The sequence below is a fragment of the Castor canadensis genome, chromosome 2, assembly GCF_047511655.1.
Source record: "Castor canadensis chromosome 2, mCasCan1.hap1v2, whole genome shotgun sequence".
NCBI classification, from domain to species: Eukaryota; Metazoa; Chordata; class Mammalia; order Rodentia; family Castoridae; genus Castor; species Castor canadensis.
Window position 1 is genome coordinate 177,450,757 of NC_133387.1, and position 72,089 is coordinate 177,522,845.

Below are 72,089 nucleotides of genomic sequence, written 5' to 3' on the forward strand. Positions count from 1 at the left end.
CAGTGTCTTGGGAAAATGAGAGCAAACCAAACCCAAAACTAGCAGAAGGACAGATACATTTAAAAAAAGCTGAAATTAATAAAGTACAAACCAAAAAAATAGTTTAAGGGATAAATGAAACCATTGACTCTTTGAAAGGTTTAGAAAGAATGATAAATCCTTAGTCAATCTTACTGAACAAAACAGAGAGGAGAGGAGACACAAATTCATAGATCTAGAGACAAAAATGGGATATCAAAACAGATACTACTGAAATCCATAGGATGGTCTAGAGTATTTGGAAAATGTATGCTCCAATAAATTGGAAAAGTTAGAAGAAATTGATAAATTTATACACATATGACCAATCAAAAGTTAATCAAACAGATCAATGACAAATAAGGAGATTTATGCAGTAATTAAAATTCTCTTATCAAACAATATAGACCTAATACAAATACAGCAATATTATGAAAAACTCTTCACACTAAGGAGTGGTAACATGAGAGGACAGGGTAAAAGAAGGAAAGTAAGAAGATGAATATGATTGATGTACCTTCTGTACAAGAATGAATATAGAATTCTTAAACCACTGAAACCACCATAAGAAAGGGACTATGGTAGAATGAAGAAAAATAGAGGAGATGAACCAATTGGGGCTATAATACATATATACATGAAAGTATCATGAGGAAACTCACTTTGTAGCTACCTTTACCTCAAACAAGCAAAATATCATTTGTTTTCTTTTTTCTCCTACAGAAGCAGAGAACAGGAGAGTGAAACAGGTCCTGCATGGTGGGGGAGGGTACCAGTGGGAGTGGGGAGGTTGCAGGAAAGGGTGTGGGAGAGTGAATACAGTTCAAAAACTGTGCACACATGTATGTAAATGCAAAAATGATACCTTTTGAAACTATTATAGGAATGGGGGTGAGGAGGATAAAGGAGAGTGGTAGAAGGGGTGAATTCAAGCATGATATATTTAATGCATCTTAAAGAACTTTTGTAAATGCCACAATGTAACTCTACCACGCACAACAAAAAAATTCAAAAATTAAGTAAATAAAAAGTTCCCCTCCAAAAAAAGAATAATAACAAAAAAGAAAACCCATGGAGTGAATGAAACCAATGCTGAATTTTATCAAACTATTGAAACAACTGATATCATTGTTGCTCAAAATATTAAAGAAATAGAAAGTGAAGAAATAGTTCAATCCTTCTATGAAGTCAGGACAATCTTAATACCAAATTGCAATAATAAAATAGCCAAAAATAAAAACCATATGCTAAAACCTTGATGAACATAGGCAGAAAATTGTAACAATATACTTTCATGCTGAATTAAACACATTACAAAGGTCCAATACATTAATCAAGTTACTTTGACTCCAGGGACGCAAGAATAGCTCAACATACACAAATCAATAAATGTTAATACAGCACAAAAATAATCTCATAGACAAAAATCACATGGTCATCTCAACAGATGCAGAAAATGCCTTTGATTAAATCGCCCACCCAGCAAATCCAAGCAAATCTAATCTTGCAGAAACCAAGATTAGAACATTCACACCACAATATAATATAGGCTGTCTATAAGAAATTCATATCCAACATCACACTGAATGAGGAAAACTGGAAACATTTTCTCTAAAATCAGGAAATGTGAATGTTAATCAGAGCAGTAAGGCAGTAAGAAGTAAAAAGGACATGGACAGGGAAGGAAGAAGTCAAATTCCATATTTGCATATGGTATGATCATACAGTTAGAAGACCCCAAAGACTCAAATGAAAGAGTTTTCGTGCTGATTAAAAAATTCAGCATAGTAACATGAGATGGAATTCACATACATACGTCAGTGGCTTTTGTATATACCAAAAGTTAACACACTGTGAAAAAGATAAGGAAAATAATCACATTCATAATGGGTTCAGAAGAACTACATACTGAATAGTAGCCCTAATAAAGGAAGCAGAAGTCCTCTACAATAAAAATACTAAAACACTGAAGAAATAAAGAAGACACTAGAATACCTCCTGAATTCATGGATTTGTTGAATTGATATGTTGAAAATGATTATATTACTGAAGAATGACCTTCATAATCAATAGAACAACCACCAACAAGTCAATGATATTCTTCACAGAAATAATAAAAACTGCTAAAATTCACATTGAAATAGAAAAGACACTGAGCAAAAAGCAATGCTGAAGATATCACAGTGTCTAATTTCAAATTATACTACAGAGCTGGAGTAACTAAATAAAGCATAGGACTGGGGATCCTAGCTCAAGTGTTGGTGTGCTTGTCTAATAAGTTTGATGTAAGACCTGAAACTTTGAAATTATTAGAAGGAAAACACTTCAAGATACCTGCATAGGCAATGACTTTCTGAAGAGAATACCAATGGCATAGGGGAAAAGAGCAGGAATTGACCAATAGCATTGCATCAAATTAAAATGCTTCAGCCTGTGTGGTAGATCAAGGCTGCAATTCTAGCAACTGGGGAGACAGAGATCTACAGGATCACAGTTCAAGGCCAGGTCAGGCAAAAATTTAGTGAGACCTCATCTCAATAGGTAAGCTGTGTGTGGGTGATGCACTTCCATAGGCCCAGTCATGCCAAAGGTCTTAGGTAGAAGGATCATGGTGTACAACCACCATTGGAAAAAAAGCATGAGAATGTATTCGAAAAAAACTAAAATAGAAAGGAGCTGATACAAAAGCTCAAGAAGTAGAGTGCTTGCCGAGCATGCATGAAACCCTGAGCTCAAACCCTTGTATTAACAAAGAAAAAATTAAAAAATTCTAGCGAAGAGAAAGTTTACCAAATGTGAGAAAATCACTGCAGCTAATCATCTGACAGGAAATTAATGTCCAGAATATGTAAGTAACTAAAAAATACACATCAAAGGGACAAATAATGTAATATATAAATGGGCCAAATGACTGAAAAAACACTTTTCAAAAGAAAAATACAAATGCCCACTAAGTAAGTGAAAATATGTTCAACATCTTTAGCAACCAGGGAAAAGCAAGGAAAAAATAAACTAAGATTCTGCCTCACCCCAATCAGAATGACTGTCACCAAGAAAACAAAATATAAAAACTCTGATGAGAATGCAGAGACAGGAAATTCATACTCACTGTTGCTTGTAATATAAGCCACCATGGAAATCAGTATGAAGTTTTCTCAAAAAGCAAAAAATAGAACAACCATACAATCCACCTATACTACTAAGATGTGTGTAGCCAAAGGAATAAGGTCAGCATACAATAGGTACATCTAGACACCCATGTGTAATGCAGTATTAGCAAGAATAACTAACTTATGGACCCTAGCCTCTATCAACAGATAAAAGGATAAAGAAAATGTGCTATAAATAAACCATGCAATATTATTCAGCCATAAGAAAAATGAAATTATGTTGTTTTCAGGAAAATGGATGGAAATGGAGATCATTTTGATCAGCAAAATAAACCAAGTTCAGAAAGACAAACATCACATATTTCCTTTTTGTAAGTGAATCTAGAAAGGAAAAAGACCTGAATGAAAAAAGGGGACTACTAAGGAAACATAAGGGAATCCAAAGTTGGGAGAAAGGAGGGTAAGAGAGGGTAAGGAGTGAATTTGATCAATGTACATAATATACACACATGAAAATGAAACATTATTTTATACACAAATAAAAATATTAAAAAGTAGTAAACCTAGAGGTAAAGAATACCATGATTAAAGACAAATGTTGAAAGCTTCAATAGCAGGATCAATCAAGCTGAATAAAGAACTGGAAAACTTGAAGAGACAGGATTTGAAACCACCAGCGGAGCAAAACAACTGAATGATAAAACATTGTGAGTATGGAACATAAGCAAATGACTAATTTCACATAACTAGAGTTCCAAGACAGAAAACAGGACAGAAAGCAAGCACATTAAAAGAAAAACACACAGAAGAAAAATGGCTGAAAATTTCCTGTGATGGAGAGAGTAAAACACCAGATATAGGAAGAGAAAAGATCTCCAATGAAATGCAATAATTCAATCCAAAGAAAGATTCACCATGACTCATAATAATCAAACTATCACAAATCAAACACAAAGAAAAAATTCTAAGAGGGCCAAACTCAACTTGTCATAAGCAAAGAAGCGGTGATGGAACTAATAGCAGATTGCTCTGCAGAAACCCAGCAGACTAGGAAAGAAGGAAAGACGTATTTAAAGTACTGAAAGAAAAAACACACACACATGGAAACTTAACCCAGTAAAGCAGTCTTTCAGAAGTGAAGGATAAATAAAAACTTTCCCAGACAAAATCTATAGGAGTAAATCAGTACTAGTAAGGCAGTACTTGTGTTACAGGAATAACTAAAGGATTTCTTTTAGCTGACACAAAAGGCCACCAGAAAAATAGCATAAAATTGACGATGAAAGTACAAAACTCAATCACATAAGGAATAATGAGTATATTCTGGGACAATAATGCTGGTGTATAATTTTATTGTTAATACTAGAATTAAAATGAAAATATTAATAACAACAATGATTAAGTTATAGAAGGGAATATATTACAAAATGATGTACATTATTATACCAGAACATGAAATGTACAAAGGGGACTGAAAGTGAAATAGAGTTGTCTGAAAATAAAGTTTATTTATTATCATACTGAAGTAGACTCATAAGGCATTTTATTTGAGTCTCATGATAACCAGAAAAAACACCTGTAGCAGCTACAGAAAATAAATGTGGAAAAAATTAAAGAATTCGGCTAAAGCAAGACATTAAAGCACAAAGGAGGACAGCAAGAGAGAAATAAAGAAGGTAACTAAAAAATAAACAGAAGACAATAAAATTTCAATTGTAAGTCCTTATCTTTCAAAGATTACCTAGAATGTAAAAACATTCACTTCTCCAATAAAAAGACCAAGAAAGAATAAATGGGAAAAAAAAGAAAATGCAGCTATATTCTACCTATAAGAGACTCACCTCACTTATAAGGCTACATATCAACCGAAAGTGAAGGTATAAGAAAAAAAATTTATGAAAAATTAAATAAAAGAAAGTAAGGGTCACTATAGTTATAATCAACAAAAGAGACTTTAGGTCAAAAAATATAAAATGAAAAGGACAAACTACTTATCCAGGAAATCAAAAATATATTTCAATCATATTTTCTGGGTATTTTATATGAAACTATAATACTTCGTATATTCAAAAAATATTTGGATTTAAAAGAAGCTTTGGGAAAAGTTATAAAATGTGACAAGCAACATTATAAAATGATATAGGCCTCAATTCATCAAGAAGTTATAAAAATTATAAAAATATATTGACCCAACAGAGGAACACCTTAGTACATGTAAAGTGAACAATAGAATGAGAGAGAAATACTTTCATAAAATAATAGTAGAGCACTTCAGTATCTTGCTTTCAACAATGCTAAAATCAGCTGAATAGTAAATAATATGGATATATTAGAAGTGAAAAACACCTTAGAACAAAATAACCTTATAAAAATCATTAAATCCAACAACCACAGGTTGCATATTTTTCAAGAACATATGGAACGTTATCTAGAATAGAACATAAGTGAAGTCACAAGGTAAGTCTTAACAAATTTAAGAAGTTTGACATCATATCAAGTGACTTATGTGACCACACTGATAGGAAACTTGAAATAAGAACATGAAGAATTGAGGAAATTTCACAGTATGTGGAATTAAATGAAGCGCTTCTGATTATCTTACAGGTCAATGAAGAAACTGAAAGGGAATTTTTAAAATATCTTGAGAGAGATCATCAAGAGAACATCATTCTGAGTGAGGTTAGCCTGGCCCAAAAGACCAAAAGTCTTATGTTCTCCCTCATATGTGGACATTAGATCAAGGGCAAACACAACAAGGGGATTGGACTATGAGCACATGATAAAAGCGAAAGCATACAAGGGAGGGGTGAGGATAGGTAAGACACCTAAAAAACTAGCTAGCATTTGTTGCCCTTAACGCAGAGAAACTAAAGCAGATACCTTAAAGCAACTGAGGCCAATAGGAAAAGGGGAACAGGTACTCGAGAAAAGGTTAGATCAAAAAGAATTAACCTCTAGTGGGTGCTAGAGGGTAGCACCCACTCACAGGAAATCAATGTGAGTCAATGCCCTGTATAGCTATTCTTATCTCAACCAGCAAAAACCCTTGTTCCTTCTTATTATTGCTTATACTCTCTCTACAACAAAATTAGAAATAAGGGCAAAATAGTTTCTGCTGGGTATTGAGGTGGGGGAGAGGGAGGGGGCAGAGTGGGTGGTAAGGGAGGGGGTGGGGGCAGGGGGGAGAAATGAACCAAGCCTTGTATGCACATATGAATAATAAAAGAAAAATGAAAAAAAAAATAAAATATCTTGAAACAGTTATAGCAAGAAAGATTGAATCAATCAAGTCTTACATCAAAAAGAAAAAATATGCCACTTAACATTATTCCTGAAGGAAGCATAAAGAGAAGAACAGAATAAGGCTAAAAGTAGCATAGGAAATAAAAAACAAAGAAATGGACAAAAGTAAATGAAATACAGACTAGAAGAACAATACAAACCTTCAATGAGATTATGTTGATGTTTGAAAAGAAAGTAAAAAATTACCTATATTAATAGAAAAAGATTCAAGTATACAGAATCAGAAATGAAGGAGTAAATTTTGCAACTAATACCACAGTAATGCAAAATATTACAAGAGACTATTATAAAGAATTGTAAATCAACAAGTTGAATAAACTAGAGAAAAATGGATAAATTCCTGGATACATGCAACCAACCAAGACTGAATCATAATGAAATGGAAAAACATAAACAGACCAATAATTAGTAAAGAGATAAAAACAGTAATAAGATGTCTTCCAATAACAAAAATCCCAGAGTCTTTCTCCTAAGTAGAAAGAAGTACTAAAATAAGTTTTTCACAAAACTTTCCAAAAAATCAAGGAGAAGGGAATACTTCCTCACTATGTTTATGAGGCCATCATTATCCTGATATCAATACTAGACAGGGACATTACAGCAAAAATAAATACAACAAATGCTAAACCAACTGCCAGCAAAGAGAACTCAATAATATAGGACACAGATTGTTCACCCTGACCATGTAAGATTTATCTTTAGGTTGCAAAGACTGTCCTACATTATAGCATTAATCAATGACAGGCAACACATTAACAGAATGAATGGCAGAAGTCACATGATTATTAAATTAGATGCAGATATTTCATTGCACAAGATTCAACAGCCATTTTATTATAAAATAATTTCTAAAAGTGCAGCAGGAATGTACCTCAACACAAGGAGATCCTATAGGATCCAAAGCTACATTACATGCAAAAGTGCAGTGTTGAAAGCCCTTCTTTTAAAATTCAGAGCAGGACATGGATTTCCACTAGTGGTACTTTATTCAACACAAAATTGGAAGTCCTAATCCTCACAATTTTGAAAGAAAAGGGGATAAAAACACAGAAATAGTAAATGAAAAACTGAAATTGTAGCTGTTTGCTTATGAGATGATCTTACACAAACCCAAGATTCTATGAAAATAACTGACAGAAACAATAAATCAATACAGTAAAATGTTAGGATACAAAATCAACATAAATAAATAGCATTTCTGCACACTAAAAATCAACTATCTGCAAAAGAAAATAAAGACCACAGTTTCAATTATAATAGCTGTGAAAAAATAAGAACAAATTTAACCATAAAGAGGGAAGACATGGTTATCATGAACAAAAAGAACAAAGGTTGAGGAGTTACCTCCCTCATTTCAAAATGCATTTCAAAGTGTTAATAATCAAAACATTATAATACTGGCTTAAAAACTGACACAATGACAATTGGAGCACAATATAGGGCCCAGTAAAAAAAATAATAAATTACAAGTAATATTTGAAAGAAATCAAAGTTGTACAACACAAAGTCAAATTGGCTATCCTTGATACATGAATAAAATATGTATACAGTGTTAGTATATAGTGTATTATATAAAAATGCAGAAATTATAGACTATATAAAAAAGAACATGTGTTGGATGTATAGAAATGTGTATTAAACATACATGAAATATATGGCCAATAAAATGTATACATTTAATGTATAAAATGTGTATATTCAAATATTTATATTTAATAAAATATGTATATGATAACATGATCAGTGTATATGTTTGGTGTATTCATAAGTAAACATAACAGCATGATTTATATATATCATATACAAGCACACAAAATTTATGATCACCTTATGTTAAACTGGGATGTTCAGTAAATACAATGGAGGAAGAATAGTTTTTGCAATGAGTGGTATTTGAACCATAGTATGGAAGATATGGATATTTACCTCATATCATAAATAAAAGTAACTGTAAACAAAACTGACAGGAAATTTCAAACTGTCGTATACTGCAGTAAACATTTGGGATGTCTTGGTAGACAGTTGTTTTAGACATGAAACCTAAACCACAAGTGACAAAGTATGGAAATACGTAAATAACTTAAAATTCAACTTTTAAAACTTTTCAGGCTTGAACAACTTCAAGAAATGGAAAACACAGACCTCAGAATAGGAAAAATGTTCACAAATCATGTATCGGTAAACATCTAATACTCACAAAATAAGATCTAAAATACTTAAAGTCCTGACAAGACTAAATATATTTAGAGACGAGTCAAGTTTAAAATAAACAAAGGGTTTAAGTAGATATTTCTCCAAAAAGATGCAAAAAGGTCACTAAGTACATGATGTGATGCTCAATATCACTGGAAACCAGGAATGTACAAATAAAATCCATTGTCATCTCACACTCACTGAGATAGCCGTAGTAAAATAAAAAATAATATCCAGGTTTGATGAGGATGTACATAAATTATAACTGGTGGCAGATCAAATGTTGCAGACACTGAAAATCATGCTAGCAGTATTTAAAAGGATAAAAGAAGAACTATTGCATGACATACCCTTTCCTGTCCAGAGGGTATTAAAACCTATTCTTGCACAAAAACGTTTATAAAAATGTTTATAGTACCTACATTTAGAGTAGTCAAGAACTAGAAAAATTCAGCTGTGTGTGAATGATGAAGGAGCAAACAAAATGCAAATATCCATACAATGGAACATTGTTCTACAAAATAAAATAGTGAATACATTTACAAATTATAACATGGATAAATCATGAAAACATTATACTAAATAAAATCAGCTACAAACACCAAGAATTATGTTGTTTGATTTATATGAAATTCAAGAAATTTGTGATGCTAAACCTTGATTGTCAACTTTACTGGTTTGAGGAGTGCCTAAGAAATTATTAAATCCACCCTCTGTTTGTGTTTTGTGAGGGACTTTCCTGAGAGGATTAACTAATGGGAAGAAACACCCAGAATGAGGGCAGCACAATCCTATAGGAGGGACCTAGGTAGAATGAAAGGGAAATGGGGAGGAAGCCTGCTGGCACAGGCATACTCTCTCTGCTTCTTGAACTCCATGATGTGAGCATGTCTTCTATGCTCTCCCCACCATGGTTGACTGAAGCCTCTGAAGCCAAGATAAAGAATAATTGTTTTCTCTTTTAAGTTGTTCCTGTCAAGAATTTTGTCAAAGAGACAAGAAAAGTAACTGTTACAAAGGTATAAATTTTGAGACACTGAATACAGATTGGTGGTTTCCTTGAGTTGGTATGAATGATTAGAAAGGTGATGGCTAAGTGTTTTAGATTTTCTTTATGGGTGATGAGAAAGCTCTAAAACTTGTTGTATACCTCTGTCAGTAAGCTAAACACTATTGAATTTTATATTTTAAGGATGTGAATTGTATGACTTGTAAATTATACCTAAATCCACTAAAACAGAAAGGCATAGACTGGGTAATTTATCCTAAGCAGATATTTATTACTTCACCATTTTACAGGCTGAAAAGAGCAAGATGAAGATGACATGCATGACCTGGTGAGAGCCTCCTGCAGCATCATCACCTGGCATTATGCTTCACATAGCAGAAGAGCAAAAAGAGGCAAAGACTGAGAGGAGGGAAGGGAAGAAGGAAAATGAGCATAAGTAGTCCAAACCCTTTATTTATATGGCACCCACCACCATAAAAATGAATCCACTCTGACAATAAGTACACTTAATCTCTCACAAAGACACCCATCATGGTGTAATAACAATTCAAGGCACTATTAATGTTTTTACATTGGCAATTAAATATCAAGATGATTTTTGGAGGAGAGCTTCAAAGCATATTAAAGTCAGTAATATTTATTTTTATTAACAGTGAACATTTGAAATTTGAAGTTTTAAGAAAGCAATACCATTTATACCAGCACCAAAAAGCATGAAAGCTTGTAGGAATCTAATAGTACAGGTCCAAGATATACACTACATGCTAATAACACTAATGAAAGAAACTGAAGATCCACACATAGAAAGAAAACATTTCTATGGATTAGAAGATTTGGCATTTCTAAGATACTTACCTTCTCTCTGTTGATTTGTATATTTCATTCAACTACATTAAATTTCAGCCAGGTTATTTTTTAAGAAGCTTATTTTCAAATTTATATGAAATCCAAACAAAAACAGTCCCCATAATTTTCCAAAGGAACAAAAGTGAAGAAGCAAAAAATATTCATTAAACTTACAAAATCACTTTGAAAAACAGTGCTTCGTGATATTGGCAAAACAATAAGCAGTTCACTGAAACAGAGTATAGAATTTGGAAATAGAAATACAAAGGCCATTGATGCAAATTTCTCAACAGAATACCATCAAACTGATTCATCAGGATATTTACCCTGAGTTAAATATCATACAGTGCTCACAGTTATCAAAACACAACATAGCACATCACAAATATGTGGTCCAAAAGTTAAACAGCAGGAGAATAATCCAATTAGTGGATGGGAAAATGAATTAAGCAGATAGCTTTCAAAGAATACATGGCTAATAAGCACATAAAGAAATGTTCAACATCCTTATCCATAAAGTAAATGCAAGTCAAAAATACATGAGATTCCATCTCACACTGGTTATCATCAAGAAAATAAACAACAATAAATGTTGGTGAAGATGTGATAAAATTACCACATCATTCAGCTATTCCATATCTAGGTACATTTTCAAAAGAGCTAAGACAAGGTGTTCCAAGAGACATGAGTACACATATGTTAGATAGCATTATTCACTGTAGCTGAAACATGGAAGCCACTTAAGTGTCTTTCAACAAATACAAAAGCAACCTCATATAAATATAATAATAGTAATAAAAATAATAAAGATAGGTTTTGGATGCTAAAATGGAAATATGAGGGGTGGAATCAGTGGGAGAGAGGAAGTGGATAAGAGAGGGTACTGGGAAGTAAAGAAGGTTGAGGTATGTTACAGGCATATGTAAGAAGATAGCATAATGAATCTACCAAATACTGTTTGAAAATGGAGAAGGGAGCTGGGGGGAGGGAGACCCTGGGAAAAAATGGAGGTGATGAATTTGTTCATAGTACACTGTATATGCATTTATGAAATTTTCACGATGGAACTTCCTTATACAACTAAAGATGAAATTATAAAGAAAATCAAATAAAATTACAAAAACAAAGAAAAAAAACCAAAAATAAACTTACTACAAAACTACACTTATCAAAAGAATATGGTACTAGTTTAAAGGTAGAAGGAATTGAACACAGAAAAAAATAGACCCATTCATATACAGTCAAATGAATTTTTACAAGAATAACATGACTCAATGAATAAAAAGAGCTGCTTCAACACACACTAATGGGCAAATTATATATCTATGTGCAACAGAGAAGAAATTTACCAATCTCCATGTATATAATTTAATCCAAGAAAGCATCAAAGTCCTATGTGGAAGGCCTAAAAGTGTAATATGTTTAAAACACAAGGCAAATCTCTGTGCTATTGGATTTGGCAGTGAGCTATTGGACATGACACCAAAGCTCCAAGCAAAAAAAAAAAAAAAAAGAAGAAGATAAATGGGCAAGTTGAATTATTTGAAAATGTTTAAAAATTGTATATCAAAAGATAATATCAAGCCAGGAACCAGTGGCTCACACCTGTAATCCTAGTTATTCAGGAGACGGAGATCAGGAGGTTTGTGGTTTGAATCCAGCACGGACAAATAGTTTATGAGACCTTATCTCAAAAATATCCAAGACAAAAAGGGCTAGCAGTGTAGCTCAAGTATTAGAGTTCCTGCCTAGCAAGTGTGAGGCCCTGAGGTGAATCATATATTAAATAAGAGAATAATATCCAGACATATTCAAAATTACTAAAGGAAACAAACAAAAAGTCAAATTAGAAAAAATATTCAAAAATAAACATAGGCTTTTGAATATATTTCTCTAAACCAGATATATAAATGACCAACAAGCACAGAAGAAATATTATCACTATCACTCACCAGGGAAAGGTTAAAAAACCATAAGATGCTATCCCAAACCAAAGTTAGCCACTATGACTTTTAAATCATGGGACATAGCAGTGTCATCAGGGATATTCATACACTGATGGGAGGAATGTAAAATGGCCCACATACACCATGGAAAACATACTTGACCTTGCTTGGAGCTTTGGTGTCATGTCCAATAAATCACTGCCAAATCCAACAGCACAGAGATTTGCCTTGTGTTTTAAGCGTATTATACTTTTAGGCCCTCTATACAGGACTTTGCTGTTTTCTTGGATTAAAATATGTATATGGAGTTTGGTAAGTTTCAAACATACTCTGTTGCACATAGATATATAATTTGCCCATCAATGTGTCTCTGTAGAATAATTCAAAGTCCAATATCATGATACCTCCAACATTGTACTTTTTGCCCAAAATTCATTTTACTATTTGGTAGATTTAATGTTTGCATGTGAAATTTCGGATCAATTTCTATCCTTATTTCTATGAAGAGTGTTGGGATCTTGACAGAAATTTCAATGATTCTGTAGATTGGTTTTGGAAGTACAGCCATTTTCACAGCACTAACTCTGGCAACCCATGTACAGAGGTGATCCTTCCATCTTAGGGTGTCTCCTTCAATTTCTTTCTTTAAGGTTTTATAGTTTTTGTTGTAGGGGTATTTCACCTCTTTAATTAAGTTAATTCCTAGGTGTTTTTTCCTGAGGCTACTGGGAATGGAATCACTATTCTGATTTCTTTCTCAGCCTGTTCATTGTTGATATCAATATTGTTTTCTTCCTTAAGTGTGCATTTATTCAATTTTACCAAAAGGGACAGTAATAGAAAATTTTAAAAACTTTCAAGCAAGTTCAACTCTTTTATATATGTAAAACTCAGTGACTAAAAATCAAGCATGTTGATATTGGAGCTATTTGATGAGGGAAAACAAGTGCATTTGAAACCATAAATTAAGCATTTAGTAAATCTGTACATTTAGCAAATGAACCAACAAACCATTTATGCTAAAATTCACATTACTGAGGCACTGATTGGAAAGTACAAAGTGGAATAGTATAAATTATTATACTCTTCTTAGGAAATATTAAATTGTCACTTGTTAACAGAGCAAGAGTTTTGGGGCTACTCAACTTTTTTGCCTATTTTCTCAAAAGGAAGAAAACTACTCTCAAAAAGACTTGGTCACAGTTTGTTTATTCAACAAATATATCTTTCAAGTTTTTATTGCTCTCCCAGCATAAATATAAGTTTTTAATACCTTAAACTCTACATGGGAACAATTTATGGAAACTAAGAAAATCAGGGAGATGGAGTTATTTCTAGGTCTTTCTGCCCTCTGTGTGCAAGCTTTCTGGATGGGGGTACATTGTGGCATCTACAAAGTAGTCTATTTAGAATCAAACAACATATGATATAAATCCAGAGAAATCCTATAATTCCTAAATATTTCTAGTGCTTTCCACAAAGAGAAGAGAAAACATGAACTCCATTCTCTCATTGCCTTACTCTCTAAGTTCCTTCTTCCTTACTTGAGTTTTGACTGGCTTTCTCTATTTTGTCCCCTACAATGTCATTCCCTACAATGTCCACAGAATTTTCCCTCTCATTCCCCAAAATACTGTTAACCTACAGATATCATGGACTATGATTTTACCAAAAGTTTATGAACCATGGAGTGAACTACAAATACTCTACTGACCAAAACAAACTCATATAAAAATACTGTGCACATTTTCATTGATTATTCTCAACATAGAGACCTCTGATTTATTGGACATATTTCTCCTTGGGTCCTTGATTATGAGATCGATTTTCACTGAGTTCCCTATTCTTTCTACTAGAGGACCCCAAATAAATTTTAAATTCACTTTTTCAAAAAGACTCAGTTTTGAAACCCAGTGAAGTGATTTATATCTCTAATCACAGCACTTGGGAGGTAGAGGTAGGATGATTTAGAGTTCAAGACAAGCTGGGCTACAGAGTGAGACCTTGTTTCAAACAGTCAAAATAAATTCATCTTAGTTCTAGGCTGGGTTGGTGATGTATGCCTTTCATCCCAGCACTCTGGAGGATTGCAAGTTTCTGGCTAGCCTTGCTCTCCAGCAATAAAATGTCAATGAAAAAAAAAAAAGGAGAGAGAGAAGAAAGGGAGGGAGGGAGGGAAGGAGAAAGGGAGTAAAGGAGAAAAGGAGGAAGGAAGGAAGGAAGAGGAAGGGAAGGAAGGAAGTTCATTCTCAATTTGAGTCAATCATCTTTCAACTGTGCTTGTCCAACAGGCTTTCTCTTTCCCAAGAAACACAATCATCAAATGGTTCACTTAAACAAAAATTTTAAATAATTAATGCAAATGAAACCCTTTGATGAAATTCATGAATCATTTAGGAACAAAGCACAAATTTCAAAGTAGAAATGTTGGCTCAGATTTTGTGCTCAATTAAATAAAACTAATAAAATGAAGTAGACTGAAAATAGATTAGAAAATGTGGTAGAATTGAAATCAAAAGACTCACAATTAAATCTGGACTTCTTATTTAACAAGCTGTATGTAAATTTTTAGTTTTTCTGAGGTTCAGAAGCTTACTTATAGATTAAGTTCAAGGTAAACATATCATGAAGGACAAAATACTTAACGTATAGTATTGACAGTTGCAATGTAGGTTGTATTTAATAATCTACACAGAAACATCTGTATTGTAAAATATTTGCATGTGAGCATAACTTATTCCTGCCAAGCAGAGGATGGGAATCCCAGAGCAGAGGCATACTTTGTGACTTATGCTTGACTTCAAGTGGCAAAATGAGAAGTGTTCTTCCCACTGTCAACTGAGTAATACTTTATTTAATAACAGGTACAACCATTCATTAGTTTTTAAGATACATTCTGTAATGATAATACTAAAAGAAATAAATTATGTCCTTAATATGATTCTTAGACAGGTAAAATGTTGATAGGAAATTATAAATAAAAATAAACTATAATAACATTTAAAACAAGACAGTTCCCAGATTTCTCTTCACACAGTAAGAAAGATAAAAGACAAACAAAGCTCCCATTAAAAATGTGTTAATTAAAAACACAGAACCAAGAGAGATTCAATTTCTGATCAAAAACTTCTGCTTACAGTTTTCCTCAGAGAAATTTTAACATCTTTATTCCTTAAGCTGTAGATTAAGGGGTTCATCCTGGGAACCACAATAGTATGAAAGATAGAAGAGATTGTTCTCTCATCTATAGACCCAACTTATGACAGTTCGAGAAACACACATGCATGGGATCCATAGAACAGAGAAACAGCAGTTATGTGGGAACTGCAGGTGCTGGAGGCTTGGACCTGCCCTCAGTAGACCTTATTTGATAAATGTTGGAAATGATGAATCCATATGAGATAAAATGATGACAGTAGGCACAATGATGTCTTTGCCCCCTAAAATGAAAATCTCTACTTCATTGACATAGGTGCTGGTACAAGAGAGCTGGAGCAGGGGGAGCATATCATAGAAATAGTGGTTGGTGATGTTTCCATCACAGAAGGTCAGTGTCAGCATGCTTCCAGTGTAAATCATGGCATCAAAAAATGCCATCAAGTATAAAGCAAGCCTCAGTTAGGAACATACTTTAGGAGACATGGCAATGTTATATCAAAGTGGATTGCAGATGGACACATAACGATCATAAGCCAAAGATGTGAGCACATAGCATTCAGAAATGGCCAAAAATCAAAAACAGTGAAACTGGGTCATACATCCCATGTAAGACATAACATTGTTGCTTAATGAGAAGTTTACCAGCATTTTGGGTATAATCACAGAAGAATAACAGGAGTCTATAAAGGACAAGTTAAAGAGGAAAAGGTACATTGGGGTGTGAAGGTGTGAATTCATCACAATTAGGATTATCAAACTCAAATTTCCCAATGCAGTGACCATATGCATCACTAGAAATAGGATGCACAGAGAAATGTGGAGGTCAGGTGGGTTTGTTAATCACACTAGAATGAATTCATTCACAAATGAGCCATCTGTGAGATCCATTCTGCAAAAGAATCTGTGAAGATAGGAAAAAGTTTAACATTAGAGAACAATTCAGCTCTTCTAACAATATCTTCTCCTACAAATGTGAGGGATATGCTGAAAATGACCAAAACTACCAAGCTGAATCATGAGAACATGCCTCTAATTTTACCGTGATACTTAGTGACATTGTCTTCCCTTTATCAGTATTTTAACAGTTAAATGCAGTTAAGAGTATCACCAGGTTAGCCTAAAGAATAAGACCAGTTTGTCATATGGAAATCAGCTGTTAGAAAAACCAAAGAAGACGACAAAAGAATCTTGACAAAGATAGGATTGCCTTTATCTCACCTCACCATGTCTTCATTTCTTCAGCCCTCCCTTCTCTAGTAAAATTTCAGGCAAAAGCATTAGAATTCTACATTGGTGCTGACTTCTGAACCATAATATTGCTTCTAATCTAACACAAAAGTAGCAGAGTCTAAGAATGGTTAATCTACCGCCCCTATCACAGGAAAATATACAAACCTGAAACAATAGGAGGTCTGCATGTGTACAGAGAACTTACTGATTACTTCACACAACCTGTGCGACCACTGATACTCTCAACATTCTCTGCTCCCCATTCAAAGGGATTCATCTGCCAATTTTACTTGAATCATAAAATCAAACAAAATGGAAAGAAAAATGGCATATCTCTTGTTCCCTGGACTTCATCTCAAAAGATAAGGGCATTATACTGAAGCATAATAAGCAAGACATTGAAGGAGAGAAATTGTGCATATCTCTCCTATATGTGCAATCTAAAACAGTTACATTCACTTAAGCACAGAGTAGGATGTTGGTAACAATGACCAGTGATAGAGAATATAAGCGATATTGCCAAGGGTAAAGTGGTTCATTTATGTAGCATCATTAGGTGTGGTGATCTAATGCGTAACATGTTAATAATAAGTAAAATACTCTATTGTATACTTGGAATTTAATAAGGAGATATATCTTAAAATTAAAATGTGTATACACATTTACTCTAAAAATATAAATTCTATAACATTTTAAAACATTTTATTTATATATGATAGTTATACAGGAGTTTTCATTGTGACATTTCCAAATATACATGTTTTGTACACCAATTTGGTTCATCCCCTCCATTATTTTCCTTCCCATCCCATCACCCTTTTTAAAGTGACATTGACAGATTTAATGTTCCATATTCATATTTTTATAGAAAGTACATCAACTATATATTCACCCTCCTTTACTCTTTTCATTTACTCTTCCTTTCCCAAAAGTGCCCTCCCCTTAACCTGAACTATTTTACATTCCTGACCTTCATTGTTTAAGAGTCTGTTCTTTGCTCAGTGAGGATTTTGCATTGGTATGTTACCTGTAAATATATTGTGCTTAAATAAGCCTAACTTCCTCCACTACTATTCTCTACCCTTTCTCCCACTACTCTGCATTGCTCAACAGTTTTCAGTGTGTTCAGTTGTGTCTTATTCCTATACAGATGTGATGTATTTCACAATTTTTCACTCCATCATTCTTCTTTTCCTCCTCCCTTAGGCTCCTCCAACAGTTTCACTTTTGGAAACATCTTTTGTATATATTTATATGTTTACATGCAAATTGGGTAAAAATGTATCAAAGATGCATGTGTAAGATCTAAACTTATAAAATTCTCTTTAAAAATTCATTAGGCAAAATTTTATGCCATTGGATTTGTCAGTTACTTGTTTTGTAGGTCACCAGAGTTATAAGCAATAAAAGATGAATAGTCAAGTTAGACTTCTTGAAAATATTTTATCAATATCAATAATCATTACAGAAATGTAAATCAAAATTAAAATGAGATAACACCTCAATTCCAGTATGGTAGCCACTGATTTTTTAAATAGTGGAACATAATTATTTTTAAATCATGGAACATAACATTGTTGGCAGGGATATAAGAAATTGGTACTGTTTTACATTCTTTGGTGGAATGTAAAATGGTACATGTACTTTGGAAAATATGTATCAGCCAAAAGGCTGCCTTTAATTTCACATCTAGGTACATGCTCAAATGAATTGAAAGAAGGTATTCCAAAGTACATTTGTACACATGTTAAACAGCATTATTCACCATAGCTAAAACATAGAAGTAACCCAAGTGGTGTCCTTCAACAGATGAAGAGATAAGCAAATAAGCAAAAAAAGCAAAAGAGATAATTATGTATTATACACACACACACACACACACACACACACACACACATAATGCAATAGTATGCAGCCTAATTTTGATATGTTGCAACATGCATAAGCTTTGGAAACATAGTAAGTGCATGAATCTAGGCACTTCTATCAGTTATTTATACTAGTCAGTCATAGAGACAGAAATTAGTATACGGTTGCCTTGGGATAGGAGGAGGGAGTAATGGAGAATTAATTTTTAATGGGTAGAGAGCCCAATTTTGCATGATAGAAAGAATATTGCAGTTGGCTAGAGGTAATGACTGCACAACATTACTAATATATTTAATACCACTGAACTGTATATTTAAAATGGTTAAGATGATACATTGCTTGCAACATATTTTACAATTTAAAAATTGGAGAAAAAAGAAAGGAACATGAGATTATTAACAAATAATGTTTAAAGAAGTGTTTTTAATTGAACAACTGAGGAATGTTGAAAGGGTAGAAAAGATGAAATTATATAACATGGAATAAGAACTATATTCTCTTTACCATTAAACTAAGCCTAATGATATTTAATGCAATAGAAATTCACACCATATCATGGTACACTGACTTTCACACATCCATAGAACCCACATCTGTGGAATTTCAAATCTGATGTGGTAAAGGTAATAAACAGTCCATGCCCTGGCCCAGTCTAGATTTCTTTGCATATTTTACCTGCTGGTCATGTCCTAGATGAGACATTTTCTATGAGGAAGATATTCCCAGATAATAAACCTTATTCTCATTCTTTGTTTATGGATTAGTATATTTCTAATTTGGATTAGAACTCTAGTCCAATCCAATATATTGTGAAAATAACATAAATGCAAATAGAAAGGTGAATAAATGTATTCACTTACTGTAAGTATCTAAAAATCACTAAATATAGAGAGAGAGAGGGAAAGAGAGAGAGAGAGGGAGAGTATTGTGAGCAACATATCCCTCAACTTGTCCATTCTTGATTGTGGCTCCATCCATTCTTCCCTTCTCCACGCTGATTGTGTTAAGTCTCTGGCTTTGTTTTACAGCCTCTTCATCTACATGGGGTTTCATTGTCATCTACATCAAGCACACAGAGAGAAAAGTGAAAAGGATACCACCAGGTCCTGGAATGATGTCTGTTAAATTTCAAACTGTCTCAGTGCCATCACAGCAGGAGACACTGAGAATTCTGTGTTCCCAAGGATGAGGTGAAGAGCAGTCATCTCTGCAACATTGAACTACTCATATTGGTGCCAAATATCACTGATGTGAGATTTGATGAGATATTGAATGCATGGACTTATGGTGCCCCTAGGACTGAGTAGACACTCAAAAATGATGACATAAGCCATTCGTATCTGTTTGTGTTAATGGATAGCCCAGTATGAGATAAGACTATATTCATACAATCTAAGTCAAGCAATAGAGCTATGAAAAATGAACTGTGAAGAAGGCTTTCTGGACATTTTTTAACTTGAGGTATTTTGCTCTTATTTGTCCTTAAAGAGTTTTTATTCATTAAATCATTGTTTTCATGTTGTACTAACTTTTAAATATACATAAGTTTTCTATAATTTTAAAATGCCACAGCCCAGTATCAGTTCAATAGCTTTCAAATTATGAATTGCAATGAGCCATGAAAATATCTGAGCATCAGGATCATTGCATTCTAAGTGGGAGCAGTGATTCCCTCCCTTGCTATTTTCCACATCTAACCTAAGGAATGTAGAAACTGGCAGATAGGACAGTGTGAAGGAAACTGTGCCCAACCACTACTCATGGGCACACTGTACCATGGGCATGTGTACCTGCGCTGAGTTTAGAAGTCCGTTAACACTATGTCTGAGGAGATTTTTAATTTGTGCGGGTGATTCTACCAGCCTCAAACTCACAGAAAAAGATGAAATCTCTGCTCTCAGAAGAGATTTCAATGTGTAAAGGTGCATATTTTGTATAAAACAGACCAGCAGATGAACCACTCCCTTCATGTACGTTCTGCTAAATATTGAGATATCCCAATTCTAGAGACAAAAATCAGCTTGGCCAGACTTATGGAAAAATTCCATGTTGGTCCTCACCATGTTCATTATGCCAACAGAATCAATTTTCACATAGGAGATCACTTTATTATGTGGCATTATGAAAATTCACCTGTGTATCATTCGCTGTGCTTTATTTCTGTTGGTGACATACAGAGTATCACGACAAGCACTTAGTTTCTGCTAAAGGGTTGTTTATGTGTGTCTGGAGTCTCTGCATGTGTTTATATAAAGGAATGAATAACTGAATCAATAAACATTTCCTCTTACTGGATAAAGCAAGTTGAGACTGACCTCTCTAGAGTTAGAAACAGGAACCATCTACCAGTAGGTGCTTGTACAATGAAGTTTGGCCATATGCTATATAATTAATATTAAGCAATCATTTCAAAGTACACACACTTGAAATGTGTGTGTGTGTATGTGTGTGTGTGTGTATGTTTAGTGTAGCATAGGATTTCACCCAAAAGTGAAATGAAAAGGTTTATTAACATGTGGGGATTGAAGAAGCAAAATGTACAGGACTGAAAGCCCCTTTTACTTCTGATTTCATCTGCCTTCTACCAGCAAGCACCTGTTCATGGTCATTGTAGAACTAATGCTGAGCAACTAAAGCAGCCTAGTTGCAGAAAGTCTCTGTTAAGCAAATTCAGGGTTTAATCAGGAAACTTTCTTTCCCATTTTTAACTAGTGGAATCAATTTTTTGTTACAACCCACAAAGCCCAATATTTTACACTAATGTAGAAACGTGATTCCCCTACCACACGGGCAAAAGAAAATATATCTTCTTCAATTTTAACACTCTGCTGTGACACCTTCAGTAGAACTACGTTTTCTCCATACTTTCTTTACGGCAATTCACATAACACAATAAAAGAAAAAAAAACTATGAATAACTTTATCCATTTCATGTAAATATCCAGACAAGATTGCCTTCTTTTTTAAAAAAAATCCAAATAGACACACAGAGCTAAATTTGCTTATTAAATTAGCTACAATACCTTTTATCAATGTTCAGTGTCCTTAACTTTTAGAAAGCATATTTAAACCTTACAAATGAATTTTACAAAAAAGGGTGAAAGTATGGCTTAAATTTTAAAGGAAGCTAATCTTTCTGAAAATAAAACAGGTTTAATTTGTATTTTGAGGTTAATCAATTGAACGATTGATGATAGAGTTTAGTCCATTCTTGATAACTTCAAATTGTAATGAAATGCATATGGAGTATGCACAACCCTGTCGTGTCTACAAATGGCACAACATAGTACATATATTATTTTCTTCCTTAAACACGGTTTTATTCAATAAAGAAAGCAATTTTTCAAAAGGGACACTGCAAGACAACTAAACACAATTTTCAACCAAATTTGATTCTTGTATATGGAGCACTCTTTGAGTAAAAGTAAATCATGCTGATATTGAGCTATTGAATGGAGAAGTGGAAACTTCAAACCATAAACCAAACACTTAGCTATGTTTTACATCTAAAACCAAGAAACCACTTACGCTAAATTTCACAATACATAAACATTGAATGGAACAATAGTATATGCTAATTGTATCTTTCTTAGGAAATTTTTCAATTAAAAATTTTGCATGTTGAGAGCAGTGACCATGCCATTAATCCCACCTACTGAGGGAGCAGAGATCAGGAGGATCATAGTTCGATGCCAGTCTACTCAGAAAGTTAGTGAGATCCTAGTAAGCTGGATTTAGTGGCAAAAAACTGTAATCTCGGCTGTGGGGACAACATAGTTAGGAAGGTCAAACAAAACAATAAAAAAAGTGAGACCCTATGTGAAAAATAAAGCAAAAAGGGCTGGAAGTGTGCATCAAGTAGTAGATCACTTCTCTCACAAATCCAGGCAAGACCCTAGGTTAAGACCCCAGTATGCAAAAAAAAAAAAAAAAAATCAGCTTACTCATTTTTTGCCTGATTTCTCAATAGGAAAACTGACCATCATACAAAGTATTTTGTCACATTTTGTTTTATTCACCAAATATAGCTTTCAAATTCTCATTGCTCTCCCTACTGAAATGTGACATTGCAGTACCTTATCTTCTATATGGGAACAGCACATGAAAGCCAAGAAAGACAAGAGTACTGTAGTTGTTTCTAGGTCCTCGTATCCTCTAGTCTGAACCTTTTTTTAGTGCCAAATAACAACCATACATCATAACTAGAGAAATCCTATAATCACTAAACATTTCTAGTGCCTTCCACAAACAGAATAGACAATGGGAGCATCCGTTTTCCCATTATTTTACTCTCTAAAGTCCTTCTTAAATTGTGTTTCACATTTGACTGGTGCCCACCCAAATTTGTCCAGAGCACTTTCACTCCCCAAACACTGTCAACCTAGGGCCATCAAAGATTAGAAGTTTTAATTAGAGTACTCTATAGAATACAAATTCAGATGAAAATGCTGTTTAAAATTTCATTTATCATTCTTCAAATAGAGATCTCTGTTTTATTCGGTAGGTGTCTCATTAGTCCCTGGACTAAGAGATCTATTCTCAACCAAGTCCCTTACTTTCAACTAAAGACACTGAAAACAAGCCAACTTCATTTAAAACAAATCTCAATTCCAAAGTTGGGTGTTGCAGTTTATGCCTGTAATCTCAGCACTCAGGAGTTCCTGGGTACATAAGGAGACCTTATCTGAAAGAAAAAATGAAAAGGAAAGAAACAAACAACAACAATAAAATTAAGCCATCTTTTTAAGCTGCTTTGGTTTGCATGTCTCTTAGCTCAGTAGTTCAGAGGCAGGAGTTTTGTGAGTCCCTGTAGGGAGTGGTCTTTTACCGAGATCCTGACTCAAAAAAGAAACAAAGCAAAACAAAAAAGACCAAAGTTCCCAAGTTGAGCCAATTGTCTTTCAAATATACTGGTCCAAAAGGATATGTATCCCAAGAAAAAGAACTGTGAAATGGTTTTCTTGAACAACAAAAAACAATGTAAACAAAAGCAATAAATGAATTAATATATCATCTAAAAAAAAAGCACTGTCAAATTACAAAGAATAAATGTTACCTCATACTTCCTGTTTATGCAATAAGACTAATAAAATGAAGTAGACAGAGAATGGACTTGAATGAGTTGTAGTATTGAGATAAAAACATTGTCAGTTTATTCTGAACCATTTATTTAAGACTCTGACAGACTGTATTGTTTTCATCTTTTTGAGCTTCAACATCATGTTCATACAGTAAATACTTGTTAATAATCTAGAATATGTAAAAATATATTTACAAGGTAAGTATAACACAGTTGAAAAAATATTAATGCATACTATTTGTAGCTGCAATGTGAGTTGTATTTAATAGTCTACACAGAAATAGCTGTCTTATAAAACACTGGCATTTGAAAGTGAATGATTCTTGCCAAGTAAGTGCAGACTAGAAAGACCACAGGGGAGATAGATTATCTGCCCTATGCTTCATTTCAAGTGACAAACACGAACTGTCCTGCCTGATGGCACACTGTTAGTCCATTATGACTTTAATCACTGGCAGAAATTTTTTTAGTTTTTTCAGGATAAATTCCACATTGAAAATAAAAAGAAATTACTTGCTTAATGTCATTATTAGATAGTTAAAATGGTTAAAGTAAATTGTGCAAAATGTAAGGTAAAAAAGAAAACCTACTGTAAAAAGAATTGAAAATGAAGCAGGCCCCAGATTTCCTTCCCCACAGAAAATAAAAGAAGACAAAGAAAGCTGATTAAACATGCAAAATCTCCCTTTGCTACAGGAATAGAAAGATAAGGTTTCTGATCAAAACTTTCTCATGCTTATGGTTTGTTTCAGGGCAACTTTAACATCTTTGTTTCTCAAACTATAGATTAAGGGGTTCATGATAGGAACCACAATTGTGTAAAAGACAGAAGAGATTTTTCCCTCATCCATAGACCCAGTTGAGGAGGGCTTGAGATACACAAATGCACCTGATCCAAAAAACAAAGAAACAGCAATTGTATGGGAACTACAGGTGTTGAAGGCTTGGGACCTGCCCTCAGTGGACCTTATTTTGAAGATGCTAGAAAGAATGAAACCATATGAGGTAAAGATGATGAGAGTTGGTACAGTGATATCTTTCCCCCCTACAAGGAAAAACTCTACCTCATTAACATAGGTACTGGTGCAGGAGAGCTGGAGCAAAGGGAGGACATCACAGGAATAGTGGTTGATGGTGTTTCCATCACAGAAGGTCAGTCTCAGGACACATCCAGTGTGGATCATGGCATCAGAAAATGCAATCAAGTAGGAACCAACGATAAGGTAGAAACACACCTTAGGGGACATGGCAGTGTTATACAAAAGTGGATTGCAGATGGCTACATAGCGATCATAGGCCATTGACATTAACACATAGGACTCAGAAATGATAAAAAAACAAAAAAAGTAGAGCTCAGTCATTCATCCCATATAAGAGATAACATTCTTGCTTAATATGAAGTTCATCAGCATTTTGGGTGTAACCATAGAAGAATAACAGAGGTCTATGAATGCCAAGTTAAAGAGGAAAAAGGACATGGGGGTGTGAAGGTGTGAATTCAGCACAATGAGAATTATCAAGCCGGAATTTCCCAAGGAAGTGACCATATACATCAATAGAAACAGAAAGAACAGTGGTACTTGAAGGTTAGGCTGGTCTGTTAATCCCACCAGAATGAATTCAGTCACCAAACTGTTATTTGTAGGGCCCATTCTGTAAAAGGGTCTGTGGAAATAGGAAAAAGAGGAACATTAGAGAAAAATGCAACTCTCCAACAGTATCTTCAACCATAAATGTGAGGGTTATGTGGAAGTATTTGAAGCTGGTATTCCATCCTGAGAACTTGCCTCTAATTCTAACCTGACACTGAATGACATTGTTTCCCCCTTATTAATGGTTTTTTCCTTCTTAAAGTTATTTTTACTGTTTTTTTTATTGTTGTGCTGTGTGTGGGCACATCATCAACTTAGCCTACATAGTTAAGGTCTATGCTCTCATGTTCAAACAGGCCTGTTAGTGAAACTATAAAAGAAGGGACAAGTGGTCAGATCAGGATTTCATTGCCCTTCTCTTAAGTCATCATTTCTTCATTGCTTGAGCCCTCCCTCCACTGGTAAAGTTGAAGGCAGACACCTTAGTAACCTTATGCTGACCTTCTATGCAGACCTGATTCTGCCAGTGTTGGAACCATAAACACTGTTTCTAATCCAAAACCAAGGAAGCAGAGTTTAGGAGTAAAATCAAGTTCACTCCCATGTCACAGCAAAACACTGAACTCTTAAAGAGTCCATGGAGAGAAAACTTACTAAGACACTGCAACCAGTTACATTTATTTAAGCAGGGAATAGGATATTTGTAGCCATGCCCAATGATTGGGAAAATCAGTTGATGCTCACCAGGGGTAAAAAGGTTCAATATGTGACATGTGTTCTGGAGCTCTAATGTGCAATCTGTTAACATAATGTAATATTCTATTGTACACTTGGAGTGTGTTAAGTGGAGACATCTTAAAATTACCTTCTCAATATGTGCATACACACTTAACAGAAAAACAGATGAGGGTCACTATGTAGAGGTGATAGATTTTGGTATAATTTTATGATGTATTTGTTAAATAATAAGTTGTAAACTTCACATATATCCTTTCTATATTGATATCTCAATAAAGATATAAAATAAAAAGTAAGGCATTAATATAGATTTAAAAACTTACCCTCTTAGGAGAATCAACCTTGACGATTCTGCATCAGTGTGATTTGCCCTGTAGTGCTGGCAGGCAGTGCAAGATCTGACTCTGAAGTTTTGGTTCCTTTGATTCTAAGAAAAGGTAGCCACAAACATAAGTTTTCAAATTCCCTAAAAATATTTATGAGCTGCTAGCAATGTCTATAAAGATGAGCCTTCATCCTCTGAAGCATAAGTGAAAAAGAAACAGCCATTTTTATTATTACATATGATACCTGATTAACCTCCTAAACATTTATAGACGTAGTGATCTTGGATATCTACATCAACCATTTCTCTTTTTCTTACTTGAGAACAGATTCCACTTACCAAAATGAAATAAGGAGATTGTGTTCACATATTAGACAACTTAGCATTCTTTGTTCCTTTGGGACTCCTGTGTTCCTTTCTCTTTAGGGATTGTCCATCCTCCTTGCTTGAGTCAGTATTAGACTCCAATCTCCACATCACCTTGATCTCATAAGGGAAATCTACTCTTTCTTTTTTATCTCTTTATCCTCATATCTTTAATGGTAATATTTTATAGAGTTCACTTCCAGGCTTCCATAGTTCTTCATCTAAAGTATGTTAAGAAATGTAACAATTCTAGATATTTACTCTCCTGAGATATCTTCAAAATTGCCACTAATTATTACGTCTCTATTAAAGGTTTTAAAACACTTACTGGAAATTTTTCTTGTATATCTTGCTGAGTTCTAAATTGTAAACTTCTTAACTTAATGAGGTCAAAAATTTCTAAACTCCTCAGAAAAGAATGGGATTTGTAGAGTTACACTGTCTGTGTCTGAATAATCTCCCAACACTTCCTAATTATGATACTTGGACAAGTCATATGACATCTCTGTAACTCAGGTATAGCTTTATAAAATTGGGGTGGCAAAAACTGTATATGTTTCATTGGTTTTTTGTGGTGATTAAATGGAAAAATATAAGAAAATCGTTAAAAATAATGTTCTGAATATGGAAACAGTCAAATGTCAGGTGTGAAAATAGGGTTATGTTCATATTAATTCATTATAAATTGAAAATATCCTAATTCAAAGTGCTTTTATTATACCTACCAAACATCATAGCTTGGCAGAACCTACCTGAAATGTGCTCAGAATACTGATATTAGCTTATACTTGAGTATGAGAGGAATATCAGAGCACTTTTCACTAGCCAGGGAAATGATAAAAATCAAAATTCAAAGCAGATTTTCTGTTAGGCATGTGCTACTTTTACATTATTGTAAAGTAAAACATCTTAAGTACATATACTAAACATTGGAGGTAATTGATACTCATGTTCTCATTGTTTTCCATGTATACTCCATCATAACACTCATTAAGAATGTTTTTTTCTATTTTTAATGACTTTGTTAGTCCATAAACTAGAAATTATATAGCTTATACTGCTTGTATAAATGATATATAAGTTAATAATATACATTGTCCTGCTTTAATTCCTGATTGTTCCTGTTGGTAAGTACAGTTCAAAACACATAGCAGACATTCATTAAATACTGGAAATCACATTATTCTCCAGCTAAAAGCCTTCAGAATCACTCATACTTTCTCACATGATAAACAATAGAGGGTATAATAGAATGACTTCCCTATATCTCACCATTTCCCAAAGAAGTTCAGGCATGTTTTAAATTTTTTTTCTGAACTTCTAACTGAATTGTAGGTCCTATCTGTTATTCTCTCATTTCCCCATATTCAGTCTTATTTTTCACTTAAGCAAGCTCTGAGCACTGAGCTCAATTCCTCCGGAGCTTGAACACCTTCAGAAAGATTCATATTGGCAAGAAGACAGACTATAAGGTTTCAGACATTACTGACCCGTAGAACATTGAATTGCCAACTATTCACAGACAGCAACATCCCAAAACTTGGAAATAGGCCTTAAATAAAATCTTCATTGGGAGTGCCAGAGAAATGGTCTCACATTGAATGTATGCTCTTCCCCTGTCCCATGTTAGCATAGGATACACAGAGAGAATTCCTTAGGGTACATGCTTTCTACAGTGGTAAAGAGGAGCTCTTAGCAGACACCTGTTTTCTGTAGCATTTCAAGAAGTTTCACAACAAACTTCTTCAATCTCATTCCAAGGGAAAGTAAGGGTGAACATGTGCCTAGACCATCTGGGGCAAGATAGGAACAAAACAAGAAATGGAGTCCACAGTAACCAATCCTAGATGTTGCTGGTAGTTCTCTATACTCTGTGCCTAATTACAGTTTTAAAATAGTGCAGCCCATTTGGCAAAAGAACACTGATCACTTCAAGAAGCAATGGAAACTTCTACTTAGCTTGAATCACTAAACAGTCATCTTCAGACTCTATACAAGGTCACACACTAAGTGAAAGGCAACCTTTGCACATTTTAACAAACATCAGGACATAGTTCTGCCACAGCCTGGAATTTAAACAGTGCTGATATCAGCCTGAAAGTACACACAAAAGCCTTGTCTAGGCAGGGAAGCAAACACAGTTCTACTGAGCATACCACCTGGTCCTGTTCCAGCTGGCCAATGTCTCCATTTATCCTTAAGTCTCCTCTTGAAACTCTTTTCAACAACAAAACTAACAGTACTACCATTGGCCAGCAAGTATACACTGTGGCTTGAGCCAATCCAGCATTTCTGCCTCACTGCACAGGAAGCTCAGCCAGTGTTCTCATCAGACATGGAGCACCAGCCATGTGCTCTGTGTGAACTCAGAAGAAAGGTAACATATCAGTTATCTAGCAAATATAAATACAGGCTATAACTGCCATGGCTGTACCACCTAGTCCATCCAGAGTCAAAGGCTGGACTAAATGGTGAAGATCTACCTTTGTAAACATATATAGTTATATTTATATATATTTATGTATAAATATATTAATATACAAGAACTATTATAATTTTCAAATATAGCATATAAATATTAACATTAATTAATATATTATTTAAATATTATATAGATATGAGTATTCATATATGGTAAATACATACGACTATATGTATTTATATAAATGTAAACCAGAAGAGGAGAGTATATATTTAATTATTTGAAGGCAAAAAACTCCAGTGTAAGCACACAACAATTAAAAAGACTCAGGAAATCATGTCACCTCAAAAAAGTAATTAATAAAGCTCAAGTGATGAACCTAAAGGAATGGAACTCTATGAAACACCATGCAAAGATGGATGATCTTAGTGAATTTCCAGGACTGCAGAGGTCCTTGACCTGAAAGGGCTCAGGCCAGGAATGAACAAGACAGGACACACAAAGGGTCTCACTCACTCAGGAAGGGAATGACAAAACACATATTGAGAGGGCCAACAGGCTGATGACCAACTGGCAAAATTTTATTTTTCTTAGCAAGCTTTGTAAAAAGGAGGAAGAGACTTAAACATCAAAACACTCTGACTTAGTTACAACCTTTCTGTTTTTGCCATCCTGTATTCTTACTGCCAGTGTCTTTGACTAAGTTAAACTTCTTTTCAGTCAAGGGAAATCATTTAGCGTTCCTTCTCACCATGATAGAGGCATGGTGCAACTGTAGATTCTGACATTTTCAGAATGCTGCTAAGCCATAGGGACCATGTCGGGCTGTGGCTTTTAGATCCCAACAGTGAATTTCAATAAATTATAAGAATAAATGCTTAAGACTTAAATAAAATTTGTAAAACCATACATGCACAAAGTAAGAAGTTAGACAATAAATAAGTAAAAGAATAAAACAACTAGCAAGAGAAGCCAAGATGGCAGATTAGTAACAAGGCACCCTTTCCAGCTTCTCAACAGCTCAGATTCAAATCAGCCAGGAAAAACATTCTTAGTGAGGTAGCTGATTGAATTATTCAGAGAAGTTTAATATTGAACAAATGAAGACTTGGAAAAAACCAGAGACTCTAGTTATTGGAATAGAGGGCAAAAACAGCATATTAGCAGCAAGCCCAAGTCGTCAAGTGTCATGACAAAGGGGAGGAGCAACAGTGGAGACCTAGTAAGGAAAAATTGACACAGACACAGACACAGAACAGAAATGCATCTGTACTTAGCTGATCAGGGAGCTAAACCACATGCTCACACTTGAGAAGTATTCTGTGTTTCAAAGTAAAAGCTTGGTGCTATACTTGGGAACCAACTTAAGAAAGTTGCACCCAAGATTTGTCTCTTTGAAAACAAGACCCTACATTCTACTTTCAACTAGAACTCACATCAATTATTGCCGTAGTGTCCCAGACAGCATCTACCTTGTTACCAAGTGAGGCCCCAACAGAACGTAACAAATGAAAGTTCATTGAAAAATATATGTAGTGGAATTTGAGTCACACACAGGAAAAGGAATGAAAATCACTTTCCACTTTTTGACTGGCAGCTCTGTAAGTCAGCTAAAAAGGGTCAGGAAACTGGGCAGCCAGACAGGGTTGCCATCAGGAATGGCACCTCAGAAAAACTAGAGTGGCTGGTGGACAGCATAGGACTTTCCACCTAATACTGTGAGTTGCCTCACCCTTTGGGTGGCTTCACTGTGGAGTCTGAGATCCAGGTCCACAATAGTGCTTGATACTAGCCATGCCCTGGGATTATGTAGAGTTTATTTGTCTGATGTAAACTCCAGTGGAGGGAACTTTGGTTCCACACTACTTGTACTAAGAAGCAGGGACTGAAAGCTATTCTCACCATGTCTGATCCCAAAGTATTCCCATAGGCCTACTGCTGAGCATCATAAAAATCAGAGGAAGAGGTAAAACTCTCTCACCCTTGGCTTTCTCCAAGGGGTGCATAGGCCAAGAAGACACAGAAACAAGTGGAGATTAGAAAAGGTAGTGCATATATGCTCTTGATTATATGACCAAAACAGCCTAGAAAATGCCTTTCTTTTAAATTTTTACTATTATTGCTAAGATATTTATGATATTTGCTGATTGGAGATTGATATGTGTGTGCAAATATACATATGTGTGTAGGAGTGTGTTGAGAGAGAGAAAGTAATATACATAAACAAAAAAATAAAAATATCTAGAGAGATGATAGATAGAGAGACAATCCTTCTCTTACTTTTTTGTTGCAATTATGGCCCTCACTCTCCAATTTTTTCCTGCTTTACCCCTTTTCACTGTTTAAATATTGAAACATTTCTTCTGCTTTCTATTACACACATTCTTTTCACGCTAAGCCCAAACTTGATTATTTTTGATGTCAAAGGAAGAACTCAGGTACAGAATCTCAAACTATTCAAGTCAAAACTTGTCAGAAGAGCAAAAAACTCACTAAAAATTGGTAAAAGAACAACACATCAAGTTACATAAGGTTTCAAAGTGATAGTTATTGCATCTAATTTTATAATACAAATACTACTGCATATAAAGAGACAGAAAGCCTCTACCACAATAACAGTGAGTGACTTACAAACCACACTCTCACCCGTAGGTAGGTCATCTAGAAAATAAATCAATCAAGAAACCTGAGAAATAAGCTACAATATAGGACAAATGGACTTAACAGACATTTAAACAATATTCCATCCAACTATTATGGAATACACATTCTTTTCAGCATCTTGCTGAACTTTCTCCAAAATAGGTCACATTTCAAGCTAAAAAGAAAATCTCAACCAATACAAAAGAATAGAAAAAATTTCTGGTGTCTTGTCAGATAATACTGGAATAAAAATAGAACTCAACAGCAAAAGAAACTGCAGACAATATATGAACAAATTGAAGTCCAACAACATAGTTTTGAGTGATCAGTGGGTCACTGAAAAAGTCATGATGGAAATCAAGAAATTTCTAAAATCAAGTGACAATGGAAATACAAATTAACAGAATTGGTTAGATATATTAGAGGCAGTTTTGATGTAGAAGTTTATAGTTAGGAGTTTTTTAATTAAAAGAGAGTTCTCAAATAAAACACCTAAAAATGCATCTCAGAGTTTTAGGAAAAGAAGAACAAACAAAACAAATCCCAGGAGTAGTACAGAAAAGAAATCAGAGCTGAAACTATTGAAATTGAAGCCAAAAGAATAATACAAAGTTCAATGAAATAAAGAATTGGTTCTTTGAAAGTTTTAATGAGATTGACAAAATCTTATCAAAACTGCCAAAAGAAACAGAGGAAACGTGAACCTATAGAACTAGAGAGAAAAGGGGGCATATTATAACAGGTACTACTTAAGAAAAAAATGAAAATCTGTAGGGATTATTTAGAAAACTTCTGTTCCAATAAATTAGACAATGTAGAAGAAATCGATAAATTTCTAGGAACGTAGGGCCTATCAAAATAGAGCCAAGATGATTAAAATATAAACAAATCAGTAATAAATAATGAGATTATCACAGTAAGAAAAAGTCTCCAAACAAATTAAATTCCAGGACAGGATATATTCATTCTTGTACCTTGACAGATCTTTAAAGAAGAAGTAACGTTCCTCAAACTAATCCTCAAAATAAAAAAAGAAGCTTTCAAATTCATTCCATGAAGGTATAATTGCTGATAACAAAACTGAATAAGAACACACCAAAAAAGAAAACCACAGACCAAAATCCTTAAAGAATATGAACGTAGGCATCTACACTGAAATATTTTCTGACTTATTTGAACAACACATTAACAGATCAACAAATGTAATAATCGAAATCAGTGTGGAAGTTCCTAAAAAACTGAAAATAGACCTTCCATAAAATGTAGTCATAACACATTTGGTATATAATCTGAAGAGTCAAAGTAATTTATTACAGATATACCTGCCCACACGTGTTTATTATGACACTACTCAAAGAATCATACTGTAGAATCAATCTAGATGTCCAGAAACAGATGAATAGACAAAGAAAAACTGATATAAATATACAATGGAGTTTAACTAAGCCATAGAGAAGAATGATATTATGTCATTTGCTGGAAAATTGATGGCACTGGAGATCATGTCAAGTGCAATAAGCCAATCACACAAAGACAGGCATTACAGTTTTTCTCCAATCTATAGAAGCTAGGTTTAAAAACAGAAAACAACACTGTGAAAGTAAAAGGGGGAATACCATGAGGTAGAATGGGGGGGAAAAAGAAGAGGAAGAGGGGGCTAAGAAACAGTAGTTAAGAATACGAACATGATCAAAATACATTATATGCATAAATGGGTGTATCACAATGAAATCACTCACTTTGTACAATTAATATACACAACTCCAACTAAAAGATGTATGAATGGGTCAACATAGACAAACCAATAAATGTAATACAGCACATAAAACAGAATCAATGACAAAAGTCACACAATCTTCTTAATGATGCAAAAAAGAACAAAAAAATTGACAAAATTTACCAACCTTCATGGTAAAATCCCACAATAAACTAGGAATGGAAGGTTCACAACACAACATAGTAAAAGCTAGATATGACAAACCCATATCCAAGACCATAATGAATAGGCAAACAGTGAAAGCATTTCCACTAAAATCAGGAACGAGATTGTTCATAGTCAATACAGAATTGAAATTTTTAGCTAGAACAACACAGAAAGAGAACGAAATAAAATGGAAGCCAGACATGGGGGTTCACACAGGTAACACAAGATTCTTAGGAGGTTGACATGGGAAGGATTCTGATTTCCAGACCAGCTCAAGCAAATGTTAGTGGGACCCAGTCTCAACCAGAGAGCTAGGCAGGGAAGAATGCACCTGTGATTCCAGCTACATGGGAGGCTGTGGACAGGAGAATCCTGGTCTAAGCCAGCCAGGGCACGACCTGGAGAACCTACCAGAAAAATAATTAAATCAAAAAATAACCAAGGCTATGGCCACGACTGAAGTGATAAAGCACCTGCCTCTCAGGCACGAGGCCAAGTTCAAGCTGCCATATTGACAAAGAGAAAAAAAGAATAGGAAAAAGTAAAAGGTAAAAAAAATAAAAGTGAAGCAAATGGGGAAGGAAGAAGTCAAATTATAGCCACTTGATGATGACATGAGCCTGTATTTAGATGGTTGTAAAGACTACACCAGAAAAATTTCAAATCTGATAAACAAATACAGAATAGAAGCAGGAAAGAAACCCAACATACAAAAAATCAGTAGTTCTTTTATACTCCAATAATTAATCCAATAAGAAAGTAGTTGATAAAACAATCACAATAACAATGAATTCAAGAATGAAATACAGAGCATTTAACGCTAATCAAGGAGTCATAAACCCTTTAAAATAAAAACTACAAAGAAATAGATGAAATAAGACATAAGAAAAATGAAACTCTCCTATGTTCATTGATTGGCAGCATTAATATTGTGAAAAATGACCATATTACTAAAAGCAGTATACAGATTCTGTATAAACCTCACCAAAAATTCCAATGAGGTTTGTCAGAGAAATAGCAAAATCAACACTAAAATTCATACATAAGGACAAGAGTCCCTAAATAGCCAATACAATCTTGTGCAAAAGAGCAATGATAGAAGGTAAAACAATACCTATTTCAAACTATCCTACAGAGCCATATTAAATAAAATATCTGAATTTGCTCATAAAACCAGAAACTTATGCTTATGGGCTAGCATACAGGACAATTGTGATTCTCTATAAAGTTGTCACAAACATATATTAGACAAAAGGAAGTCAGGTTAGTATATGGTGCTGGATAAACTGGATGTTTATGTGTAGAAGACAAAAACTAGATCCCTGTATCTCACTCCGTACAAAAATCAATTAAAAATGGATCAAAGACTTAAGGAAATACCTGATTTTTTAAAATTGCTACAGGAAAACATGAGAGGAAACACCTTAAGATAAATCAACAAATTGGATAAATGATAAAAGGATGAATTTCTGGGCACGTGTAATTTACTAAGACTGAATCATGCAGAATTAGGAAAACCTACATAGACCAATAATCAATAAGGTGATTGAAACATTGATAAAATGACTTCTAAAACTAAACTTTCAGGATGTGATGTCTTCACCAGTAAATTCTACCAAATATATAAAGTAATAATGCTGATTTTTTACAAACTTTTCCAAAAAAAATCAAAGAGAAAGGAATACTGCCTTTCATCTTATAAAGCCAGTATTACTAATATCAAAACCAGACAAGGATGTTACAAGTGATAAAAGGTCAGGTCAACATCCTTCAGCTTAATAAAATAAACATTCTCAAAAAATACAATGAAACTAAATGTATAAAATGAAACAAGGTATAAAATAGACAGTTTACCATGACCAAGTGAATTTTATACATAGGATGCAAAACATGATCCAATGTAAGCATATTAATAAAAGTGAAACAAAAAAAGAATGAATGACCAAATTTATATAATTATCTCATTAGATGAAGAAAATTATTTCACAAAATTCAATGTCCTTTTATGACAAATAATTTTCAAAGAATTAGGTGTGGGGGACCAGTAACTAAACAGACTGAGAAGAAAGTTTGATGTGAGTAAAGCTGTGACAAATGTCGTTTGTGCTGAGAAGGCAAGGACCTGGAGGTAAGCAAGGTTCAGCAGGGCTGCCTTACAAGAAAAACAGGACATGCTGACCCAGTCAGGATAGTCTGTAGTAAATAACAACATACCACAGCTGTGCTGTTCCTGCCACCTACATGACTGGACCCATGAGAATTCGACCTGCATTTCACCCCAAATTCCCATACATGCTGTATAAATAAATAAATGAGCTTGGGGGTGGGAGATGTTGCCAGCATGTCCCATCAGGAGTATCAGACCCATCCAATCCCACCTTTCTATATGTCTGTCTGTGTTTTTTTTCTCAATCCCCAGTCACTCCCAGTCAGGTCAAGGGACCTGCTCATGCAGGTTGTGAGAAATAGTTATAAAAGGAATGTACCTGAACACAATAAAGACCATACAGGATAAGCCCACAGCTAATATCATATTCAGTATTAAACGTTGAAAGCCTTTGCTCTAAGATCCCATACAGGACAGGGATGCCCACTCTTGGCACTTCTGTTCAACCGACACTAGGAGGTTCCAGTTAAAGCAATTGGGAAGAGGAGATAAAACCACAGAAATGGGAAATGAAGAAATGAAATTATTGCAGCTGTTTGTGGATAATGCGATCTTTTTTATTAGTATATATTAGGTGAACAAAGATGTTTCATTGTGATACTTCCACAGATGCGTACAATGTACCAGTTTTTTGTTTTTTGTTTTTTGTTTTTTTAGAAAACCAATGAATTACCTTTAGTGTGATATATAGTAACAACCCTCAGGTCAAAAGAACCACAGCTGTCATTTATTTCTAAGCCTCTCTGTTATTTCTGTCCTTTGGCAGAGCCTAACAAAGTGTTCATAGGAGAGGCCAAGAATTTTGATTTTCTATCTCATAGTCCTTTGAGAAAAACACTATAGCACCATTACTACTGGTGTCTGCATTTCGCAGGTCACCTATATGACTGGGTTCCAAGGATATGGTTCCACTTTCAGAACTTGAGGATTGGTCCATGTCTCCACTCATAAGCCTTGGAAACATGGAATGTTCAGTTGCTGAGGGGATTATTTCAGTACCCTGTGAAACCAAAGTAGCAGGATAGTCTTGAAATGTCACCTCTATCACTTTATAATCTGATGACTTTCTCACAATAGTCTCAGGGCCAGCTCTGGGCTCATTTATAAGTGAAAAACCCCACTGATTCTGGAAGATATCACCCAGGTTTCGCTGATCTGTCTGAGAGGGCAGATCTACTTGTGCTGTGCTCAATAACACAGTTTGCATATTTGAAGGGTAGATAAAAAGGCTAGACTGAATTTGTTCAACAGCTGCTGAAGTTAGACTCATGTCCTGGAGAACTGAATCAGCCACAGAAGAGATGGGTGTTACAGTATTATCAGCAATAGTTAACAGTGGCTGACCCCCTGGAGGATACACACTTGCATTAGTCTCTGGTAAAACAGGCCCATTAGAAAAGTTGGCAGAAGTAAGATTTCAGCACTGACATAGGGACCTGGGATAACCGGCTTGAAGATTGGGTTTGAGTTTTCCCAGTAGATGATGAAGAGGATGAAGATGAAGATAGTGACTCAGAATAGTTCTCTACAGTATTGTTGAGGTTTTCCTTAAATTTGCTTCCATACCTTATTTTAGGAACTATTTTAGAACCGCTCTTGTCCACTGGAAAACCTGGGGGTGGTTTAAATAAGATCCATGAGTCCTCTTTGGAGGCAGCAGCTGAAGCATGCTTTCCTTTGGGCTGATCATAAAACTTTTTGCTGTTCACAGCACATTTATTATCTGAGCTTTTGTGAAGCATATTGCCCACAGCAGGTTTTCCTCAACTCGTTCTGCCAGGCCCAGTTTCACATTTCCAAACAGGCTTGGAGCATTCTACTCGATTTCCCTTTTGTTCACTATAGTCAGGCTTGAAAGCTTCAAGTCCCCATGGGACACTAGTCTCTTGCTTCATTTCTTTGTCCTGCACTAAATAAAGGTTTTCACAACCCTTGGCACCATTGCACCTAGCTTTCCTTTCTTTAGAAGTGGTATAGCTATTCTCAGATCCACTACCATCATTATCTGCTCTTTGGCCATATAACCATCAGTAATATAGCCTGAATTATTTGTTACAACACCATATGGAATTGCTGCAGTCAGCTACAAATTGATTCTTTCCAGACTTATTTTCATAAGACTTTCCATTCCTTTTGTCCATATTGTTTTTCTGAAGGAAATTCTTAGTTTTAATTCCTGCCTCTCCAAAGTGTCAGCCTTTACAGTCTGCTTTAGGCTTATATCTACAACTTGTTGGTTGCCATTGAGGACCCTGGAAGTAGGGTGAGTAACTTCATCAGAACCGAGGCTTTTTAAAGATATTTCCTTTTCTCCAGCATTACCATTTATTTCACCATAGCCTGTTTTCTTTTTTGGCATTTCCTGTTGCTGCTGGAAGGTGTTTCTGCTCCTGTTTCAATGGTTTGGCTGGGCCTTGAGTCTGCCCTCAGCAACATGCTGGAGGTATTGGTGAGGCTGCTGGTGATGGTGGTGGTTGTGACTACAGTTGTAGAAATAATAACAGTGGTGGTGATGTGACTGCTGCTGGGGCTGCTTTTGGGGGTGTGGTGTGGATGGTGGTGGCTGTGATGGTGCCGAAGGTGTGGCTGTCTGGGTTTCTTCTCCACTGAAAGCAGTTGGGATCCCAGGCTGAGGCTACAGGTCATGGCACCCCATCAGGATCTGAGGATATAGTGTACCTTGATCAAATTCACCCCCTCTCTTACTCGCTGTTGCCACACTACCCTCTTCATGACACAATTTCAGCAGATTTTATAGTTCTGTTTTCATACATGGGCTTAAGTATTTTTACAATATTCACTCCCTCTTTACTCTTCCCTTTCGACCTTACTTCTCTCTTTGATACCCATCTCCAAACAGCACCTGCTTTACATTCCTGCTATTCATTTCTAAAGACTAGGTTCCACATAAGAAAGAAAGCATGAAATACTTGTCATTTCGTTCTGGTTTATGTCACTTACCATGATGATCACTAGATCCATGCATTTTCTTGCTAGTGATATAATGTCATTTGTCTTTATGGTTAAATAATGCTCCAATGTGCATACATATATATTATTTATCCATTCATCAGATGATGGGTACCTAGGCTGCTTCCATATTTTAGCTAATATGAATATTGCTGCTATAAATATGGGTGTACAGGTACATCTATTACATATTGATTTATATTCCTTTAGAGATATGCCCATGAGTGGTATACCAGGATCATATGGCCGCTATCTTTATTTTATTAAGGTGCCACCATACTTATTTCTGTAGTGACTGAACTAAATTACAGTCCATCAACAGTGTATGTGTAAGAGTTACCCCTTTCCCCGCAACTTTGCCAGAATTTCTGTTGTTTTTTTTCTTAATGATAACCATTCTGACTGAGGTAAGATTGAATGTCAATGATGATTTCATTTGCTTTTCCTTTATGGATTAGAATGTGGAACATTTCCTCATGTGTTTATTAGAAATTTGTACTTCTTCTTTAGAAAATTCTTCCATTCGTTTGACTATTGATTAAGTGGATTATTTATTATTCTGGTGTTTAGTTTTGTTGCTGCTTATATATTTTGGATATTTATCTTCTATCCAATGAATAACTGTCAAAGACTTTCTATGATTCTGTGGGTTGTCTCTTGATTCTGTTAATTGTTTGCTATGCAGAAGCTTTTTAACTTGATGCAATCCCAGTTTTCAATTCATGCTCATATTTTCTGCACAATTGGGATTCTATTCAGAAAAAATATTACATATGTCTATATATTAAAGGGTTTTCCCTATTTTTTCTAGAAATTTCAACATTTCTATTCTTACATTAAGATCTTAAATCTATTCAGAATTCATGTTTTTAACAGTTGAGAGATAGGGATCTAGTTTCAGTATTCCATATGTAGAATTCAGTTTTCCCAGCACCATTTATTACTATTTATGTTTTGTATTCTTTGTCAAGAATTATTAGATTGTAGCCACTGTATCCTTGTGAGTTTGTTTCTGGGTCTTCTATTTTGTTCTGGTATAAATGACATATTTGATGGTAAATGCCAAATAGGTTAGCCTTACAAAATTTTCATATAAATCTTATAAAATATAAAGGACTAATAAAACATGACATTTTTCTCTCTTACTTCCCAAGTAAATTGGGAAAAAGCAGAAAAAGGGTCTGCCATTCCAACACTAGAAAGGCCATGTTTTTAATTTACATTGTAGTGCTGTGGTTTGGTCTTGAATGTCCCTCAAAAGTCCATGTGTTGAAGGTTTCTTGCCCAGCAGTTGAGCATAGTAGAGCCTTTAGAAGGTAAGGCTTTATAGAAGGAAGTTAGGTCTTCAGGTGGTATGACCTTGAATGGGGTATAGGTATGTGTGTTATTTCATCTGTCTCTTTTGCTTCCCTCCTACTATGAAGTGAAGACTTCTTCAGCCACTTCAACTTGATGGGCTGTCTCACCATATTCCCAAAAGCAATGGGCCATAGACTGATATCTCCAAAATAAACTCTTCAGCTATATCTTCTTTAGTTTCTCTGCTAATTTTTTAGGTGTCTTACCTATCCTCACCCCTCCCTTGTGAGCTCTCGCTTTTATCATGTGCTCAAAGTCCAATCCCATTGTTGTGTTTGCCCTTGATCCAATGTCCACATATGAGGGAGAACATACGATTTTTGGTCTTTTGGGCCAGGCTAACCTCACTCAGAATGATGTTCTCCAATTCCATCCATTTACCAGTGAATGATAACATTTCGTTCTTCTTCATGGCTGCATAAAATTCCATTGTGTATAGATACCACATTTTCTTAATCCATTTGTCAGTGGTGGGGCGTCTTCACTGTTTACATAACTTGGCTATTGTGAATAGTGCCACAATAAACATGGGTGTGCAGGTGCCTCTGGAGTAACCTGTGTCACAGTCTTTTGGGTATATCCCCAAGAGTGGTATTGCTGGATCAAATGGTAGATCAATGTCTAGGTTTTTAAGTAGCCTCCAAATTTTTTTCCAGAGTGGTTGTACTAGTTTACATTCCCACCAACAGTGTAAGAGGGTTCCTTTTTCCCCGCATCCTTGCCAACACCTGTTGGTGGTGGTGTTGCTGATGATGGCTGTTCTAACAGGAGTGAGGTGGAATCTTAGTGTGGTTTTTATTTGCATTTCCTTTATTGCTAGAGATGGTGAGCATTTTTTCATGTGTTTTTTGGCCATTTGAATTTCTTCTTTTGAGAAAGTTCTGTTTAGTTCACTTGCCCAATTCTTTATTGGTTCATTAGTTTTGGGAGGATTTAGTTTTTTAAGTTCCCTATATATTCTGGTTATCAGTCCTTTGTCTGATGTATAGTTGGCAAATATTTTCTCCCACTCTGTGGGTGTTCTCTTCAGTTTAGAGACCATTTCTTTTGATGAACAGAAGCTTTTTAGCTTTATGAGGTCCCATTTATCTATGCTATCTCTTAGTTGCTGTGCTGCTGGGGTTTCGTTGAAAAAGTTCTTACCTACACCTACTAACTCCAGAGTATTTCCTACACTTTCCTGTATCAACTTTAGGGTTTGTGGTCTGATATTAAGATCCTTGATCCATTTTGAGTTAATCTTGGTATAGGGTGATATACATGGATCTTAGTTTCAGTTTTTTGCAGACTGCTAACCAGTTTCCCCAGCAGTTTTTGCTGAAGAGGCTGCTATTTCTCCATCATATATTTTTAGCTCCTTTGTCAAAGACAAGTTGGTTATAGTTGTGTGGCTTCATATCTGGGTCCAGTACCATGCTGTTTTTATTGTTATTGCTTTGTAATATAGTTTGAAGTCAGGTATTGTGATACCTCCTGCATTATTCTTTTGACCGAGTGTTGCCTTGGCTATTCGTGGCCTCTTGTGTTTCCATATAAATTTAACAGTAGATTTTTCAATCTCTTTAATGAATGTCATTGGAATTTTGATGGGAATTGCATTAAACATGTAGATTACTTTTGGGAGTATTGACATTTTTACTATGTTGATTCTACCAATCCATGAGCATGGGAGATCTCTCCACTTTCTATAGTCTTCCTCAATCTCTTTCTTCAGAAGTGTATAGTTTTCCTTGTAGAGGTCTTTCACATCTTTTGTTAGGTTTACACCTAGGTATTTGATTTTTTTTGAGGCTATTGTAAATGGAATTGTTTTCATACATTCTTTTTCAGTTTGCTCATTGTTAGTGTATAGAAATGCTAATGATTTTTCTATGTTGATTTTATATCCTGCTACCTTGCTATAGCAATTGATGATGTCTAGAAGCTTCTGAGTAGAGTTTTTTGGGTCTTTAAGGTATAGGATCATGTCGTCTGCAAATAGGGATATTTTGACAGTTTCTTTACCTACTTGTATTCCTTTTATTCCTTCTTCTTGCCTAATTGCTCTGGCTAGGAATTCCAGTACTATGTTAAATAGGAGTGGAGATAGTGGACATCCTTGCCTGGTTCCTGATTTTAGAGGGAATGGTTTTAGTTTTTCTCCGTTAAGTATAATGCTTGCTGTAGGTTTGTCATATATAGCTTTTATAATGTTGAGGAACTTTCCTTCTATTCCTAGTTTTCTTAGAGCCTTTATCATGAAATGATGTTGGATCTTATCAAAGGCTTTTTCTGCATCTATAGAGATGATCAAGTGCTTTTTGTCTTTGCTTCTGTTAATGTGGTTTATTACGTTTATTGATTTTCGTATGTTGAACCACCTTTGCATCCCTGGGATGAAGCCTACTTGGTCGTGGTGAATAATCTTTTTGATGTGTTGTTGAATTCGGTTTGCCATTATTTTGTTGAGGATTTTTGCCTCAATGTTCACTAAGGAGATTGGCCTATAGTTCTCCTTTTTGGAGATGTCTTTGCCTGGTTTTGGGATAAGTGTAATACTGGCTTCATAAATGTGTCAGGCAGTTTTCCTTCCCTTTCTATTTCATGGAACAGTTTAAGGAGGGTTGGTATCAGTTCTTCTTTAAAGGTCTGATAGAATTTGGCAGAGAATCCATCAGGTCCTGGACTTTTCTTTTTGCAGAGACTCTTGATTGCTGCTTCAATTTCATTTTTTGTTATAGGTCTATTCAGGTGATTAATTTCCTCTTGGTTCAGTTTTGGATGATCATATGTATCTAGAAATCTGTCCATTTCTTTAATATTTTCAAATTTATTTGAATATAGGTTCTCAAAGTAGTCTCTGATGATTTCCTGGACTTCCATGGTGTTTGTTATTATCTCCCCTTTTGCATTCCTGATTCTACTAATTTGGGTTTTTTCTCTCCTCATTTTAGTCAGGTTTGCCAGGAGTCTATCGATCTTGTTTATTTTTTCAAAGAACCAACTTTTTGTTTCATTAATTCTTTGTATGGTTTTTCTGGTTTCTATTTCGTTGATTTCAGGTCTTATTTTTATTATTTCTCTCCTTTTATTTGTTTTGGGATTTGCTTGTTCTTGGTTTTCTAGGAGTTTGAGGTGTATCATTAGGTCATTGATTTGGGATCTTTCAGTCTTTTATTTATTTATTTATTTATTTTTAATTTTTTTCTTTTATTATTCATATGTGCATACAAGGCTTCGTTCATTTCTCCCCCCTGCCCCCACCCCCTCCCTTACCACCTACTCCACCCCCTCCCTCTCCCCCCCTCAATACCCAGCAGAAACTATTTTGACCTTGTTTCTAATTTTGTTGTAGAGAGAGTATAAGCAATAATAGGAAGGAACAAGTGTTTTTGCTGGTTGAGATAAGGATAGCTATACAGGGCATTGACAAAGATGACAAGAGAGAAAGTAGATCTCCTATGACCTTAAAACAACTAAAACCTATTATTTGTGTAACTGGCATCCTTACCTAGTTGTAAATATTCTATAATATTTACAACAGAAAGAAAACTAGTTTGGAAAAAGAGAAATTGTTTTATTATTTGTTTGCTAAGGTTTTATGACAAGAGAAAAATATTTCATACCAAGAAAAACAAATATTTCTTTCTATCCCATGCTGATCTGCCATTGGCTATTCCTTCCTCTATCCAGTTCTGAGCCACATGATTTCATCTACAATTATGACACAGCTATATAAAATTACAGAGTTAGTATTTTAGAGTATGGAGGGAACAAAATATCACCTATCCCAGGTGAAAGCTCTTTCTTTGATAATTTTTACACCTCATTTCCTAAGAAGGTCTGCTCCTCCCACCATGATAAATAATGGCCTACAATCTCAATTCATTCCATGATTCCATCTGACACCTAAACAAAATAGGTATCATATACTTTATTCAGATGATTCAACAATCTGATATTAACTGATATCATTTTGATATACATGAATAAAGGGAAAATGAAAGTTCTCCGTATAGTGGCAAGTCAATTAGTAAGTATAGTAAGAATCATTCAATCTAGAGTTTAAAGAAATGGAAGTTTGGGAAGATAGCAGAATAGAAGCTTTCTCCATTTGACTCCATGAAGAAGAAGAATTAAGGTCACAAAGGGGAGACTATATTTGGAAGAAAGGAAGATCACCAGGAACCACAAAATGGGACAACTGAAAATCACAGAGAAATAGAAAGGAAACCCAGTAAATTAGGAAACAGTAGCAGCTCCATTACCAGCTACACAGGGGAAATGGAAATCAGAAGTCTTCACCACAAGACAAGCTAGGTGGCCTTGGTGACAGACTTACATTCCTAGCTGTAGGACAAGCCCACACTTCCTGCAAACCTTAAATCCAGCACAGTGATTTGGTAAAATAGTGTGTCCCCCATGTGAAAGGCTAGTATCAGAGAAGAAAGACTTTTTTATATGTCAAATCTGACATAGACATAGTGAGGTGTCATCTTGAGAAAGGTTGTACTATTTGAGACTGAGCTGCTCTGGGTACTTGAAAACAAGGAACTATCACCACTAAGGAAGTCTTAAGACACTCAGACACAGTGTCTGGGAGGAAGACAGTCATGTGAGTTGGTCATAGAGCAGGATAGTGTATGATGTGGATCCATTGGGAAGTTTAAACATACAGCAGCTTGGGCCGTGAAGGACATGGTGCTGAGTGGCCCTACCCCCTGTGGTAAGAGCAAGTCCCATTGCCTGCAGAAACAGAACCAAGCACATATCTTGGAGAGTGCTCAAGTTCTAAATGATGTCAGCTGTTCTGGGTGTCAGCTACCAGGTGGGGCTGTAAGTTCTGAGCATATAACCTTTTCCCCAGCCTCCTCTATCCCACACTGAGCAGTGTCTGAAAGCACTAACACCTGTAGGCAGAGTGCCCAGGTCCCTGAGAAATCCAACACCAGTAAGTATATCTCCATTTAATAATCTACTATGATTAACATGTACACTATCTTTTAGGTAAATATACCCTTATATGGTTTTTACCTATCACTCCCTAAAGCACATGTAGAAGCTCTTATCATTGAATCTGTAGGCCTTCCAGGTTTATTACTAAAACCAAGAGGATACAAAATAATACAAATAATGCAAATTACTATTCTACTAGCTCCTTTACAGAATGAATGCTAAATAGTTACATTTATGCTATTATTTTTATGAGATATAATAATAAACTCCATCGGCTTACATAAAACTGATTTAATATCTCTAGCTGCTTATTCATTTGTCAGCCACATAGCATTAGTGGTTATTATTAGCCTTATTCAAATGCTAGGAACTTAAAGGAACCACAGAACTAATAATAGCATGCAGACTATCATCCATATTCTGACTTATAAACACGAAGTATGAACAAATTCTCAGGTGAAACATAGTTCTAGGTAGAGGGTTGCAAATAATACTTCCACTAATAACTAATGATGAATTGTAGCTATTCTCAGTAATTTAGCTCTTATACCATCTATTAATCTTATTAGAGAATTATTGGTAATTATGTTATTTTTGTGATCTTATACAATAGGTATAATGGGGTTTAATAAACATTATAGCTTTACACACTCTATATAACATAATGAGGGAAATGTACATATCTTATGAACAATATTCATCGATATTTCATATGAGAAAATAATATAATGTTAATTTATTTATTGTTAGTTCCATTTTTAAACCCCAAAATTATTCTTGGGAATTTCTTCTGTAAAAATAGTTTAACCAAAACATATCATGAATCTAAAACTGGCAACTTGAGATTTCTTATTTACCAAGAAAGCATGCAAGAACTGCTTATTCAAGCAACCATATTTTTACATAACTTTCTTGGTTTTTAAAAGATAATTACCATCCATTAGTCCGAAATCCAAAAGTTGGTGCAAATCAAAATAAAAGTAATAAATTTAATACTATCATCTCTAAGCATTATTTTCACTACCTATTGTCTTCCAATTAAAATATTATTAACATTTACAAAAACAATAAATACTCTCAATACATAAAAACTTCAATTAAATGAGTATGAGTATTTGCTCTCTGTATTACCCCTATATTAATGATTATTTGTTCATGGACTGAGACAGTTATCCTAAACTGACACTGCACTAATATTCAACCATAAAATTTACCTTTAAATTAGATTAAGTTACATTTATTCTCAGCAATATTTATTTTGGTAGCATTATTTATCACAAGATCAATCATACAATATATAGCGTAAAACCCAAACAATTATCAGTTTTTAAAAACTTTTTTATTTTCTCATTACCACATGAATTTTAGTAACTACTAACAATCTATTCCTACTTTACTGGATGAGAAGGAGTAAGGATCATACCATCTTACTAATCAAATGATGATTAACAGAACAGATGCAAATACAATAGCACTTTAAGCAATTTTATATAATCATACTAAAGACATTGGCTTTATCCTATGCATAGCCTGATTCCTAATATACTCAAGCTCATTTCCTCTAGTATTTATACTAAATCAAAGCCCTCATATTGTTGCTTTTATGGGCCTTCTACAAGTCACAGGTAAATCAGCCCATTTTACCTCCACCCATAACTCCCTTCAGTGATAGAAAGACTTACACCAGTATCAGCCATCCTTCACTCTAATACTTTAGTTTCTACCCATTAATGTAAAATAACTCTATAGTACAAACTACTATATTATGCTCAGGAGCTCTTACCAAACCCTTTAAAACTATCTGCACAGTAACACAAAATCCTACAAACCAACTAGGTCTCATGATAATTAGCCTCTATTTTCCATATATGTGCATGCATATATTCTTTTTTGTGGTACTCGGGTTTTGAATGCAGAGCCTTGCACTTGCTAGGCAGGCCCTCTGCCACTTAAACAATACCCCAGCCCCATGCATACATCCTTAAACTTATGTTACTCATGCTTAGGATCCATTCCACACAATCTTAATGAACAATGCATTCAAAAATAGAAAGATTAGCCAAAGCCATCAATTTACTACTCTATCTTTTACTACTGGATGCAAAGCATTCACAGGCATACCATTCCTCATAGAATTTTATTCTAAAGAGCTAATCATTGTAAACACATCATATACCACTCCCTGAGACCTGTCAATCACAGTCATCACCATTTCACTTAGTGCTAGCTATACAACAGGAATTACTTTCTTTGCATTACTTGGATGGCACTAATTTTTAACTCTTAACCAACAACAATGAAAACAAACATCTATTAGTAAATTCAAGTAAACACTTGATATTAGATAGTATATTTGGAAGATTCTTAATCTCCAACAATAGTATTCTCATAAATATCCCTCAAATTACTACACCTTTTTTACATGAATTAATATTTTATGTTTCACCCTCACCATAGAACTTAATTTATTAAGTCCTAATCTAAAAATTAATTTAACTTCCAATTTTCCAGTCTACATGGATAGTGTTCAATTATTCTGCATTAAAACCCACCATTCCATAAATCATCAACTACTTAAAAAACATTATCTGCCCTTCTATGCCTAATTTCGGTAGCCCAAAAATTATCTCTTAAATACAAATTACTGTTTCAACAATTTCATCAAATCAAGATGTAGTAAATTTGTGATACTTTCATTTCTTCTCTTCATCCTTTTTTTATACCTCATCATGTAATTTCCCATAAGTAATCTCAATTGCAGTAAAAATACTTACAAATAAGGATCAATTAGCCATTTCCATTAATCACCTTCCATAATTGTATAATATGCACCACACATGTAGGATATTCATGAAGATAACCCAACTCTTCTCTCTCATAGATTACTCATTCCCTGTATTATAAAAAACAATAATTTTTACATCATCATAATTTATTAATACTACTAACATTAATTCTACTAGAAAACTTAAAATACTTCAAATTATCACCTTTGAATCTCACATTTCAGTATACTCTTCTGTGACAATTGCAGTAGTATAACCTAAACCAACTATTATCACCCCCAAAATTAAAAACATTATTAAAACTATAAAAAAACCATCAAAATTTAACATAATATCACATTCAACTCCAATACTAACAATTAACCCCAAATCCAATAAATAGGAGAAGAGTTTGAAGAAACCCCACAAAATCTAAATCAAAGAGTGTACATAATTTTGACATGGACTCTAACCATGACTAATGACGTGAAAAATCACCCTTGTAGATTCAACAATAGAAACTCTAATAAATAACATCTGACAAAGAGCCTCTAATGAAAGTCATCAATCACTCACTCATTTACATATAGTTGTAAAGATGATGATGACTGTGCTCACCGGTTGTAGAGTTAATGCTGCAGGCATATCAAAGGAGTAATAGACCACCTGGCTGAAATCATAGTAGGAAAATGGAAAGTGAGGGAGGTTAGGAAGATGGTGTGGACACAGATGCATGCACATGTACCCATGGCCAGGACAGAACATAACCTGTGTTTCAGGATGACAATGTGTCCCAAAAGAAAGTGCATAGCAACAGCAATCATAGGTTAGGCCATTACTGTGTATTGGAAACACTAGGTGCATCTCAGATTGTGATAAAAGAGCTGAGCAGCACAGCTCTAATAAGAGATAGCTCAGCTCTGCCCTGAAACTTTTTAGGAGTGGTTGTTAAAGAGAAATTCAAGTCAAAGATGCAGAGATTTCCAGGAAAAAATACATGGGAGCATGGAGCCAAGGGGAAGAGATGATAGCATAAAGAATGAACATGTTTTTTAGGAAGCTACGTAAATATGTTGATGAAGACAGGAAGAACAGGGCTGTCTCCAGGCCCTGTGTCTCAGAGATGCCCAGAAAGATGAATCCAGTCACCATGGTGTGAGTTCTCATTTTTATGGAAGAATCAATTCTTGGGTGCCTGGGAAAATTATTTTGCGGCTATGTTTAGCATGTATGTAAGTTTTCTGTGTTTAGATTAGTGGAATTGAAAGGAAGATAAAGATCTAGATATTTACAAAGTAGTGTTTCCTAAAAAAGTTATCTTGGTGTGCCTGCCTTATGCTGGGCTAGATATCTCTGTGCAGTGCAGTTTCTAATTGGAGATGACATTCAATAACACACTCATCCAGAAGCGTTCCTTAACTAGTCTCCTACTTTCTGTTCTTTATACACACTATTAAATTGCAGTGATTCCAGATGTTCTCTTATGATTCTGAAAGGGCAAATGTAAACTTAATTACTTTATAACAAATAAAGCTACATTCAATTTCTTATATTCACCTAACATCATTTTTTCCCTTATACTCTATTTATGGTTATGGAAGCCACACATATAAGAGATACAGTGTCTTCCCACAATGTCTCCTTGAGTATGAGGTTCAACAATGAGAAACTAGCCTAGAGAAGTGTCTTATCTTTACATGAGCAAAAAAATTCCATTAATAAGGTCTTCATCAGAGGAGTATCTTAAATTTAGTAGATGAGCAACTCACAGCCTCCACTTCAGGCTCCAAAGTCTGCAATTCCTTACCAGATCTAAGTTCAGCAATACTAATTTTGTAGCTATAAAATCTGAGAAGTAGGAATAAAGGGTCCTTTCTTAGTTTCATATGTTGAAAACTTGTGATCTTTTCCTTCTTCTTTCAAGTTTTCTAACGCAGTGATATTTTTTAATTATGCATCAACCCATGGATTTTATTGCCTTAGAACATGTCAATATCTACTATGTCTATCTATTTCTCTATTTACCTATCTATCATCTATATATTTATCTGTCATTCTATCTCTCTCTTTTTTATGTCTATTTTTTTCTGGTGATTGTGAAGAGAGGGAGAAAGTGAACACCAAGATAAAAGCGAAGGAAAGAATTTGGACACACATGGCCAACAGGGAGCATACTGGCTGGTGCTATTGATCATTGCTTACCTTTCCTTCACCTGAAGAAGGAAGTAGTCTCCTCTGCCTAGATTGCCATAAGCCTATAATGTGCAAGTATATGGACAATGTTCCTCCCTTTTTCAGTCAATTTCAAGCAGAAATTGAATAAGTATGCTGCACCTCAATTGGAGCAATTTCCTGCTTGACTTTAGGAACTGCAGTAACTCACACATACAGGAAAGTTAAAATAATATTGGTCAATGTTTGGGTATTAATCCTACAAGTCAGGGACCTTCTTGTGCAGGAGTATAATTTACTACTTGGTATAGTTAGAGCTTAGAAATGTGAAAGAGAGAAAGAGGCAGAGAGAAAAGAAATCATTACAATTTCCTGGAGGTGTTGGTAGACAGATACTCATCACTTGCATCTTTGTTCAGCACACTTCTTTTTTAGGCAATGGAAATTTCCATTCATATTTAAAAGATGCAATCCAAAGACTTAGTAAACATCCAAGGTAAGTTTTTTTTTATTTGAAGACTGATTTACAACTTTGTTTCTCTGTTTTTGATGTTTCTAATCCTCAAAGCTCTTTCACAGAAAATTGCAGTATACTTTTTTGGGGTGGTTGATGTGAAGGTTAAATAAAATGATAACTGAAGAGTTCATCACATCAACTACAACACAGATCATGCTGTATGAGTGTTTCTTAAAACTCTCCTTTGTGAAATAGTGAAACTGAAAAACTTGTAGGCAGAAATGGAGAACAATTATATTCCTAATAGAACAGAAGGATGGAATAAAAGATGACTTGGCACAAAGAGTGGCTATTGAATGGTCATAGACCCTCTATCTTCAACCAGGGCACATACACTATTCATTAAGGGATAAGAAATAAATCTCCAGCTCTTTGCTATGCTTCTTGTATTCCTTACTCAGGATTAAGGCATGGAGATTAATAGAGTTAATTATGAGATTTCATTAGATACACAGGCATACCAACATAGAAAATCTTATAGGGAAAATATATATTTCTTTCAAAGTAATTATGTTTATATTAGGTACTTACATATGAAAGAGAATGAATAAGGTGATTGATTTTTAGAGATAAGAAAAATTTTAAATCCATTACAAGCTAAATAATCCATTCCCAAGTAGCAAGAAATACACTGTGTTGTATCCTTTTCAGGGACCTTTTCACTTGCATATTCCTTTCAGTAATAAATTAATGAGTCCAGCATGGGTAAGGCAATATTATTTAATACATGCACCACAGTACCAAACAGGAGGTGGGGGTGGGCCACATAGATGATGACCACAGGTCCATAGGCACAGAGGATTACAGTGAAGCAAGCTCTGCAGATGGAGATAGTTTTCTGCCTGCCCTCTACTGAATAGATTTTCAGGATGGCAATCAAAATATGAATATAGAAAACACAAATACTAAAAAAAAGCATTATACTCACAGGCCAAGATTAATGGAGTCTACTTTCTGGGCCAAGGAGCACTCAGAACAAGTCAGCAGTAAAAATCACAGGAGTGTCACAGAAGTAGTTCACGTGGCTGAGACAAAGTAAGTTAGCTTACTGATTAATGAGGTCAGAATGGTAACCTGAAGACACTCACCAACAAAGCCATCATAACCAGCTCACACAGACTCCAGGTTTCATGATGAGCATGTATCTCAGTGGGGTGACAGATGGCAAGTGATCACAAGCCATCAGAGAATTGAGGCATCCATCATTAGAAACCAGAAAATGATAAAACCTATACCCTTCATCCTTTATGAGAGGGGCTTAGTTCATGCCAGAGAAATAGAATACCCTCTGAAAACAGGTTATCGATGGGAACAACATGTCAAAAATGGGTAGATGATCCAAGAAGAAAAACATGGGTGTTTGAAATGTAGAGGAAGAAATTATTGCCTTAAGGATAAGTAAATTTCCAAGCAGTGTGATAAAGTAGAATAATGTGAAGATGACAAAGAACACAGTTTCCAGTCCTTCTTTCTGGGGTATTCAAGTATAATGAATTGATTCAGTAAAGTCTATTTTATCATGTTATTCAGAAGGTAGTTTTCACAAAGGAAATGAATATATTCATGCAGAAGATGATTTTTGACATACACAGTAGCAATACATTTGTTACTGCCAATTTTTGTTTTAACATGAAGATGATATTGAAAATACCAAATGAGAATGTTTTCAGTGATATTTAGGTGGTAGTAAAGCATACCTATGACTTCATATCTGGAGTAAATCCTTTTACAAATATGAATACAAAGCAAAATGAAACCTAACATGGCAAAAGAAATGAATTAGCTAAGAGAACAAAGATCTCAATACCAAACAGAAGCACCATTTAGTTAATATTCATAACTCAGTGTATCACATGAAGGCCAGTAATCTTCCAGTCTGGAATTTTCTCATTTCCTTTCCAGAGCACTTATCGTTACTCAAAGATGTCCATTAAAGGTCAACTTAAGCACCCAGAATATGAATCAAACAGTGAAATGCTATACAGTACACTGAACAATAGCATTTAGTTTCTATTAATACAATTTTAATTAGATATATTCCTTAGTTTTAACATTTTCTTATTTCACAATGTTTATTTAAATGAAAATAAACTAAGAGTGGCAAATTTCATTACTATCTGTGGTCTTACATTGTTTTGAGGTTTGCATATATATATATATATATATATATATATATATATATATATATATAGTGTAGCCTGTATGTTCAATGAATTCACATCACATGTAAAGATGTAAATACGTGATATTTTTGCATCATTAGCAGATATAACCTTTGAATCCTTACAATAATGAAACTAAAGTTTTTCAGATCTTCAACTTTTTGTGTATTTTCTGCTCAGTAAAATGATTATTATTAAGCATTTATGATAAAAATATATAATATAAATCTAATTTTAACAGGATCATGAGTGCAAAATGTAATATTGTTAAATATAGGTATAATATTGTGCAGCAGAACTCTAGAATATTTACATGTTGCTATACTTAAATGTTTCATCTGTTCATTGGGTAATCCTTATAGTTCATCTTCCCTGTAACTAACAACCAACATACTGCATTTTTTTTTCGGTTTGTTTTGCCTTGAGAAGAGTCTCAGTATGTAACCCAAGCTGTTTTCACACTCATTGATCCTCCTGCCTCACTTCTGGAAGAAGGTATAACAGCCATGCATACCATGTCCTGCAATAGCTGCTGTTTGCTAGCTATTTTGATGGGAAAAAGTAAGTGAATATGCTAGGAACCAAAAATTAACTCTGGGGTGGATTGTGTCAGCTGCCTGTTGCAATGCTTTCATTTGAAAGGTTTTGTGAATCCAAGGTTTTTGTGAATTAATCACTTTCAGTTTTACTTTCAGAAGATTTTTAGAGATGAAAAGCATATGAAATTTTCTAATTAAAGCTTCTCTAATTTGTTATTTTAAATCATGGTAAGTTTTTCTGATCCTTCCTTAAAATTAATAGTTACTGATTGGTAATTTTACCTTCTCAAATATTGGAAGTGATAAGTCAATAGTATTCATATATACACAGGAAATTCTGGAAGAATTGAGTTGAGGATCTATTAAAGTACAAACTCTCTGACAGTAAAGTCTGTAATTTTACCTTGAATCTGTAGCAATTAGCATACTCCCTATTGAGTAGCTGGCACATAATTACATGCTAAATAAATAAAGGAATGAATGATGGAGAGAATGAATAAAAAGTCATAAAGTAATTTATAGATATGCTTTAACTATAAGTTCCATCAACAGACCATGTCTATCATTGTTCATCACTGTATTTCTAGAATAAAACAATTATTGGGTGTCACTATCTATTAATTACTTGTTAATGGAATCAAATTCTCAAATGTTATAAAATTATTGGTTTTTCTCCTAAGATTAAGTCCTATTTTTTTAATCCCAGAATGCATTCACTGACAGTGATTCTGCTTTTTGCTCTAGATTCCATGCCTAATGATGGGAACTCAGATATCCATCAAAATGTAATCTAGTTCCTAAGCCAAGAGAGAAAGAATGAGCATTGTACATCTTCATAATTGCTGATAAGTGATAATTGTCTATTGGTGGAGGAAAAATGGAAATGTTAGGTGAGTCATAGAGTTAAAAAAATATATAATGAACTTCCCAGAGTGTAGGGAAAATGAGGAAGTCATAATTAGTGGTAAGTTCTGTAATAAAAACAAAAGGATACAAAAAGGAATTAGTGGAAAAATATCTGAAATTGAACAAAAATTATTCATGTATTAGATTGCTTAAAATACATTTATATTATGAATCTTCATTCATGTGATAATTACATACAGAATATTATTTCTGCCAGGGAAAAAGCTAAAAAAACTCTCTAGCTTCACATGTTTTTGGTTGAGTTAAAAATTGCTAGTCCAATGGTCACACAGATGGCAATACATTATTAGCATCCCACTAGCTTTGCTTTTGTTAATACTTCTGCCTGGTGGGTTTTGAGGATAACATTTTCCTACGTTAATTTTCTGGGACTTGAAGGCCACTTTGACTGAAGCACTTGGAGCTGCACATATCCTGTGGGTAACCGAATAAGATGATATAGCTTGTCATCTTTGTCTCATATTGTGTCTGTTGTTGTTGTCTTAACCTTTGGGTTTAGTGTACTCGACTTGTGTGTAAACATGTTGATCACTTGAGAAATATTTTGTCCTGAATTGTTACACAGGGTTATCTCTCTTCTCCATTCTTTGTACACCAAATTAGTCTTTCTTTATCTTCAGTACGTGTCTGTCTAACTTTTTTTTGAGATGAGCTTCAAGACCTTGTCTGGTAGCATTATCACAATATTTCAATGCCATTGAGTTGTTTTTATTAGTGCCATGACATTAAGGCTATAGAGAGTCTTTTTACTGTATTGGACTCTTTCAGTCACAGGCCATTTAGAATTTCTTGTTGGAAGAAAGCTAGTGTCCTTCAATTTTTTTCCAAACTACTACTGTCTATTTCCATCAAAACATCATCTGGACTTGAAGCTAGTTTGTATTTGCACTGGATTGCTAAAAAGATGGATTGGCCACTGGGTGAATCCCATGCCATGGATTATCCATCGCTATGTAGAAGTTTATGAAAAATTTCACTTAGGTTCCTTGAACAGAGAAGGCATAATGAATAATAGTCATGAAGGTACTTCAACATTTTCCTATGAAAAGGTGTTTAATAACAAAATACAGAAAAGATTGGAAAATAATACCTCACTTTTAAACTAAATAAATATGAGAAATAAATGAAAAGAGGTGCAGTTAGATGTTGGTAATCTAGATCAAATGAACATAGAAAATCATTGAAAACATGAATTAGTGTGAAGGTTCCTCAAAAAACTAAAGATAGATCTACCTTCATGACTATTATTATTTTACATGGATTAATATTTTACATTTTACCCTCACCATAGAACCTAATTTGTTAAATCTTAATCTAAAAAAATAAATTCAACCCCCATCCATTGAATTTCTCCAGTATATATGTATATTTCTCAAGGGTGGTGTATCAAAACCCACCATTCCATAAGTTATCAATCACCAAAAAAACATAATGTATACCTAATTTGACTAGAAAAATCTATCCTGAAACCATCTCTACAAATTACTGTTTCAACAATTTCATCACATCAAGATGTAGTAAATGAGTTATACTTTCATTTCTTCTCTCCATCCTTTTTTTCTATAACTCATCATTTAATTTCCCATGAGTAATCTCAATTGCAATAAAAGTACTTACAAATAAGGATCAAGTAGCCACTTCCATTAATCAATTTCCATAACTGTATAATATGCAACCACGTATATGGGATCCTTATGAAGATAACTCAAGCAACGCAGGTTGTCTGGGTCCAGAGGATTCCACCTACCTTTACTTTTACTGAGGCTTCACACGAGAAGGCTCACCAGGTAGATGACTGAAGGAGCTTCCAACCCACGGACCAGGCCCTCAGACTGGTGGAGTGAAATGGAGATCCATTCTGGACATCTGGACCAGAATGTCTTCATCACATTTTGCTAGTCATTGCAGGAAGGATTTAAGTACTGAAATGACTAGAACTAATATTGCTCATAGAAAATCACTATCTTGGAAAGAAAAAAGATACAAGGAACATGAACAAAATAGACACTTTGGTTTGAATGATGTCAACATTCCAACCTTGGAAAGTATAGTTCTTGTTAACATAGATGAGACATTGCAAGACTTCGTTCCAGAAAAGACGAATACCAAGTCAAGCTATTCCATGTAATGTACAGATTTCAAGATCAAAGGCCAAAGACCAAATAGGACAGAATTAGAACTTGAAGATGAATATTACATAGGAGTTGTAAAGATAGCAGTTGTAAATATCCTTCTTGTCATACTGACTTAAAGAGGAATGCTGCCAATGTTTCACCAAGAATTCATTGGCAGCACATCTGCACTATGAGAAGGATTAAAGGAAGTTCATCAGGGAGGAGGAAAACAACAACAGATGGCAATTTAGATCTGCACAGGAACAAAACAGACTATCCAGAGTAAACTATGGAAGACTTTCCCTCCATGCTTTAAATTTCTTTAATGATGATTGATTAAAGGAAAAGCAATATATTATAGAATATATGACAAAAATAGGATAAAGAATGAAAAATGGAAATGATAGAAATATACAATTGTAGAATTCCTAAGCTATATGTGAGATGATTTAATGTTATTTGAAGATACACAAATAGTTTATGGTGTACATTGTAACCTAGAGAGCAAGCAGAAAAAAGGGAGAGAGCATACATAAATAAGCCAAAATGAATATAAAATGGGATGATTAAAAATAGTGAATCCAAAAATGGCAAAGAGAATATATAACAAGTGGATAAGACAAAAAACAGATGAAAAGATGGAATATTTAAATGTGATGACACAACAAAGATATGCATGATCTAAACACAATAGTTAAACAGCACATATTTTCATATTGAAAAACAAGTGCAACAGCTACAGCCTCGCTTCAAGAACCCATTTCATGTAAAAAGTCACAGATAGGTTAAATGTAAAAGGCTATAAAAGATGTCCCATGCAAAGGTAACGTGGAATGGCTATACTATTATCACACAGAGTAAATGGCAGAGGAAAAAACAGTCAGATTATATGAGATAAAGAGGGACACTTGACAACACTGAAAAGATCAGTTTGTCAAGTGACTGCAACAAACTAAATGCAAATGGACCCATTTTCAGGACTTCACAGCACACAAACTAAAAACTAGTAGAAGTAAAAGGAAAAATACACAAACTCACAATTGCAGTTGGAGATTTTCATATTCCTTTCTCAGAATTGTTAAGTAGAAATCGGTAATTCTCTAAACTTGACAATGCTGTTTAAACAACTTAGAGAACAGTCCACCCAATGGTGGGTGGAAAATTCTTTTAAAGGTCACAGAGATCATTCATGATGATTGTTAATCTAGAGTCAAATTCTGGATCATAAAATAAGTCTAAATACATTTGGAAGAAAAAAACCATACAGACTGGGTTGAATTGAATAAAGTAAAGTATACTCACAGCTGGGTACATCAGGAAACCCCTTTGAACATTGACTTTGGAATTCAAAATTAAAGATAGGATTGTAAAATAGATACAGTGTGGGGTAGATACTTGTGGGATAGGGGAGAATGAATGAAGGAGGTGAAGGTGAGGGAATATGGTTGATGGACTTCATATACATACATGAAATGGAACGATAAAACCTCTTGCAAGTGATTTGAGTGGGGAGAGAGGGTAGGGGAGATGGTGAGAATGCTCTAAGCAATGTACAATGTAAGGTTGTTGGGAATTAGCACAATGAATCCCTTCTGTACAATGATATATCCTAATAAAGTGAAAACACGATGAACATATGAAAGGTAGAATAATGAAAAGGAAAGTCTCTCTTCAGCATTTTGAGGAAGTACCAATGGAACCAGTCTGATGGCAGCAGATGAATTGTGTTGTGGTGCAAGGGGAATTAAAATTGGTGTGATAGATGTGAATAAACTGACTTGTCTGCAATGAAATCTACATGCAGATTCAGTAATAAAGAATGGTAACTTCTTCTCCCTCCATTAGTATTTTTCTTAGGCTCTATCTGTGAGGGTTCCTAGGTGAGCTTTAGGACATCTGAGATGTCCCTGTCCATTTTGTGAACAACAGTGCCTAGTCCTGGCCAAGGTCTAGCCAGTACCATATAAATCTCCCCTGTGGGCTGGGTAAACTGCACATTAACCAAACCCCCTCCCCCAGCTCCACAGTGGTCTGCTCTGGTGTCAGTATTCTAGGCAGAACTTTGAGTGTTTGTTGTCTTTCAAGGGTCAGCCTGGCCTTGGCAACTGCCAAAGCAGCCTTGAAGCTATGGATGTGCCCAAAGCTGTCCCTCCAATGCACTTGGGGCTAGTCCTACAGGAATTTGGCAGGGTTATGACAACAGACCCTGCAGAACTGGGGCAAAAGCCCCATGATTTCCCATGGGAACTAATGATATGTGTAACTATTAATGGACTTTTCTCTATCCCATTGGTTTTGTAGAGAAGTTTTCAATCAGTTAGAAGCTGGCTTTATGCTTGAAGAGAAAAACAGCTTGCTCTAAAGCTTTCTACACTGACTGAAGAAAAATGTGAGCTACTTGAAAAACTTAGCCTTGTTCAAAAACAGCAAGAAGCAGCCTGTGGTAAGCTGGACATCTCCAAGTGTAAACTGGAGGAAGTACTCCTGCTGGAAACAGAGCTGATAGAAGAGAAATGTAAGCATTATACACAAGTTGAATTATATGTGGACATGTCAAAAATGATACAGTCCCTAGAAGATGAATTAAAATCTCTCAAAGCCAAAGTAGCTACATCCAAAACAACCTTAAGAACACTTCAAGTCAGTGAAGCGAATCTTAAGAACTCAACAGCACAGGATTTGAGTGAAATTTTTCAGCTTTAGGAAAGCTGCAAACAGCTGCTCCAAGAAGCTGAAGTGTGGAAGGAACAAGTGAGTCAACTTAATAAACAAAAAGTAACACTTGAAAAGCCTACGACATCTGCAGCACGAATTCTAAAAGACAAAGACGATCACATCAGGTGGCTAACTGAAGGCATTCAAAAGCTGAAAGTCTGGGCCTTTGTTCTGGAAGAACACGTAACACATGATGGTAACTTGGAAACAGTGATGAACCTTGGCCCAGAAAATCCTGCTCACTTAGATACTCAATCCAAAGGAGCTCTGCAGCACCTGATGAATGCTGTGAAGTTAAATTCTTCTTTAAAGTCCTTGGAACGAGAAAGAGACCAAATTTACACTCTGCGGTGTGAAGTCGAGAGAGCAAGCAAAGACCAGACAGAACATATTAAAAATGTCCAGAGCGAACAAGTCATTTTACAGTCTGAACATGCACTGTCTGAAATTGAGAATGAGAAGCTTTGGCAGAAAGCTAAAATAATTCCTGAACTGTTTGAAGAAGGAATGAAATTCTACAGGAAATTAATGGTAGAGGATCACTGAAACATCAGCCACAAAACTGCAGAGCTGCAGACCTATAAAAAGGTAGCCAGTGAGCTCGAAGAAAAATTGGAGAGAACCAAACTTTATCACCAAAGGGAGATTATTTCCAATGAGAAGAAAGTTCGCTTTAATTGGTTGGAGGCCCAGGATGCTGAAGAACAGCACCAGTATCTTAGGCAAGTCAAGGCCAACAACAGACAAAAGTTAATGGAAATGGAGGTGAAATGGAAACTTTTAGAAAAAGATGCAAATGCATTTGAGATTTCAAATGCAGCATGTGGCAGGGAGCATTTTCCACGTGGTCCCTCACCATTGGCTCAACCTTCATATGAAAGGAGAGCGTTCCTCTCTCCTATTGTGTTGGAAGGTCCACTCAGACCTCCACCTTTGCTTCACCAGGGAGGAGGAAAAGACTTAAGAAGCCCCGATAATCCACTGGAGCATCACACTAGCAAGGAAAGAGCGGACTCGAGCTATGATGGTTGACTGGCCATCACGGAGCACCTCCTGAGAATGGGTCCCTGTGTCCTCCATGCAAACAGGAGGGAAGGGTGATGATCCCTTCATCAGGACAACCACTTACTGACCCAGCTCCTCCTGCACAGAATTCAAATGTGCCTGATTTATCTGTGCCTGTGGAAAGCAAAGCAGTGGGCCCTGGTTTTGTTCCTCCAGTCAGAGGTCCCTTGTACCCAGTGAGAAATGTCTGTTGACTGAGTGGTTTCCCCAGTCATCTTCCCCCCAAGAGTTGGATGTCCCCCCACTGTATCCACATTGTCAAAGTGGAAGTGAGTATTCTGCAGATTGATTCCACCTTCAAATGATCCTGTTACTGAACTTCTAAAACCAAGAGAAGAAACCTGGCAACATTAGGATCTTTTTCCAAAGTACTTTGGACTGCTCTCTCGTTTTCAATTTAAATTCCTGTGATTACCTACTCGTTATTCTTATCTTTAATTGAAGATTAATAGAACTACAATTCTCAGAATAGTATTGTGTAGATGATTTAACTATGAATCCTATTACATTATTTCCATTATATTTTATTTAGATGGTATATTTTATTTCCATTTAAATCTAGATAGTATAAATATTTTAATTTGATTATTTAATCCTCTATTACATAAACATTAATTGCAGTGTTATGTATTTAACTTGTAGTGGGGATATTTTAAACTCCAGCAGCTTTGCCTTCATGCCAAGAATTATATTTAGTATAGTTGTAGACCAGAGGAAAAGGAAGATCTCTTTTGAAAATATTTTTGACTTCTGTCTCAGTTTTAGTTTAAATTACTACTGTTTTTAGTCATTACATTTTACCTCAAAAAAAAAAAAAACACTTCACCTCAAACTGAAGGTTAATAGAATTATAATTGTCAAGATGGTATTTTATAAATTTATGATTTAAATACAAATCTTTTTGCATATGATGAAGCAAATCAGTATGAATAAAGTCATGATTCTGTAAATGCTTTCTAAAATATGTAAGAATCTCTTTATTTCAATTCTACTTTATTTTCATTTAATTTGGATAGTATAACTATTTTAACTTGCTTATTTAATCCACTGTTGCAGAAATAATAATTGGAGTTTTATGGATGTAATCTTGTAGTGGGGATAGTTTAAACTCCAAAATCTGTGTCTTTATGTCAAAAAATCCGTTTACGGTATTGTAGACCAATGTGAAAATGATATCTCTTTTTAAGGTATTTTGACTCTCTTTCATTTTCAGTTTAAATTAAATACTGTTATTTAGTCATTATACTTTATGTGAAATTGAAGCTTAATTGAATTATAACACACAAGATGCTATTTTATACATATATATAATTTAAGTATGAATTTATTTTATTTATGTGATACATTTTATTATCATTTATTCTACATTGTATAATAATTCTAATTTGATTATTTAATCCACTATGCAAAAAAATTGGAGTTTTATTTATGTAATCTTACAGTGGGTTATTTTAAATCCAAAGGCTCTGTCTTTATTGCAGAAAATGAATTTACTCTAATTGTAGACAAACATGAAAATAAAATCTTCTTTCAAAGTTAAAAAAAATCATCTCTTCTCTCTCATATATTACTCATTCCCTGTGTTTTAAAAACCAATAAGTTTTACATCATCATTATTTATTAATACTATTATTTATTAATACTACTATTCACACTAATTCTACTAGAAAACCTAATAATAATATACTTCAAATCAGTACATTTGAACTTCACATTTCAGGATACTCCACTGTGGCAATTGCAGTAGTATAACCAAAAACAACTATTATCCCCCAAAACAAACTAAAAACATTAATAAAATTATAAAAAAGCCCATCAAAATTTAACACAGTAGCACATCCAACACCAACACTAACAATTAATCCCAAATCCAATAAATGGGAGAAAATTTTGAGGAAACCCCACAAAGTCTAAATCAAAGAATATACATAATTTCAACATGAACTCTAATCATGACTAATGACATGAAAAATCACCATTGTAGATTCAATAATAGGAACTCTAATAAACAACATCTGAAAAACAAACAGCCCGTAATCAAAATTATCAATCACTCATTTATGTATAGTTAAGATGATGATGACTGATGATGACTGTGCTCACAGGTTGTAGAGTAGGAAAGTATATAGCAACAGCAATCATAAGTTAGGCCATAAATGTGTATAGGAAAGACTAGGTGCATCTCAGATGGTGGTAGAAGAAGAGCAGCACAGCTCTGAAAAGAGATACCTCAACTCTATCCTGAAAAATATGACAACATCTTGGGAGTGGTTGTCAAGGAGAAATTCAATTCAAAGACACAGAGATTTCCAGGAAAATATACATGGGAGCATGGACCCATGGGGAAGAGATGATAGCAGAAAGAATGAACAAGTGTTTGAAGAACCTACATAAATAGGTTGATAAGGACTGGTAGAACAAGGTTGTCTCCAGGCCCAGAAATGTCTCAGAGATGTGTCTCAGAGATGCCCAAAAAGAATAATTCAGTCACCATGGTGTGATTTCTTATTTTTATGGAAGAATACATTTTTGGGTGCCTGGGAAAATTATTTTGTGGTTGAGTTTAACATATATGTAAATTATGTGTGTTTAGATCAGCGGGATGGAAAAGAAGATAAAGATCTAGATATTTATAGAACAGTGTTTCCTGAAAAAATTCTCTTGATTTGCCTGCTTTCCTCTGGGCTGGATATCTCTCTGCAGTGCAGTTTCTAATTGGAGATGGCATTCAATAACACTCTCATCTGGAACCATTCCTTAGCTAGTCTCCTACTTTCTCTTCTTTATACACACTATTAAATTGAAGTGATTCCAAATGTTCTTTTGTGATTCTGAAAGGGCAAATGTAAACTTAATTACTTTATAACAAATAAAGCTACATTCAATTTCTTATATTCACCTAACATTTTTTCCCTTATACTCTATTTATGGTTATGGAAGTCAAACATATAAGAGATACAATGTCTTCCCACAATGTCTCCTTGAGTATGAGGTTCAACACCTAGAAAGGTGTCTTATCTTTGAACGAACAGAAAATTCCATTAATGAGGCCCTCATCAGTGGAGTACTTTGAATTTAGTAGATGAGCAACGGGCAGCCTCCACTTCAGGCTCCAAAGTCTGCAATTCCCCACCAGATCTAAGTTCAGCAATCCTAATTTTGTAACAGTAAAAACTGAGAAATAGGAGTAAAAGTTTGAAAAGCTGTGATCTTTTCCTACTTCTTTCAAGTTTTCTAAAACAGTGATATTTTAAAATTATTCATCAATTCATGGATTTTATTGCCTTAGAATACGTCAATATCTATCATGTCTATCTATTTCTATATCTACTTACTTGTCTATCATCTATATATTTATCTGTCATTCTATCTCTCTCTTCTTTTACTATACATTTTCCTGATGATTGTGAAGAGACAGAGAAAGTGAACACCAAGATAAAAGTGAAGGGAAGTATTTGGACACCACGTGGCCAACAGGGAGCATACTGGCTGGTGCTATTGAGCATTGCTTACCTTTCCTTCACCAGCAGAAGGAAGGAGTCTCCTCTGTCTTAGGTACCCATAAACCTATAATGTGCAAGTAGATGGCCAGAATTCCTCTCTTTTTCAGTCAATTTCAAGCAGAAATTGACTAAGTATGCTGCACCTTCATTGCAGCAATTTCTTGCTTGACCCCAGGAACTGCAATAATTCACATACACAAGGAGTTAAAAAATAATCTTGGTTTTTCTTTGGATATTAATCTTACAAGTCAGAGATCTTCTTGTATAAGGGTATAATTTACCACTTGGTATAATTAGAGCTTAGAAATATAAAAGAGTGGGAGAGACAGAGAGAAGAGAGAGAAATTAATTATTACAGTTTCCTGGAGGGTGTCATTAGACACCTGCACTTACATCTTTGTTCATCACATTTCTTTTTTTAAGGCAATGGAAAGTTCCAAAAGAATATGAACCTCATTTGTGTTATTCACTCTTCTCTTTAATGGAGGTAATCCAAAGACTTAATAAATTTACAAGGTAGTTTTTAAAAATTTGAATAATATGTTGATTAATTTGCAACTTCATTTCTGTTTTCTGAGGTCTCTAATCCTCAAGGCTCTTTCATAGAAAATGTAAAGTCTACTTTTTTGGATGAGGATGATGTGAAGGTAAATAAGATGACAACTGAAGAGTTCATCACAGCAACTAGAATACAGATCATGCTTATAAATGTTAGTTAACATGCTCCTTTGTGAAACTGTAAAACTGAAATACATGTAGGCAGAAAAGGAGAATAATTATATTCTAAGTAGAACAGAAGGATGGAATAAAAGATTTGGCACAAAGTGTAGAGGCTATTGAATGGTCATAGCTCCTTCTATCTTCAGCCAGGGCAGATTCACTATTCATTAAGGGATAAGAAATCTCTCTCCAGTGCTTTGCTATACCTCCTGTATTCCTCACTCAGGATTAAGATGTAGAGATTAATAGAGTTAATTATGACATTTCAACATATATAGAGGTATACCAACATAGAAAATCTTATAGGGAAACTATATATTGCTCTCAAAGAAATTAATTTTATTTACATTAGGCACTTACAGATGAAAGTGAATAAATAAGGAGATTGACTTTTAGAAATAAGAAATTTTTAAAATTCATTACAAGCTAAATAATCCATTCCCAAGCAGAAAGGAATACACTATGTCAAACCTTTTTCAGGGACCTTTTCACTTGCATGTTCCTTTAGTAATAAATTAATGAGTCCAGCATGGATGAGACAATATATTTAATACATCTACCCCAGCACCAAGCAGGTGATGGGTGTGGGTCACAAATAGATGATGATCAGAGTTCCATAGGCACAGAAGATTGCAGTAAGGAGGGCATTACACATGGAGATAGCTTTCTGCCTGACCTATGGGGAATGGATGGCAATCACAGTGCGAGTGCAGGAAACACAAATACTGAAAAAAAAAAAAGCATTAGTGCCAGAGACCAACATTTATGGAGCAGACTCTCTGGACCAATGAACTCTCAGCACATGTCAGCAGTAAAAATCACAAGAATGTCACAGAAGTAGTCCACCTGACTGAGACAAAGTAAGTTAACTTACTAATGAGGTCAGAATGGAGACCTGAAGATACCAAAGCCATCATAACCAAGCTCACACAAACTCCAGGTTTCATGATAAGTATGTGTCTCGGTGGGGTGACAGATGGCAAGTGATACAAGCAGTATCCATCACTGGAAACCAGAAAATGACAAAAGAATAGCTGTGCCCCTCATCCTTTATGAGAGGAGATTAGTTCATGCCAGAGAAATAAAATACCCTCTAAAAACAGGTTACTGATGGGAACAACATGGTAAAAATGGACAGACAACCCAAGAAGAAAAACATGGATGTTTGAAATGTAGAGGAAGAAATTATTGCCTTAAGAATAAGAAAATTTCCAAGCAGTGTGACAAAGTAGAATAATGAGAAGATGACAAAGAACACAGTTTCCAGTCCTCTTTCTGGGGTTTTCCAAATAGAATGAACTCATTCAGTAATGTCTATTTTATCATGTTATTCAAAGGGTGGTCTGAGACTTTACAAAGGAAGTGAATATATGCATACAGAGGCTGATTTTTTACATACTCAGTACCAATACATTCCTTACTGCCAATTTTTGTTTTAACATGAAGATAACATTGAAAATACCAAGTGAGAATGCTTTCAGTGATATTTAGGTGGTAGCAAATCATACCTATGACTTCAGGTCATAGGTAAATCCTTTTACAAATGTGAATACAAAGGAAAATGAAACTTAACATGGCAAAAGAAATGAATAAGCTAAGAGAACAAAAAATTTCAATACCAAACAGGAGCATCATTTAATTAATATCCATAACTCAATATATAACATGAAGTCCATATAATCATCCAGTCTGGAAGTTTATTCTCATTTCCTTTTCAGAGCATTTATAGTTACTCAAAGATGTCCCCAAATATACTATATATCCATTAAAGGTCAGGTTAAGAACCCAGAAACCTGAATGAAACAGTGGAATGTCATACAGTGCACTGAGCAATAGAATTTGATGTCTATTAATACAATTCTAATTAGATATATTCCTTAGTTTGAACATTTTCTTATTTCACAATGCTTATTTGATTGAAAATAAGCTAAGAGTGACAAATTTCATTACTATCTGTGGTCTTACACTGTTTAGAGGTTTGTGTTTATTTATATTGTGTAGCCTGTATGTTTAATGAAATCACATCTTATGTAAAGATATAAATACATGACATTTTTGCATTGCTAGCAGATATAACATTTGAACCCTTAGAATAATGAAACTCAAGTCTTTCAGTTCTTCAACTTTTTGTGTATTTTGTGCTTGGTAAAATAATTATTGAAAAAAGTTTTAAATATACATAATATATCAAATTTTAACAGGTTCATGAGTGCAAAATATTATATTATTAAATATAGGTATAATATTGTACAACAGACCTCTAGAATATTTTCATTTTTCTATACTTAAATGTTTCACTTGCTCATTGGCTAATACTTATAGTTCATCTTCTCTGTGACTAACAACCAACATACTGCTTTTTTTTTCTATTTGCTTTGTCTTGAGAAGAGTCTCAGTATGTAACCCAAACTGGCCTCCCACTCATTGATCCTCCTGCCTCACTTCTGGAAGCTGGTATAACAAGCATGCACCACCATGTCCTGTAATAGCTGCTTTTTGCTACTTACTTATTTTGATGGGAAAAAGTAAGTGAATATACTAGGAACCAAAAACTAACTCTGGGGTGAATTGTGTCAGCTACCTGTTGCAATGATTGCATTTAAAGGTTTTTGTGAATCATCCAATTTCAGTTTGACTTCTATGGTATGATTTTTAGAGATGAAAAGTATATGAAATTTTCTAATTATACTTTCTCTAATTTGTTATTGTAAATCTTGGTCAATTTTTCTGACTCTTCTTTATAATTGATAGCTACTTACTGGTAATTTTACTTTCACAAATATTGGAATTGATAAATCAATAGGATATGTATATACACAGGAAATTCTGATAGAATTGAGTTGAGGGTCTATTAAAATACAAAGTCTCTGAGTGTAAAATCTATAATTTTACCTTGAATCTGTGGCAATTAGCATACTCCCTATTGGCATATAAATATATGCTAGATAAATGAAAGAATGAATGATGGAGAGAATGAATAAAACGTCATAAATTAATTTATGGATATGCTTTGTCTATAAGTTCCATGAAGAGTCCATGTCTATTCTTGTTCAACACTGTATAAATAAAATAATGTATTTAATATAGTTTTATATTATATACTTATTGGATGTCACCATCTATTATTTACTTACCAGTGGAATCAAATTCTCAAATGCTATAATATGATTGCTTTTCCTCCTAAGATTAGGTCCTATGTTATTAATCTCAGAATGCAGTCACTGACAGTGATTCTGCTCTATGCTCTAGATTCCATGCCTAATAATAGGAACTCAGATATTCATCAAAATGTAATCTAATTCCTAAGCCAGGAGAGAGAAAGTAAGCATTGTACATCTTCATAATTGCTGGTAAGTGATAATTGTCTATTGCTGGAGGAAAAAATGGAAATGGTAGGTAGGGCATAGAGTTAAAAAAAGACAATTATCTTCCCAGAGTGGAAAGAAAATGAAGAAGTCATGATTAGTGGTAAGTTCTGTAATAAAAAGAAAAGAATTTAAAAAGGAATTGGTGTAAAAATATCTGAAATTGCACAAAAAATTCATATATTAAGTTGCTTAAGATACTTTTAAATTATGAATCTTCAGTCATGTGGTAATTATGTATAGAATATTATTGCTGCCAGAAAAAACCTAAATAAACCCTCTGGCTTCACATGGTTTTGGTTGAGTTAAAAATTACTAGTCTTAGAGGTCACACAGATGGGCAATACATTATTAGTATCCCACTAGTTTTGCTGTTGTTAATACCTCTGCCTGGTGGGTTGTAGGAATATTTTCTTAGGTTGATTTTCAAGAACTTGAAGGCCACTTTGAAAAACTTGGGCCTGCATGTATCCAGTGGGTAACAAAATAGGATGAAATTGCTTGTCATCTTTGTCTTCATATTGTGTCTTTCATTGTTGTCTTAACCTTTGGGGTTAGTGTCGATCATTTGAGAAATATTTTGTCCTGAATTGTTACACAGGATTATCCCTATTCTCTATTCTTTGTCCAACAAGTAAGACTTTCTTTATCTTCAGTACAGGTCTCTCTGACATTGTTTTTTTATCTCCTTGAGATTAGCTTCAAGACCTTGGTCTGGTAACATTATCACAATATATCAATGCTATTGACTTGTTTTATTAGTGCCATGGCATCAAGGGTATACAGAATCTTTTTACTGTATTGGACTGTTTGAGTCTTGGGTCATTTAAGATTTCTTGTTGGAAGAAAGCCAATGCCCTTCACTTTTTTTTTCAAAATACTATTTTCTATTTTCCATCAAACATCATCTGGACTTGAAGCTAGTTTGTGTCTGCGCTGGACTACTAAAGAGAGTTCATGGACACTGGATGACTCCCACACTCTGGATTAGCCATCTCTATATAGAAGTTCATAGAAGTTTATGGGCAATTTCACTTAGTTTCCTTGAACAGAGAGAATAATGCATAACTGTCATAGAGGTATTTCAGCATATTTCTAAGATGTTAATGATAAGATACAGAAAAGATTGGAAAATAATACATGATTTTTAAACTATAAAAATATGAGAAATAGATGAAAAGAGATGTAGTTAGCTGTTGGTAATCAATATCAAATAAGTAGAAAAATATAATTGAAAATAGGAATTAGTGTGAAAGTTCCTCAAAAAACTAAAAATAGAGCTACCAAATGATTCTGCCATATCACAACTGGACATATTCTTAAGGAATGTGATTCAGAATGCAATAAAGCTACCTCTGCATCCATGTTTATAGCAGCACAGTTAATAATAGCCAAGCAATAGAATCAGCTTAGCTGCCCATCAACCAATGAATGACTGTGTGTGTATGTGTGTGTGTGTCTGTTTGTAATGATTATTCAGTCATAAAGAAGAATGAAATTATGTCACTTTTTAGGAAAATATATAGAACTGAAGATCATCATACTAAGATAAATAAACCATACTAAGGGAGAGAAATATCACATGTTTTTTCTCTCATATCTGATATCTAGGCCTTTGACAAAATGACAAGAATATAAGAGGTGGATTGTTTGGGAGGTTGAAGCAGTGAATGAGTGTGATATTGGGTGAATATGATCAAAATACTCTATATGTATATATGAAAATAAAATAATGAAACACATTAAAATGTAAAAAAATTAAAAGGAATAAGAATGAGTAATAGAGGGGTGAACTTGGTCAAAATACACTATGTGCATGTATGGAAATATTATGTTGGAGCCTTTTGAGTAATTAATATATGCTAATTTTTTGAAAAAGAGACCCCTCTTTCCTACAGTTGTATCTAGTTCAGTTCTACACCCTGTTCTGTCTATAAATTGTTCCTGGAATCACTAGAAGGTAATATTGTTTGCTTTTATGTTTCCTCTAAATTGCAAATGCACCAGATAAGGATGAAATCCTGTTTCATTTGGGGGTTTGTTTGGCACATGCTTTACATAAGTTCTCTTGGTCAATGGTTCTCAAATTTTACCTGTATCAGATTCACCTGCAGGGCTTGTAGGTAGCTCAGGTTGCCTGTTGGGCCCTATTTTCACAGTTTCTGATTCAGGAGGCTTGTGGTGGATCCAATAATTTGCATTTATTTCTTTCACTGTATCATTTGTCTTCACTGTAACATTTTCTTTTCTCTTTTCAAAGATTTTTAAGTAGCAATTATCCAATCACACTAATTATACAATTTTATGTCTTTCACTGTGATATTTCCATACATGCACATAATGTGCTTTGGTTTCCCTTCTAATGCTGATGCTGCTGACTAGGGTCCATATTTTGATAACCACATCCCCCATCAATGGATTAGCCATCTGTTGGGTCATTAGGATGATGCACAGCTTCTTAGAAATGCATACTTCTGGGGAAAGGGAGAGGCCAGGGGGTAGAGGGGAGAAATGACCCAAACATTGTATGCACATATGAATAAATGAAAAAAAAGAAAAAAAAAGAAATGCATACTTCTGGGCTAACACTTGAGAATCTGTGTCAAAGGTCTGGAGAAACACTCAGAGTTAATACATTTTCATAGTCCTCCAGTAATTCTGATAGCCACTTGGGTGTAGGAGTCCTTCTCCACAAGGCTATTGTCAGAACTAGCGTCTGGATATTTGCCAGGCATCTGCTGCTGGGAGAGTTGTCAGGTTACACAGCTCTGGCAGCTGTGTGAAATATTCTGACTGCAGGACCATAGGAAGGTCATACTTGGAAGCATCAGAAGTGGGAAATATTTCCAGAGTTTGAGCATTAGCCTTACATTGACTTCCTGTGTGCTTGCCTTCCTGAGTCTCCCCTCTTTAACCAATATGTATTGTCTCCATGAGATATTGAGTCTAGAATTCTCTGAGGAAACCTGTTGTGCCATTTTCAGGAATAGTATGCAAGAAGGTCATAGAGCACCTGACCTTTGAAGATGTTGCTGTGAACTTCACCCTGGAAGAATGGGGCTGTTTGTATCCTTCCCCAAAGAAGCTCTACAGAGAAGTGATGCTAGAAACCTAAAGCAACCTGTCCTACATAGAAAAAGAAAATATTGAAGAGAATTCAGGAATCCCAAAAGAAATATGAGACCTGAAGTGTTAGAGAGACTGCATGAACATAAACAATGTATTCAATGTGGAGCATCCTTTCAACAGACTCCAGAGAACATTGTAAGCAAGGCAACTCTGCTTAGAATAACACCATGCAAAAGCTATATATGTAATGCTTATAAGAAAATGTTCACTGATTGCAAGGCTCTTCTAATCCATGAAAGGATACACAATGTAGTGAAGTCTTATGGATGGAGCAATGTGTAAAAGCCTTCACTCAATCGGGTACCTTTCATATTCATGAAACAACTCATATTACAGAGAAACTCTATGTATGTAACCAATGTGGGAAAGCCTACACTCATTCCAGTAACCTTTGTATTTAAGAAAGAATTTACACTGGAGAGAAACCTCACTGAGGTAAGCAATGTGAGAAAGCCTTCACTCAATCCAGTCACCTTCAAACACATGAAAGAAGTCACACTGGAGAAAAATCCTATGGATGTAAGCAATGTGGAAAAACCTTCACTTGTTCCAATAACCTTCAGAAACATAGAAGAACTCACACTCGAGGGAAACTTTATGGATGTAAACAACATGGGAAAGCCTACTCTCATTCCAGTACCCTTCATGTTTGTGAAAGAACTCAGACTGGAGAGAAGCCCTATGGATGTAAGCAACATGAGAAAGCCTTTACTCAAGCCACTCACCTTCAAGCATATAGAAGAATTCACACTCAAGTGAAACCTTATGGATATAACCAATGTGGGAAAGCCTTCACTTATTCTAATCACCTCTGAAACCGTGTGGATGTAAGCAATGTGAGGAAAGTGTTCACATGCCCCACTACCCTTAAAAGACATAAAGGAACTTACACTACGGAGAAAAGCTACAGATATGACCAATATCCAGTGACATTAACAAATCTGAACTCACTCTGCAGAGAAACTCTGTGGATGTAAGGAATGAGGGACAAACTACACTCTATCCAGTATCCTTTGTGCTCATCAAAGAACTCACACTGGACAAACCGAATGGATATAAGTAATTTGTAAAGCCTCCATTAGTCTAGTACCCTTCATGCCCTTGAAAGAACTCATTATGTAAATAAACACTAGGGTCTGGCACATGTGGTAAAGCAGTCACATATCCCAATCTTCTTGAATGACATGAATGA

The 72,089-nt window shown here is 34.7% G+C and overlaps 4 pseudogenes; 1 reads left to right on the forward strand and 3 right to left on the reverse strand.

The window, feature by feature from the left end:
* Positions 1-15,544: 15,544 nt before the first annotated feature.
* Positions 15,545-16,472, reverse strand: LOC109677224 (olfactory receptor 8B3-like; annotated as a pseudogene).
* Positions 16,473-24,482: 8,010 nt separating this feature from the next.
* On the reverse strand, positions 24,483-25,415 carry LOC109677209 (olfactory receptor 8B8-like; annotated as a pseudogene).
* Positions 25,416-36,593: 11,178 nt separating this feature from the next.
* LOC109677225 (FMR1-interacting protein NUFIP2 pseudogene) lies at positions 36,594-38,586 on the reverse strand (annotated as a pseudogene).
* A 22,495-nt stretch (positions 38,587-61,081) lies between these two features.
* On the forward strand, positions 61,082-61,148 carry LOC141421099 (small nucleolar RNA Z39; annotated as a pseudogene).
* Positions 61,149-72,089: the final 10,941 nt, after the last annotated feature.